The 70,036-nt window shown below is 49.4% G+C and overlaps 2 protein-coding genes across 3 annotated transcripts; one reads left to right on the top strand and one right to left on the bottom strand.

Annotated features, from left to right (window-relative positions):
- Positions 1-16,169: 16,169 nt before the first annotated feature.
- On the top strand, positions 16,170-26,598 carry ALX3 (ALX homeobox 3). The gene is made up of 4 exons (XM_082436441.1): positions 16,170-16,484; positions 21,680-21,996; positions 24,861-24,989; positions 25,403-26,598. The coding sequence occupies exons 1-4, from the start codon at positions 16,208-16,210 to the stop codon at positions 25,709-25,711; spliced, it is 1,032 nt and encodes a 343-aa protein (XP_082292567.1). The 5' UTR covers positions 16,170-16,207; the 3' UTR covers positions 25,712-26,598.
- A 4,053-nt stretch (positions 26,599-30,651) lies between these two features.
- STRIP1 (striatin interacting protein 1) lies at positions 30,652-49,051 on the bottom strand. Of its 2 annotated transcripts, XM_082431248.1 has the most exons (21): positions 48,825-49,051; positions 46,288-46,357; positions 45,468-45,542; positions 44,866-45,000; positions 44,648-44,768; positions 43,798-43,866; positions 42,692-42,798; positions 42,456-42,583; positions 41,017-41,199; positions 40,410-40,627; positions 39,030-39,095; positions 38,865-38,928; positions 37,657-37,728; positions 37,094-37,168; positions 36,799-36,896; positions 35,377-35,503; positions 35,064-35,164; positions 34,238-34,304; positions 33,591-33,695; positions 32,740-32,944; positions 30,652-31,550 (listed from the first exon to the last, which is right to left on the bottom strand). In XM_082431248.1, exons 1-21 carry the CDS (start codon positions 49,002-49,004, stop codon positions 31,303-31,305), a joined length of 2,514 nt encoding a protein of 837 aa, XP_082287374.1. In that variant the 5' UTR covers positions 49,005-49,051; the 3' UTR covers positions 30,652-31,302. The 2 variants fall into 2 exon arrangements, with proteins under 2 accessions (XP_082287374.1, XP_082287375.1); XM_082431249.1 differs by lacking the exon at positions 41,017-41,199.
- Between the last annotated feature and the right edge of the window lie 20,985 nt (positions 49,052-70,036).

The following is a 70,036-nucleotide window of genomic DNA, read 5'->3' on the forward strand; positions in this document are numbered from 1 at the left end:
TCTGAGTGTTCTAGGAATAGCTGGAACCTAGCCACTCCCAACCAGCTGAGGAGTGGGAGAAAAGAGCAGGATGTAGGAAGACAACTTTAGAGAAAACAGCAGCCTGGGACCTGATACACACTCTATCCACAGACCACAGACAGACAGTGAAAGCACAGAAGGGACCTTGGATCTTTTAAATCAAAACTTAGGTGTCCAGAATTAGATTATCACAGTCTTTGGCAAACACACACTCATGCTTTCATTTAGTTAACTATTCACTTAGTTATTTTTCATAAGTCATAAGTACCTATGAACTAGGGATTTTCTTTCTTTCTTTTTAAGCGGTAGAGCCCCACTTTTCTTCTAAAGGAAATGTCACAGGAACCCCGGTATATAAAAAGTGGAACTGCCCTGGCTGCAGTGGGGGCTGGCTGCTGGCTGCTTGGCCTCCCTTTCACTGCCCCAACGGCCCTGAGTAGCCCCTTAGAATTCTGTGGAACATGATCTATAGCAACATGATCGATCTATGCCAGGACGGCAGAAACCTGTCTCCTTCATTCCTATGCCCCAGTGCCCAGCACATGCCCAGCTTGGTGCCCGGTTTCAACAAATGTTGGGTGAAATGAATTGAATGAGAGAAGCTTCTCTAATAACTGCCCAGGTCTGATTTGGAGAGAGGGCACCAAAAAGTGCCTCTGCCTCCAAATGTCTCCCCCATCAGCCTACCACAGTGCCTACTGTTCCGCATTACCACGCAGTCTAACCCTGCATGTTCTCCAGGACCCAGAGCAGACGCTACCTCCCCCGTGAAGCCTTCCCAGATGTCTCCAGCCAGAGTCATCTTGCTGCCTTTGAACACTGGGGCCACTTTATTACACTTCTTTCCTGCATTCTTCACACTCACTCAGCCCTCAGCCCAAGTTATTTGCATACATGTCTCCTTTCCCCAACGGTGCGGATGCTGCACTCCTTAAAGGTAGGACACGTTTGATTGACATTTGCTTCCATCTCAGTGCCTTCGAACAGTAATATTCAATACATTTGTTTGAGGAAGAAGGAAGTCTCCTGATACTCCTAAGGACACTGTGTCTCCAGAAAGGCCCGTTAAAGTTCTCAAGAAAGGCACCTGGAATCAATTTGACCTACTGAGACACGAGCATGAAGTGGTTTCTCCACTTCACAAACTGTCACCAAGCAGAGAGCATGGAAGGAGATCCAAAATAGGCAAGTTTGGGTGGAAAAGAGACACCTACAGCTGCACTAGTGCCTGAGCTGTGTGCAGAGGATGGGTCCCTGGCCCTGAGAGAGATTCGAAAAATGTGGCCATGGAAGAGCTGGAGGAAGGGGCCACAAGAGGAGAGAAGGGCTGGAGGAGGGTCCTGGGTCCTGAGGCACTTGAGTTCGCCTCCCCACGCCCGTCTCCAGTGCCTGACAGGCTGGGACAGGGGAACTGGTTCCCTTTTTCTCCCCCAGAACATCTGGGGCTGCATCAGACATAACGATCTGGTAAAGAAAATTGTTATGGAAATATGTAACCGTGAGACGTTATCAAAGGCGTCTTTAAAGTTCCTTTCAACCCCCAGCCGGGTGGAGGGGATTGGAAATTGGAAAACTGGGAGACGATTACAGGACCATCAAAGTGGTCGAAATTCAATCCAATCTGCAGGTTTAAGGATGGCTAGCAGACCCCTGCCCCAGCCCAGAAGGCTGCAAACCCACTGTTTAAAAACCAAATCAACGGCATCATCAGATCCGGGTCTGGAGCAAACAAACGGCGCCCACAAAGGCTTCCCTGGATTTCCCTTGCATTGAGGAAATCTGAGAAGTGAGGCCCTGGGGAGGCGCCTAGCCCTGGGAAGGCTCCCAGCTTCCAAGGCTTCTATCTTCTCCTCTCCAGCCCACCCCACCCCCATTCTGGGCTCCGCTCTTTGTCTCTCCATCCTTCTTGATGCCTTTCTTCTACATCTATTTGTGCCTACCCTTTCTCCTTCCAATCTGTCCCTCTTCTCCTTCCATCTCTCTTTATATATTTCTTGTCCTAACAATGTTCTACCTCTCTCCTTTCCCCCTCTGTTTCCCTCTCAAAATCTGTCTTTTTGTGACATTTCCATCCCTTTGTTGTGAATTTCTATCCCTTTTGTCTTTCAGCACTGCATCTGTCTCTTTACATTTTGTCTTTTCTTTCTTTCTTTCTTTCTCTCTTTCTCTTTCTCTCTCTGTCTCTCTCGTTCTTTCTCTCTCTTTCTTTCTCTCTCTCTGTCTCTCCCTTTCTCTCTCTCTTTCTTTTTCTTTCTTTCACAGCAACAACCTCTTTTCTTCAGCCTCTCTTTAATTTTTCTGCCCTTTTTCTGCTTGTGGATTTCCTGTCATTTCAGGCTATGTATGAGAGGAAATCCTCTTTGGCTGGTGTATTTACTATTATGAGTCCTGGGTATTTCTCCCAAGTGTCCAAACACAAAGAGTGCTCCATGCATGCTCATCGAAGGACTCTTGTCCCAACGTCCATCGCCATGAACTGTCCATGGCGGCAAGACTACTGTGCCAGCATACACAGGCACACAAAATAGACATGTGGTTTTACCTATGAGCAGGCTCTGCAGACATGTAAATTTATGTCCGGAGGGGTGGAATGCTACAGCACATAAAATTGATACAGGCAGAGAACGTCGGTAATTTACAATTCTTTTTTATGTGGAGTGAGAGAAAGAGACTATAATTTTGCTACTAATAAAGTTCTCCATATTTATCCTCAAGATGTGAGGGTTTATCTTCATTCATATTTCTTGTGGTCGTAACTTTGAAGCCTCTATGAGATTGCAGGTTTATAATTAGAAAAGAGCTCAATTTGCACGTCTCATTGGAAACACCGGGGAGTTTCATTCCACCCTGCAAAAGTTGTCGGTGACTAAGCACTAGAAGAAAGCTCCATTTAGTCATTCACCCTAGAAGAATCGTTTTGGGGACGCAAAGGGAAACACACGTATGTTTATGGAAGAACGGAACGGAGAAAACGAAAGCAAACGCACAGTCCGCGCCGCAGGAACCCAGGGAAGGCGCGGGAGCCGGCGCGGCTCGGCGCGCACAACCGACGGAAAGTGGCAATTAGCTGCCGGGCCGCTCGCCACGGCCTGCGGCCCGGAAGAGAGCGGGACGCGAGCTGCAGCGGCGGGTTCGGAGCAGCCGGCACCCGCCCTCCTGTCTGCCACCCGCCCGTCGTGCCGTCTGCCCGTCGCGGGTCGCGGGCCCCGCGCGCCGCGCTCCCGGCTCGCGCGTTTCCTCTGCCCGCCGCCTCCAGCTCGGCTCCCGGAGAACCTCGACGCGCGGCGGACAACCTGCGGGCCGCTCTTAATTCACCAGGCCCCAAGTTCACGGGCGCCGCCCCGGTTCCGCTCGCGTGCGCCCCGGCCGGGCTCAGGCCCCGGGCTGCGGTGCTGGAATCCTCGGCCCCGGGTGGAGAGAAGAACGCACCGGGCGGCCGCGGGCTCGTCCCCCGGGGCCCCCTGAGCCCCAAGGCCCCCGGCGATCCCGGAAGAAACCAAGCGCCTGTTCTCTTTGATCTGGTTTTATAGAGATTTGATGCTGACATTAAACTTCGAATGCTTTTATCTATTTCAATCTCTTTCTTATTCCTACTTTGGGCGGGGACTCCTGTGCCAGCGCGACAATGTCTAAGGGCTGGCGAGGGCGCGCGGTTGGGACTAGGGCACCGGGGTCAGCGGGCCCGATGGCATGTCGGCGCGAGGGCGACGCTGGGCGCAGCCATCTACCCACCTTCACACGCAACTCCCGATCGCCCCACGTATCCCTCCTTCCTCCCACTCGCGCGCCAGGCCGCTCTCTCCGCAACGCCGGCGCGGGAGGCCGAGCAGGGTTGAGGCGCGGCGGAGAGACCGGGGCTCGGAGAGGCGCAGAGCATAGGGCTGGAGAGGAACTGGGAGCCGCCGCCGCCGCCGCCACTCCGTTCTCCCTCCGCAGCCCCTGTACCCATGCCGAGACACTCAATTACTTTCAGGTGTGGACCACTTAATAAAATAAATCTTCCGGGGCAGGAGGCAAGTTTTCAGGGGCCTAATTCAAATCAGCAGACTTCGCATTTGTAAAGAGGGGCTTCCCTAAAATCCCTACGGTTGGGGGACGCGAGCGAGTCGAGAATAGAGGTCTCTTCCTGGGATGATACTGTCAGTGGCTGTGTTGGGGGACCCGGAGAGCCCCTCTCTTTGTCTCTTTCCGTCGCTCCTTGTCTGTGTCTTTTCTCTCTCTGTTCCCGGTACATCAGAATGGAATCAACCATTTTTGGACTGAATCACTGTTTAACTAACTAGAGCCCTCCAGCCCAGACAGGAGACCCAGTGGAAACAAAAGGTTCTGCCTCTCCCCACCCCCCCCCGCCCCCAACCCCCACCTCTTGCTCTCTTTTCTCCTCCTTTGTCTCCATCATCCATTGCCCAATGTCCTCTTGATCTGAGATTTCCAAACCTGGTTTTGCAGCACTCTAGGGAAACTCCAATTATCTCCAGGGCTTTGTGAAATGCTCAAAATGAAATAAACTTTAATTAACTTGAATTATTTAACTGCAGGTTATGGACCCCTGATTGGCAGGAAAAGCAGGGGAGAAGGTAGGTGAATCAAATAACACACCCCTGGGTGTCACAGCTCCCTGAAGGTGAGAAATGCCAGCTTCAGAGATTTCAGGGCTCAGGAAAGAATCCCAGGCTCGGGAAAAGAAAGTCAAGTTCCCAGGAGGGCAGCGTCTTAGTTTATTCACGTTTGGGGCTGGGGAGGGCTCTCTAAGAAGAGAGGCCAGGGACTCTGTCCTTCCCCCGGGCTTCCTCCCCTCACCCTCTTGCAAACCATCTCCATCTAGGCCTTTGGAGGAGGAAGGGAGTGGGTTTCTCCCTTCCTACCCCACCCCACTCCAATTTAAAATTCTTCAGTAAGGTCCAGTTTACACTGGACAAAGCAAACTGGTTCTTTCCTCTTTTGCTAGGAAATTTAGACCACAACAGAATTTTTGTATGAATTTCCCAGGAATCTGGGCTGATGTAAACATGCTATCTATCATGGTTCTGCTCTTTTAGAGGAGTTACTCACCCCAAAGTCTTGAAGGGCCCCTCATCCTCCTTGCACCACCAGATCTAGGAAATTGCCCTTCTCCTGAGCACAGGTACGGGAGCCCCAAGAGGTGACCCGATGGCCATGGTGGAGGGCAACTCGCTCCCACGGCGGCGTCTGACAAGGGCCCACATGTTTCCCGTACAGAGAACAAATCTGCCCCATTAAAGCGTTACTCTGTTGGGGAAAACACTGATGCAATATTGGAAACATGCTGGGCCCACTGTGAGAGCCGGAAGCAGAGGCAGGTCTTCTCAGGAAGGCAGAGAAGGCCAGTGGGCGAAACTAATCCCACCACGTCCACCCTTGCTTGGCCCTGCAAATTGAGGGAGGGATTATTGACCAAAACATCCGCACATAGAGAGAGCCTATGGGGCTGGTGGTGCAGTTACAGAGAAGGCAACTGGGGATAGACAGGGGAAGAAGGTGCTGGTGACTTGGGGGCAGCTGCAGGAATGGGACCTGGCTGCCTGGACTTGGGGCCAAACTGGAAGGAGAGTCCATTTCCCCGAGCCTAAACTTTACAACCAATAACTCCAAGGTTTGGGCCCCAGCGACACTGCTGATCTAAATAGTTTATTAACAAATGGAAAATATATAAACACATAACAATTGCCTCTAAGAAAAAACTTATTAAAATCCCCCCGTGTTATTTGCAAGATAAATAGCTGAGACCATATGGGTGAGGGGGAAAGTGGCTGTGTCCTAATTAGCTCTCTGCTCCTGGCAAAAGTTCCCTCTTTAGGCCTCAGTTCCCTCATTTCTAAATGAAGATGACAACCTAGATCAGTGATTCTCAAGCTTTAGTCTGCATCTGTATCACCCGGAAAAAAACTGTTAAAACAAAAATTGCTGGTTCCACCGCAACAGTTTCTGACTTAGTAGGTCTCAGGGAGCATCAATAATCTGCCTTTCTCCCAAGTTCCTAGATGCTACTGCTGCTGGCCTGAGGACCATACTTTGATAACCTTTGGGCTAGATGATGTTTAAACTCCCATCCAGATCTAACACTCTATCCCCATGCCCCTGTATCTCCCCCTCATCCCTTGAGGTGTTTGGAGCCACATAAGAGAGGGCTGATGTTTTCGCACTCAAGCTTGTATCCCCTGTCATCAGTGCAGGATAAATCTCTTGCTGGCCAATAGCGACTGGTCACCCTGCCCACTGAGGAATCCCTGCCCTCTCAGTACACATATTCCAATTTGAATTAACCCCAGCTGGCTGACTGCAGGGCCTGAATCTCCAACAGTGGCTAATGCTTCTTTCCCTTTGTACCAAGCAGGGCTGGGCCTAATCCTAGCTAAATCTCAAGCAGGCCTTCAGAGGGGTTGGCAAGAGCCCAGGGTACATCTTCAGGCCCCTCGATGTAGCCTAGTATCTGCCAAACACTTGGCCCGACACACACATGCGCACACTCCGTCACACAGAGAACCCCGGTCGTCAGGAGAACTAGTTTTACTTTGATGTACCTCTCGCCGCACATTTGTTTCAGCTCCTCTCCTGGAGCCAGGGCCTTATTTATCTTCTTGGCATGGGTTCTTAGAATACTTCCATTCAGGCAGCAGCAAAATCACTCAGCTCCACTGTTTTACGAAGTTTATCAAACAGCAAAATATCCGGTCTCTTTGTCCAATGGATCTGGTGTGAATGTGCCTACAGAGCTGCCTTTCCCCAGATGCCCTAGGGTCTGTGTGTGGTTATAGATACCCTCCCCTCTGAGGACCCCACGAAATCCAGGGCTTGCCTACTTATGCTGCAAGGGGCCCCCAGAGCAAACGCAGGGCTTCGCGGCATCTTCCCGAATAGGGAGACCCAGCCACCCGCACTCCACACGCGCACGCGCTATGCTCACATCCACCAGCAGCGCCTCAGCCGCCCACAGCGGACTCACAACCCGGCACCTCACCCCCGTGCCCCCTCCCCAGGCCTGGCAGAGCACCCCCAGCCCCAAAGGACGGAGCTGCTTCTAAAATCACCACTGTCATCTCAGTCCTGAAGTTTGGGAGCTTGGTGGAGGGAACCACCTCTCCGGCAGCTGAGGGCTCAGGCCCTCTCCACCCACTTAAAGGCACCAAGGTTTCGACTCAGAACAAGGTCTCCTCCGCTGCTCTCCCCCCACCTCAATCATCCTGCTTGCTTCCCAGGAATCATCCCCAGGGCTGGGCTCCCTACCTCCAACAGCCCCTGCAGCCTCGAAGCCAGGGCTCTTGGAAAAGCAAGAGAGTCAGTAGCCAGGCCCACTCTCACTCAGCACCTGGGATGCCCCGTGCTGTCACCAGGATGGCACTGATCACAGGGTTCCAGAGCCCAGAAAGTCCACTCGGTGCCCTGCTCCCTCTGCCCCTTAAGGAGATCCCCAACGTCCAGCGGGTAGCCTGGGGCTTTGTAGACGCGCTGGCTTTACAGCTGACAACGTGTACTGAGTGAAGGACCCCTTTCAGGATGGAAATCTGGCTCAGAGGTTCAAAATGTCCCCTGAAGCCATGTCTCTGTGCTCTGTCTCTGCAGCCCCCATTCTCTGGGCTGCCGGTCACCCATACACCCCACCACCCATGTGGCAATAAGTCTGGTCACTCCTTCCCACTAACTACCTCTTCCCTTCAGCCGTCCCTCTTCATTTCCTCGGCCACACCCCAGTCAGGCCTTAGTCACCTCATGCCTGGACCACTTTCCTATATGCTGACTACGTCCCTTTCTCGTATGTCCCCTGGCTACTTTGGGCAAGTTACTTACACTCTGTGTGCCCTAGTTTTCTCATCTGGAGAAACAATGGTACCTGCCTCATAAGGAATTACCATAAGACAATGTACTTAAAAGACCTGGCTCACAGTAAGTGTTCAATAAATGTCAGGTACCATCGTTACTATTATTGTTCTGCTCAAGTTACCAAAATTATATTCCCAAAGCACAGCTCTCATTCTCCTGCTAAATAACAACAACAACGATGACAACGGTAATAATACTAACACTTACCGAACACTTACTATGGGCCAGGCCCTGCTCCAAGTGCCTCTCAATACCCTCCCCACTGCCCAAAAGAAAGTAGGCTCCATATTCTGCACGTGCCACCTTCTGGTGCTGCTCAGCCTATGTGTTGTCATGTCTGCTACTCCTTCACAAAACCCCCTGCAGGAGGCAGCCGAGCTCCCTGTGCCCAGACGCACCCTGCCCACTTGACCCACGCTCAGCAGCTACCCTCCTCTCCATCGGCCCACATTTTCCTGGCCCTTCACATTTTCCTGGGCTGCTCAGAGATCTCCCAGGATTCCCTGAGAGGGGGAATGATCCTTTGCCTTGGTCCTCGGGGTGTGCAGTTGGGAGTCCAGGGTTCAGTGCTAATGTGCTCATGACCACCGAGTGGTGTCCTTCTGCACCTGGAAGTGACCTGGGAGTGCAACAGCCCCTCCCTGCTCACGTCTGTTCCTCAGCAAGGGCAGCCTGTCTCATCCTTAGCAGTTATCTTAGAGGACTACTGTTCACGTGTCCAAATCTCATCTCCCCAGGAGAAAAAAAATCTCAGAAGAAGGACCCACTCTGGCTTTGGAGTCGGGGTGCATCCCCCCGGCCTGCAATTCTGCCCAGCACGGTCTCTGCCTCACCGAATGTTCAGATCTGCTGAATGGCTGGGGCAGGTGCGGCCCTTGTCTGTCTTCGAAGACTCAGGCAGTGTGCCTGCTGGAGATGGTGCAAGCTGACCAGGCCACCTGCCTGGGGGCCTCCTGGTTCTGTCATTTAGGAAGTATGTGACACCTTGGGCAACTTACTTCATTTCTCTGAGTTCTATATTGTCATCTGTAAAGTAGAAGTAATAATAGCTACCTCCAGAGCAGATTATACGAAATTTTAAAATGTAGAGTGCCTAGTTCAGACCGACCTCACAATGGGCTCTCAACACTATTTCCCCTCCCCATCGCTCAGCTCAAACTCTAAGGCCAGGGTTCCCTCTGCTAAGCTGACAGCAAGGCAAACAGGGAATCTGAATACCCTTCTCAGATGAAAGGTGAGTCTGCTTCCTTCCTTCACCCATGTGAACAACGAGCCCCCATGGAGCCCTGATATCAGCTCACTGTACTGAGGGAGCCCCCTAGGAGTTTGCCTGCTGTGACAGCTGAACACTCAGAGTACACAAACATGTATGGTCCCATTTGGGGATCTCCCCAGTCTCCCTCAGGACAGTCAGCGTGGCTCTCACTGCCCAGTGGGCTTTACCACTTGCCTGCCAGGCACCCCATCATGCCCCTTGAAGTCCCCTTCTTAATCCATCAATGCGGCCACTCCTCCTGACCCAACATCCGGCATTAGAGCCTTGCCTTCGGGGTCAGGCAACTCGGGTTGGAACCGAGCAGCACTCAGCAATGGTGGGATACACAGTGGCACCCAAGGAGCCGCAGTGTGGGATCCTCTCCTACGCAAAATCGGGACTGATTTGTGTGGCCAGTAGAATATGGCAGCAGTAATGGTGTGTGAGTTCCGAGGCTGGGCCATAAACGGCATCTCAGCTTCTACCTTGGTCTCTTGGCTCATTCTCTGTGGGGCAAGCCAGATGCCAGGGTATGAGGACACGCAAGCAGCCACGTGGAAAGGCCCACCACATGGGGCGGAATTGAGGCCTCCCGTCAACAGTCAACACCAACCTGCCAACAATGTGAGCGGGTCACCTTGGAAGCAAATCCTCCGTAGCCTGGCCAATGTCTGACATGGGGTCATGAGGCACCCCGAGACAGACCACTCAGCCAAGATGCTCCTGAATCCCTGACCCACAGTCACTGACTATTGCTGTTTCAAGCCACTAAGTTTTGGAGTGATTTGTTATGCAGCATTAGATAACTAATACACAGACCAATCTCAGCTTCTTCATTCTGTAAAATGGGAATATTAATACCGACTTTATAACACAGTTAAAGAGGATAGGAGATGGTGTGTGCCTGGCACACTTGTAGTTGCTCTGTGAGTGGTGGATACTATTATTATTACCCATCCTGCTCCCTCTCCTTCCCAGGAGACTCCAGAAGAGGCTGGGCAGAGGCCCTTCCACCCCCTTCACTTGCTTTTCTCCCAGTCCCTTGTAAGATTCAGGCCCGGCCTTCATATTCTCTCTTCCTCCAACGCAGGAGCAGACCCTGGGCTGGAGTGGATGTATGTGTGACATGGTGGTGAGCTCCATCCAGAACTCTGGGGTGGGTTCTGCTCACATTTCTAAGGGTGTTCAGTGGTGTGTGTTTGTATTTCCTTTGAAGGGCCCCAAATGTGATAATTACATACTTGTTAGCCCTGTAAAATAACAAATCTGGAATCTACACTCTGGAACCAATGGATTTCCTGCTGAAATGAGTTCAAGGGGTGCCCTGACCAGCATTCCCGGTAAGAGCCCTGCCCCACGAGGTCTTGCAAACCACCTGTCTGCCCACATCCCTCAGCTCCTCTGCCCCTCCGCTCAGCTCTCCACCTCACGGCTCCTAGCTCCCAGAGCAGGTGTGCTTTTTTGTTGCTGTTGTTTTCATGTTTTCTTAATATCTGCCCTCTGGGTGCGGCTCCTGCATTCCCGCTTAGCATAGGGAGGCCTTTAGGGCCTGGGGCTTCCTCCTCTACGTCTCCCACTAGCCAATCCAGTGCTTGCAGCTGGGCTTGGCAGATGCTAGGGACTGACACCTGAGGTGCCAGCCTGCCCTCCCCCCAGGCCTTCCCTTGATTCCTGTGGACTCCTCTGCCTTTGTCCGTCTTCCTCCCACCCCACCCTTCCCAAACTCTCTGCCTGCCCAGGCCCCAGCAATATTCAACAAATCCAAGTTCCCCAAACTTGGCTTCCTCTTTCTCACCTCTGGGCTGTTCTCTCTGGAATACACCTTCCCCTGGTTGACCCTCACTCAACTTTCAGGGTTCAACCTGGAAGTGTTCCATGGCCAGCTGCCCCCAGCCCAAGGCTGGGACAGTGCCCGTCTCATGGCCCCCATAGCCCCCTGTGCTCTCCTGCCTCAGCACAACATACCCTGCTATATTACGTGTCTGTCGCTCGGTGTCTCTCCTGCTGGTGTGGAAAAGCCCTGAGAAAAAGTGGTGTGTGTCTCTGAGTCTCTCCCCACCGCACAGCCCCACTGTCTGGCACATGGCAGGCATTCAACAAATGCTTGATGACTAAACGAATACATAAAATCAATTGATCAAAGTGTGAAAATTGCCAAGAAGTCTAAACCTGCCCCCCTCTGTTTCACACCAAGAAAGAGTCCATCAAAAACACCCTCACAAAATGACTTCCCCTGGTCCGTGCCGGCACTTGCCTCAGAACCCATTCACCTTCACTCAAAGACAGTAAGGCACACATCAGGGCAAACCAGACCCTTGGGACACTGCCACATCCCAGACATAGCTCCACCTCGCTGGCCCCTGCCCCATTCCAACCCGACCCGAGGGAGGTGGGTGGAGAAAATGAGCAGACAAATACAGGTTCGGGGGGACTCAGGCTCAAGAAACATCTCTATGAATACTGTTTCATTCATTCCAGAAAAGCTGAACTATGGAATCATTCCTCTCAATTTTCCAGGGGAGAAACTGAGGTACAGACAGGTTAACTGGCTCTCCCAATGAAAGAGATCAAATCAACAGAAGAGGAAAAAATAGCTCTCTAACTTCCCAGAAATTTTACCCCAAAGCACAGACTTCAGCCTGGATTGTCCGAATGAAAGCCAAGGATTCTGGGTATCCACAGCACAAAGCTGCTGCTTTCTTCCCCCCCCACCACCCCCGCCCCCCGCCCCACCCTTCCTTTCTTTCTTTTAAATATCATGGATGAGGAGGAAGTACCGGATCTGAAGGTTTATTTACCATTCCTTAGCCTGACCTTCCAGGAAGAATGTCACTAATGAGAAACAATCTACTTGGGCTCCCCAACCCAGAATTTTCATAGGGATCAATTTAGGATTTCAAAGTCTAAACAGGACAAGGGTAATACTGACTGTCTTGCCTTCAAAGAAAAAAAAAAAAAGCAACTGAGTTTTTCCTGTCTGGAAGGAAGTTTTGTATATGTCAAACAAATGTCAGATCTGAGGTTCCATCTTTCCCGTTGTTCTGACCGCTTTTGGACATCCACTGGGAGAGAAGGGAGCACATTCGCCTTCGTGTGGTGTAGGCTGAGAGAAGTCAAAAAGGAAAGGAAAGCTGAAGTTGGGACTGATGTTTCCCTAGTTCAGGAACTGACCTTACAGTTGAGCCTAGAAGCCAGGAACTCTGCTCTGGAGACCAGATTCCATTCTCATTCACATCCAAATGACGATTTTTTTTTTTCATTGTGGAGGAGACATTTCCATTCCAGCAAAGTTTACACTCCATGAAAGCAGGGGTCATGTCTGTCTTGCTCTCTGCTGTATCCCACTGCCAGTAGATGCCTGTCACATAATAGGTCCTCCTATTAAATGAATGAATGAATGAAACAATCAGTCACTGTAAAACAGTTGCCTAGAAACAGCCAATAAGTATCATTTCCTTTTTTTTTTTTTAATTTATTTTTTGGCTGCATTGGGTCTTTGTTGCGGTACGTGGGCTTCTCATTGCGGTGGCTTCTCTTGTTGCGGGGCATGGGCTCTAGGCATGCGGGCTTCAGTAGTTGTGGCACACAGTCTCAGTAGTTGTGGCTCGCGGGCCCTAGAGCACAGGCTCAGTAGTTGTGCAGGGGCTTAGTTGCTCCGCGGCACGTGGGATCTTCCCGGGCCGGGGCTCGAACCCGTGTCCCCTGCATTGGCAGGCGGATTCTTAACCACTGCACCACCAGGGAAGTCCTTCATTCCCATTTTAAAAGTAGGTTTTCCTCAGCAGGTGGAGACATTTTTTTTACACGATAGGACCCAGAATTGTCTGGATCATCCTATCAGCTCATCTCACTGAGTCTTTGGACACTACATCAGTGACAAAATGCTATTGTAATTCAGCTGGTTATTAAATAGCACGAATGGTGAACTCACAAATTCTCTTAAAACTCTGCCCCACATCTGGCTGTGTTGGTGGGTCGTAAAACCTCTCAGGTGTTAGATGCTCTGTTTCATTTGGTCTCAGCTTAGCAGAAACCACCCTCCACCTACTGTCCTGGCCACCACAGCTGGGTATAGCGAGTCTCAATAAACTGTCACTTGGTGATCAGAAAGGCAGCGGCACGGCTCCATCTTGGACTGACTGTCTCCATCCACTCTGGCCTCAAATTCCCTCTCAGGAAGAAGTTCTGACCTTCCTCTGGGAGAAGGAGGGTGTGCATCGAATGATTCCAGCTTTGTTACGTTAGCTGAAGAACGACTGAGAGACAGCTGGTGTCAGGTGGGAAACCATGGATGTGAGCGTAAATTTTGGTTCTGCCACTAAGTGGTTGTATCTACGCTAGACAGATGGCTCCCTTCTGTGGCCTCAGTCTCTCTCTGTAAAATGGGGATAATAACCGTGCCTCCTTCCTGGGGTTGTTGTGAGGGTTAAGTAAATCAATATAGAGAGGATACATTAGATAGTGCCTGGCACACTGTACATACTATGTGTTAGCTGTTGTTTTTATCTGTAAAATGAGGGCCCCTATACTTCATGATCTCTCAGCCCTCCTAAGAAGGGAAAACTTAATAACTCTGAGGTTGCATTTTTGTTTTTTCTATGCACCTGCCCAGACCATATATGGATAAAGGTAAGAGTTTGCACTAGTGGTTTAAAAGGAGAGAAGGAAAGGCTCCTCTCAGTACTCTGTTTTGCATGGTCCTGGAAGAAAACCCTCCCAGAGGGGCAACCCCATCTACCTAACCCAACTTAAATGTAATCTGTGATTTCCTGCCACCTCAGTTCAATTGGCAACACCATCTCAGCATGGAAACTGGTTCTGTTCAAAGAGCGGGAGAATGGCAGGAGGAACTTCTGGGCTTGGGAAGGGGTGCAGGTCCCTAGGTCTCTCTGCTCAGCCCCAGATTCTGGCCCCTTCCATCTGGGGTCAGGAGCCTTCCACCAATTCAGTGATGTAACCCAGAAATCTGGGCTGCAGTTTCTGGATCGCTTAATGATAATAATAAGCTCTTAAATGAACACAGCTCATCACAGCCATCAAGATAAGTGCTTCTCAAATATCCCTCGTCCATGTGTGTGGCCCATTTTTATGATGAGTAGACTGAGCCTCAGAACGGTTATCACCGGAAGCAAAACACTTGGCATTTAAGCTAAGCTGCCTTGTTTAGACTGTTGATGATGTTTTTCCTGTGTCATACTTCCATCTTCCACAGTAAGCTGCTTGATTACTTTGTTAAACAGAAGAGGTGTCCTGAATTGACATTAACATGCTCCTAAAAACGTCAACAATATCTACAGACCTGACCCAATATCTGTTATTTTTTAAATTGAGGTATAGTTGACTTACTAACCCAATAACTATTGAAAAACCCTTATTAATGGGCAAAAGTGATCAATACAAGTTGGTTGCCCAGAGCTGGGATCCACTGGATCCTAGAGAATGGATCCCCCTGGTGAGGCCAGAGAGGAAGCTTAATTCCAAGCTAAGCCTCCCTCTTGGCTGGAAATAGCAGCCCCAGGTGCTCCCACCTCACTACCCCAGTCTGCAGTCTGTGATTAGGGGCCCTAATGGCCATAATGCCTCCAATGTGGTGTTTAAACCAATAAGGCTTCAGAGAAGTTATGGTACGTTTAATAATGGCTTAATGACTACTTGTGAGATGCAAGGCTTCTGGTTCCTGTTTGGCCTTGATTTACAGCCCAACTCTGGCTGAGGACAGCCAAGAAACCCCCTCTAAGCCCCCAGCGGAAGAGGGAGGTGTTCACACCAGGGCCCTTGGATTCCTTTAAAAATTGAGAATTCAAATGAAATACAAATGATGTTTGACTCCCTACCCCTCTTGGTAGTCTCTGGAGGCATTGAAAATAAAAATCCGTGTAACCAGACCTAGGGACTCCTCAATCCACTGAAGTAAGCAGGGTCCTAGGGCCCTTGGGTATTTCTTCCCAGATCTTAGGTAGGGTGGAGGTTGTTTCACTTTTCGGAAATTCTAAGCTACTGCTTTAGTCCTCTGCTTCCTTTTGGCTAGGGAGACCCAACTCTTAGGAGACGTGGTTCCTACCTTGGCCTCCTTCCAAAGTGGCAGGCCTGGGGCAGCAGAGCCCCAAGGTCTGAGCTGCAGACGGCCTCTCTCCAGTGGTTCCCCAGGCACTTCCAGATCATTTGCCCACGAAAAGTCATTCACTCCCTGCCTGCTGTTCAAACACAAAACCCTCTAGGTATTCCTCCACCTGCTCCTAAGGTGACCTCTGCTGGACTCTGTTCAGTCCTGAGCTGCCTCTGGGAGCCCCCCTGTCTGCTCTGGCCCTGCCTCTGCTTCTGAAACCCACCAGGAATATACAGAAAGACTATGAGGATTGACTCTGTCCAACCTCCACAGTCAGATGAGGACACTAAGTGGCTAGTTCAAGCCTCCACAGCTAAGTAATGATCGTGCCCAGCTCCCAGCCCCCATTGCCAGATAAGAGCTGTTTCCACACAACACTCCCAATGACTCCTCTCCCCGAAACAAGAGCTCTCTAACGGAGGTGTTTTTGCTGGAGGCAAGTTTTTCCAACTCCCAGTAAAGACAGTTAGATAAAGTCCCAGCCCAGCCCCTACCTGCTGCCTGGCCATTATCCCAGGCTAATGTCAGGAGACCAGGCCTAAAAGTATTTGTTGGGGGTGGAGGTGGTCTCTACCCCCGAACTGCCTCACCCCTCCAGGGTCAAGAGCCTCCGGGCCAGATATCAGGGCCAAGGGTGCTGTTCTAAACAAGGGACTCACCAAGATGGGCAGACAAAAGGGACTCTGCCCTCGAGAGGGGGTGCTTTCCTCCCCCTCTCCAACTGCTTCTGATACCGCGACTGGAGTGAATCAGGGGGCTCCCGGGCTCCGAGGGGTTAACCCGCGCGGGGCCGCACGTGACGTGGATGGTTCCAGCATTAAGTCAGAGTGCGGCCCCCTCCCCTGTCCCCCGCCCCCCGCGGCGCGCGCCGCTCCCGGGGGCTCCGCGCCCCCGCGCCCAGGTCCCTCCCCCTTGGCGGGCGCTCACAGGCCGCGCGGGCAGCGCGAGCCCCGGAGCCCCCGGCGGCCTGTGCGCCCCGAGCCGGCATGGACCCGGAGAGCTGCGCGCCTTTCGGCGTGGGGCCCGGGCCTCGCCCCTACGCGGCCGCCGGGGATGAGCCTCCGGGCCCCCAGGGAGCCCCGGCCGCCGCGCCTCACCTGCACCCCGCGCCACCCCGCGGCCCGCGGCTGACCCGCTTTCCGGCCTGCGGGCCCCTGGAGCCCTACCTCCCGGAGCCGGCCAAGCCGCCCGCCAAGTACCTGCAGGACCTCGGCCCCAGCCCGGCGCTCAACGGCGGCCACTTCTACGAGGGCCCCGCGGAAGGTAAAGCGCGGCGCGGGGCGTAGCGCGCAGCCCCTACCAGCTCTCCGTCTTCCACCCCCGGGCCCGCAGGGGCCTCCCCGCTTCCCTCTCCCGCTCGCCTATTCTTAACTTTTTATCTCTCTCGCCCTTCGCCACGGCTCCCTCTGAAGCCGGACCGGCGCTGGTCCCGGCCGGGCGAAAGCCAGCGCGGTGCGGGAGGCAGAGCCACGCGTGCCTCTGGTGGCGGGAATGGGAGGCGGGAGGTCGAGAGAGGGTGGAGTGGCGACGGCCCGGGGCCCACTCGGGCCCGAAGGCGGCCGGAACCGGGAAAGAGAGATCGTGCTTGGCCGGAGTTGGGCTGGAACTGACACCGACCCCGAAGCCCGGACCGGGCCCAGGGCCCGGGCGCTACACTTAACTCTTGGCCCCGATGCGGGGAGAGAAGCGCGGCTTTTGTGTCTGGCGCCCGCTGAGGGCCCTGAGGCGGGCCCCGACCTACATTGGCCACGCCGGGACTCAGCCGAGGGCTGCGGCCTGGCCTCCCCGGGAAAGGCGCTGCTGCCTGCGCCTTAGGCGCTCGGCGCAGTGGCCGCGGCTAGTGCCGCAATGCCGGGGCCGTTCTCAATACGGAATAACTGTGTTCTTATTTCCCAGACTAACCTGGCCTCCCCGTCGTTATGCACGGCGATGGCCGCCCTTCTCGCAGTCTTGGCTTCCTCGCACTGGATCGTCACCGCGGGGCCGTCGGGAGCGGGCCTAACCCCTGGGTGCCTCCGGCTCCTGGGCCGGTGCCCTATTCGCTAAGGCAGTTGGACCGCGCCGTCTCCCAAGAACGCGCCTGAACTCCGGGGCCTGGCGGGCGGGTTCGCAACCCCGCCGCCGCCCGCTGCACCGGCTGACCTGTGGAAATGTCGGTGCCCGCGCCCGCCTCATCTTTGCTGCCACATCCCGCAGCTTAGGCCCAGAGCTGGATCCTCCGAGATCGGCTGCAACCCGCCTCCGCCCCACTGGCGCCTCGCGGGCCTCCTCGGAGAGGCCAGGCAGCTCGGGCCTTCGCCCAGTCGGGGCGGTGGGAATGTGTAGGGGAGGGCTGGGAGGTGTGTGGGGGTCAGCGGAGGAAATGAGCGAGTCCGCGGAGCTTCGTGTCTGTGCCCTTTGAAAGAGGCTCTCCTGATAAAAACCACAGTTGGGACTTAATGAGAAGCAGTTGGCCTGGCTCCTCTGATCCCAGCCAGACGGCGGCGGCCGCGCAGCGCCGTGAGCACCGCCGGGGACAGGTACCCGGCCTGGCTTGGCGCGCCGCGTCCAGCAGGACCCACCCTGCAGGTCCGCGTCCCTGCTGGGCGCGACGGATCCCGCACGGACCGCCAGGATTGCGACCGGCCCCGGCCCCGGCGCCGAGCAAACTACGGAGAGCGCTGGAGCAGAACGAGCGGCGGGGAGGAATCTAGCGACGGCGAGGGTGTTAACAACGAAATGCGTGGAAAGAAAACCAAAAAGTGTAAACAACCACCGAAAAGAGGGAAAAGGAAATTGGACAAAACAACAGAGGAGAGAGGAAAGGAGAGCTAAAAGGCGGTCGGCGAACTGGGCAGAACGGAAAGGAATAAATGAACGAATGAAAAAAAGAAAGCAAGGGGAGGATCGAACGAAGCGGGTAAATGGAGAAGGAGGGAACGGAGGAAGAGAGAAGCAGCAGACAGACAATACGAAAGAAAAAAAGGACATCCTGAAAGAGTAGAAAATAGCAAAATGGGGACAAGTGGGAGAAGGAAATTAACCATTCCAATTGAGCAGAGGACAGACCAAACGAAAAGGAGGCGCGGCGGGTGCGAGCCGAGACTGGGTAGAGACCCCGGCCGCCACTGGCCTCCCCAGTGCCCTGGCCTGAACTCGGCAGGCGGGCGGGTGGCCTGCGTCCGTGTGGCAGAGCTGGGCTGCTAGGGAGGGACAGCCCCGGGGACTGGGGCCGCGCGGTCTGCTTGGTGGGAAATGTTGGTCAAAGGGGGAACCCGCTTAATTTCTTGGCTTTTAAAATAACGAGCTCCGAGCGTTTCCAGTTCAGACCAGTGAGCGCGCAGCTGCGCCCATCTGCTGCGCGATCCTTGCGAGGCCGGGCAATTGCGCGCTCGAGAGCCTGGCACGGCGCTCCTCTCCAGCCCTTGGCCGCCCTGTGCGGAGAGCGCCCAGCCCCGGTCTGCCCCGCGGTCGCGTCCTGGCGGCGCCAGCCATCTTCGCGCCCTCAGCGCGTGGCTGCTCAGAGGGACGGAGAAGTGCCTGGCTCTTCCTGCTCTGCCGGGGTCTGTCCCCTAGCTTGGCTTCTTGATCTCGGAACGCGCCCGCCGCCGCTGAGGCCCTGAGCCAGATAACCAGGCTGACCGTGGTCTCCGGGCCGGCCGCGGACTTCGAGAAGAGTCCTCAGCCGTTGGCCCCGGCTGAGGCCTCTAGGGCAAGACTGGGAACCTCGAGGGAGAGCACCAAGGCCCCACTGGGGGTTTACAAACGGCGTGTAGGTCCACACCAGCTTCGGATATTCAGCCGGAGCAGCGGAAGCCCAGGCTTCAGAGAGCTCTGCGGGTCGCTTGGGAAAGGGCGCGCGCGCGGAGCAAGGCTGCCGCGAAAGCTGAAAGCCGGATGGCTGGTCCTGCGGCGTCGATGGACGCCATCCATGGGGCCAGCGGGGCTCCCGGTAGGCAGCCCGAGCTGTGCGGCTCCCGACCTGCCAAGGCTTCGAGGCAGCCGCTAGGGGCTCTGGCAGCCCCCCGCGTGGGGGAGTGCACGGGGTGTGAGAGCCGAGTCAGGGACAGAGCTCTGCTGGTGCTCCTCCTGACTCTTGTCTTTCAGGCCCAACAGACTGCTGCTGCGGTTCTGCGGTTGTGCAGGCCACGGACACCCCAGTGCTGAGCTCCGACGCTTCCTATCTCCAACAGGAGCACTACCCCCTTAATCAGCCAGTGTCCCCACCAGGCGCAAGTGACTCCTGTACAGAGCCTGTGCACATCTTAAACACGCTCCGGGCTTACAGTGCATCTTTCCCCTGATAAGCTTAGATTCCAACTGCTGGCTTCTATTGCTGCTCTGCCTTTCTTTGATCGCTGCCCTTCGTTTAGCCCACCTCCATCTCTTTTCTCCTCTGGGCCTTGCTCCTCAGGAGGCTGCTTGGTGTTCTATGAGGCATGCCCCTGTCTCCAAAGTGGGGGGTTGCTGCCCTTACACTGGAGTCCTCCAGGCGGATGGAGGTTCCAGGACAATGGCAATGAAAAGGGAAGAAGTTCTGTGGTCCTCTGAGAGGGCTGCAGAATGGGCAGTCCTGGGAGGCCGACTCCCAGGAGGCCAGCAGGGGCCGGCAGGCTTGGCTCTTTTTTTGGATAGCTATTCTGAGACGGCCTGCTGCATTTTCATCCTTTACCCTGGTAGCTGGGTGGCTTAAGGTCAAGAAGGCAAGTCCCAGAGCTCCAGGTCTGATCACTTCCAATCTGGGCAGATCCTATTGAGACAGTCACTGAGGGCCCAAGAGGCAGATGAGCAAGCCCCAGAGCTTTGGGGAGCCCTCTGCAGTGACATCAGTGCTCCTCTGACCCCGTCCCTGAGACACCCTCGCCCTTTTCTGCCTGGAGTCCAGCTGTCCCTCCCTCTGAATCCAAGATACCGAGACCCCTCCCTCTCAGGCCTGCTGTGTGTACGGTGCCCCCTCCCAGTCTCCCTGGTCTTCCTGACCATTTAAAATTATTTGGTTCAACTTCCATTGAGTCCTCCTTCCTCAGGTCCTACCAGGTGGAACTACCCCAGAACCAAAATGTGTTGTCCAGGAATAGAAGTCAGGGACTGAAGCATTTTCCCCACCTATGCTCCACCTGAATTATGAAAGAAGCCTGGTGTCTGGGCTGTCACTATGCACCGGCCTGAGGGCAGGCCCTCCCTGACTCTCCCCAGCCTCCAGGACACACTCGTGAAGCGTAGCTTATTTCACAGCCTGGGTGGTCCTGGGAGGTCACCCACCACCTTCCAGCTTGGGGGGACCTCGCCCAACTTGTCCTCCACAGGCAGGCAGGAACCCGTCAGACCCAGAACCCCAGAGCCCATCTCTCCAGTTCTATCCCCGCCCCCCACCCCCCACCCCCCAAGCTGTGATCCCAACACTAAGTCCTGGGAAAGAAACTGCCTCTTGGTGCCAGCTCGCTGGGCCTCCTGGGGGCCAGGCCCCCACTGGGGATGGGCCTGGGGCCAGGGAAGAGGCTGTGTGAATCAGTGGGGCATCTTTGTGGCGCTGCTTCTGCCATCCCAGAGGACTGTTAAGAAGAGATTTCATGGCGACGCTGCTGGGGGTCCTTGCCAGAGGGAGAGGGCGGGGTGATCAGGGTGACCTATTTTCCACCATGCCCCAGTCGTGGTAGAGCTCCATCAAGTTTCCTGAGTGAGGGCTAGCACGTCAGAGTGGGGCTGCTTGTTAATCGTGGGCAATGGGGGAGCCGTCAGAAACTCCTGGGGAGGGGAGGGGCAGACGATGACACGAATGATGGGCTATGGAACTGTGCCCTGTTTCCACACTGTCCCCTACCTCTCCTTCTCCGAGCATAGCCTGTCTCCTATCTCCTGCTCTCTAATGCTGGAGCTTAAGTCCTTGCCCAAACATCAGTATTTTCAGAGGAATCTGACAATCCTTCTTGAAGCTTCTTTGCCCCATCTTGCCTTTCACACCCCAGGGCAGGGGGATTTGACATTGTCCTGAGACTTGGGGTTCAGAGAATAAAGCCCAGCCAGATCAGCCAAAGGTGGTCTGAGTATCCCTGTCCCTATCCAGTCCTGGAGCAGAGGCGTGGGCATGGGAGCCAAGGCCTGCAGAGTCAGGGGCAAGGAGGCCACCCCCTCTTCCCGCCCCTGTGCTATGCCCTGCCATGGCATCAATCCTGGCACCTCCACGCCCTGTGGGACGCGCCACCACAGAATACTTCCCCGAAATGAACCCCCCTCCGTCCCCAGCAGATCCGCCCAGACCACAGAGCACATGGTTCCCCAGGGCCCCCTCCCCAGCTGGAGGCTCAGCAGGCAGGCCTCCGAATGCCAGGCTCCCTTGAAGGGTGGCTGCCAGGAGGACGGGAGGAAAAAGGAAGGGGGAGGCGGGGACTGAAGCGTCAACGTTCTTCCCCCTCCCTCTATTCCACCCACAAAACCCCCCGGTTCGGTTTCCATCCTCCTTTTTGTGTTTTCCATTGCAGCTGAGGAGAAGGCCTCCAAAGCTGCCAGCTTCCCCCAGCTGCCCTTGGACTGCCGAGGGGGCCCCCGAGACGGGCCCTCTAACTTGCCAGGCTCCCCAGGCCCCTGCCTGGCCAGCCTGCGTGTCCCTCTGTCCCCGGGACTCCCTGACTCCATGGAGTTGGCCAAGAACAAGAGCAAGAAGCGCCGTAACCGCACGACCTTCAGCACGTTCCAGCTGGAGGAGCTGGAGAAAGTCTTCCAGAAAACCCACTACCCTGATGTGTATGCCCGGGAGCAGCTGGCTCTGCGCACGGACCTCACCGAGGCCCGGGTACAGGTGAGGGCACTCCGGCCACAGGGCTCTCTGGCTGCCTCAACCATCCAGACCATAAGCCGGGCCACGGAGGGGCCGGGAGAGGTGGACGCTGGCACCACACAGAGTCGGCCTGCCCCCGTCGGCCCTCCTGGGCTCCCCTCCACGCCCTGCTCTGCTGCAGCCACAGGCTTGCGGCCCAAGTTGAGGCTCCTGCATGGGATGGGGGTGACAGGCTCCTGGAGTCAAAAGACCTGTATGGGAGTCCTAACTCTGCCACTTCTAGCTGACCAGGTGACTTGGGGCATGTCACTGAATCTCTGTCTTGGTTTCCCAATTTAAGAAAAGGGAATGATAGTACTACCTGCATAAGGAGAATCTTTGAGGATCACAGATGTGTGCATTTTGGAAGACGTGAAATGCTAAAACACGAATCAGGGCTTCTCCCAAGGTAGCTGCCCAGAGTGGGGAGGGTCCCTGCCGGGGGTCTCAGGATCGGTGATGCTTAAAGCCATCCTGAACCAGTGACCTCAGTCCTGCCAACTCCCAGACTGTGGCTGGGAGAGCCTGTCCGGGAGCCCCTGCCCACAACAAACTCTTCCCCAACAGAAATCAGGCCCCGGGGCGGGATGGGGCTGTTGCCAGCTTCACTAGGGTGGAGCCCAGCCTGTGTAGATGGGGTGGGAGGATGGAGGAATGCTGGGAAAGGAAGAAGGGAAGGGAATCCATGTCCAAGGCATGCTGGAAGTGAGCAAGAGCATGAAGGTGGCAGACAGGAGGTGGGGATGGAAAAGGAGGCTTCAGTAAGAGTCTGGCCCAAGAGGAAGATGGTCACTGCTGCCTTGCTCTGAGCCTGCTTGATATGCAGCAGGCTCCCTGATGCCAAATAAGGGGCACCGGGAGAAGGGTTGGGTTTGGGCCTCTTGGGAAAGGTGAGGAGGTGACCTCTAAGCAGAGGACAGTCCCTCTCCCGGCAGAGGAGACTCAGTAGGGGCAGAGCTCACGCTTATCACAATCTGGGTGGGGCCCCTCCAGAGGCTCCGAGGGCACTGGGGCAGGGGCCAGCTCTGGCAGAATATGGGAACCAGCAGTCAGTCTATAAAGAGGCCAGCTGCGGCCTAGCAGAGAAGGCCCTACAGCTGGATTCAACATAGGATGAGAGGGAGTTGGGCTGTTTCCCCTTCTCTGCTGGGTCTTCCTGCTTCCATGTTCCTACCAGGTGGAACCCAAAACGGACTTCCAGAACTGTTCCCCAGGGCTCCTCAGGGCCTGGGGCCATCAGGGTAAGAGGCCCAGCATTCAAGGTAACCCCAGACCACATAAGCCGTAGAAGTCCAAATGTCACCTATCCAGACACCCCAGCAGGCCTTAGTGGGGGTGGGGGGACTCTGAATAGCTGCCCCGGTGCAACTGCTTTGGGGAAGCGGAGCACACTTCCCCCACTGCTCTTCTAGGCCTTTTCAACCCTAGAAGCGTGGAGGCGTGGCCACAAGGCCCCCCAGACCTAGTCTAGAAGCTTCCGTGATGACTGAAGCCCAAGAGTAGGGATGCTTGGCAGACGCATGACACCACCCATAGACCTCACCCCGTTGGGAGGAATAAGGGGACCACACGGGACAGTGCAGGGGGCAGGTTCAGAGCGAGGAGGGGAGAGCGGGTGGTGACAGGGAAGAATTCCCAGAAAAGTGATCAGCAACTCCAGGCTCTTTCATCTCCTGCAGGGAAGGGAGAGTAGGGAAAGGAGAGCCGGTTGCGGGTCCTTCCTCAGCCTCGCCCCAGGCCTGCTCTGGGATCCTGCTTGCATGAGAGGCGGTGTGGGAAGTGAGGGACTCAGGTAGGGTTACTTTTACACACTCGCAGCTTCTTTTGTTGTGGCTCCCAGCTAAATCCCTGGAAAGCAGGAGGATTTTTTGGGTTTGGTTTGGTTTTGATATTGCCAATGTCCAGCCTAGAGCCTGACACATAAAAGTTTATTATATGATAGAAATACACAATACGTGCACCAATACACATAGGGCACATACCAGATGACAAATCCACCCCAGATATGTGCACAGCACACGGGTATGCCACCCCACCCGCCAAGAGCTCACAAATGAATGGGAAAGGCAGATTCCAAAACAGATAATGGTAGTGGGATGTGGTAAGTATAATGAGAGCAATGCTGGGGTATTTAGGAAGTCCAGTGGAGGGTGCCCAGCTCAGATGTATGGGGGGGATGGGTAGCGCAGGCAGGGAAAACGTGGGCAAAGGCAGGAGGGGCAAGATAGCAGAGTGTTTTAAAGGCGAGCTGAGGTGAGAGGCAGCTAAGAAGAATTGAGTGTTGTTGCCTGACAGGAGATGAGGCTGTGGGGAGGGGCAGGGGTCAGTGCCAAGGGGCCTTGTGAAGGAGCTGGGCTCTAGGCCGAGGTCTCCCGGGAACCACTGAGAGTTTAAGCAGAAGCAGGACAGGACCCGAACAGAAATATCTTTAAGATTTCTCAGATGCGGTAAGGTGGGAACACTGGGAAAGAGATGAGGCAGGGGGGCTAGAAACCCAACATATGTGTACTGGTCCAGGGCCTCTGAGGCCACGGACCCCAATGATACCCTTACCAGACACAGCCAGGCTGGAGAACCAGAGAGTGACTCAGCCCCGGGAGTGGGGGAGGGCCCATGGGGCCAATAAACCCGCTCTGGGCTTGGGCCTCTCTTAGGCCCCATCCCAGCTCCCTCCCTGGCCCTGAGGAGGATGTGAATTTATAAGTTCCTGCAACTCAAGATCCTCCAGGCTGGAGCCAGCTCCCCACCACCCCACAGGAGGATGCAACCATCAGCTCTCTCCCCAGTGGGCTCCACGCCTCAGGGCTGCTTTATCACCCCCTCAACCTCTCCCAACCTGCCCCCAGGTCTGGTTTCAGAACCGCAGAGCCAAGTGGCGGAAGCGTGAGCGTTATGGGAAGATCCAGGAGGGGCGGAACCCCTTCACGTCTGCCTATGACATCTCCATGCTGCCCCGAACCGACAGCCATCCCCAGGTGAGACCCCCTCCCCACCCAGACTCGGGGCCTGGCAATTCCATGGGGAAGCCAGCAAGAGTGTGAACTGTGGCCCCAGGGAGACCTGGAGCAGCATTAGGGCTCCAAGTGATTGTGGGTAAATCCCTTCTTCCTCTGCAAAATGGGCTTTTACCAGTCTCATGAATGATGTATGCAGAGCAGTTGGTACAAAGGAATCACTAGAGGAAATCTCATTTTGAGATGTAATGGCAGGGGCCTTCTGAGATGCCACTGCAAGTGTTGGGGGTAGGAGGGAGCAGATTCTAGACCGGGACCAAGTGGAGTTTTCTTGTAAAGTTTCTGGAGCCGTAAGGGCAATGAGAGAGTCCCTAGGTAAGGAGGCCCCCCAGGCTCCTGATTCATGGGCTTTCTTTTTCTCTCTCTCTTTTCAGCTGCAGAACTCCCTGTGGCCCAGTCCAGGGTCTGGGAGCCCCAGGGGGCCCTGCCTTATGTCTCCAGAGGGCATCCCCTCCCCATGCATGTCTCCATACTCCCACTCTCATGGGAATGTGGCTGGCTTCATGGGGGTACCAGGCTCTCCTGGAGCCCACCCTGGCATCTACTCCATCCATGGCTTTTCCCCTGCCCTAGGGGGCCCCAGCTTTGAGCCCTCCCCGGATGGCGACTATAAGTCTCCAAGCCTCATCTCACTCAGGGTGAAGTCCAAGGAGCCACCCAGCCTGCTGAACTGGACCACATGATCTGTCACGTGGACATGCAGACTGAGCTGCCCAACCCCGTTTCTGTTTCCAGCTGCTCCCACCCCACCCCGGCCTGGATGCCAGAGAGGACACACCTCTGCCTCCAAGGCCCAGATGGTTCCTGGAGGCCCCGGCAGAGCAGCTGGGACCCTCAGGCTTCCGCAGGGAACAAGCTACAGAATCTTTTCTGTTAGAATAAGGTGAGGTTGCCCAGGAGAAAAGGGGCTTCAAAGCAGGTAGGACTCTTCCTACCACACACTGGGTCCCCTCCCCCAAACCCTGGGCCAGAGGGAAAAAGATACTGCCCTGCTTCCTTCAGACTTTGTCTGAGTTTAACTGTCATCCCTCCAGCTGAAACAACTTAACTGGCACTTCATTCAGGGAATGCAGGAAAATGGGAGGACGAAACAGGTTGAACTGGGCGGCGCTCCCTGCCTCTTAGGGGAAACCAGTCTTGTATGACAACCTAGGGCCGGCCTCACTTCCCCCTCCCACCACAAGGGGGCGTGCACCCAGCGTCTGGCACTGACAAGGGCCTGTAAACTGGAGGTCAGTGTAAAAGGTACCCCTTCTCCCCTGCTCAGCCATCTCTACTCTTGACCTGCAACATGTGCCCCCTCCTGCAACATGCTATGGAGTCCTCTTCCCCCTCCAAGGGGCAGAAATTCCACCAGAAACCACCAAATATTTGGATTCTCTTCCATGAGATCAGGCCAGAGCAATGCCATGGAAACCTTAGGCTCCCTTGGTTTACTCACTGGCTGTTGGTGAGAATAAAACAGATTTCCACAGACTCAGCCCCTGAGATTCCAAACCCCACTTTTGTAAAGGTACTTTTGTAAAAAATGTGCTGCCCAGCATAATAATAAAAGTGGCAGTATTTTTTATACCAGGTGATTGTGTATCCTCAGGGTTTGGCACTTGGTTGCTCTAAGGCTGGTCTGTGCCTGGGGTCCAAGCAGGGATCCTAGAGGCTAGGGGAAGATGGGCCTGCGGCCAGCCCTCAATGTGTGCCATGCCTGGCCCTGTCACCTGCTCGGGGTCCCTGTGGCTTCGGCTGGTACAAGGAGGAAGGGAAAAGCCCAGCTCTAGGGTTGCTGGGCTCATCTGGAAGGGAAAATTCGGCATGGGAAGGGGAGTGAGAGAGCTGAAATAAGCTTGTGGCTGAACTGACACTGGAGGGGAGATGGAACGGAAGTCCAGGAAGCCCACCGAGTGTTCTGAGCTCCCCTAGGCTGGGACCCCAGAGTAGTGGGGGTGTGGCCATTCCCTGCTCCCAGACGCCCAGGAGCATGTCTGAGCTGTAGGGCAGAGACGAAAGCCAGGACTCTTTCTTGTGGTTTCAGAGTATTACCCATTCTATCCTTCATCCCCGCTTTCTGCCTTATCTTCCTGGAAGGCAGGAAAGAAGCAGGCCTGGCCCTCCCACCCTCCCAGTAAACACAACCACATTGCTCAGAGCAGCTCAGCCTCAGCTAGCAGCCCAGCTCCCCGACCCCGGGCCTCCTCCTCCAGGCCCAGAGAAACCCAAGCACACAAAGATTCCAGTGGCCAGGGCCGTGCTTCTTCCCAAGGAGACTGCAAATCCATCAGATCGGATTTACCAGCCAAGACAGTCACTGTGACGAGGCCCAAGCATCACCCAGAGGAAACCAGTGTCCTCCTTCTCTTCCCTTCCCTTCATTTGAGGGCCTGGCTTCTGAGGTCCAGGTGTGAGCCCCATGTGCGCCAGGAAGGGAAGAGTCTGGGCAGTACAGAGAGGCAGCCCCGGCTACTGCTGACGAACAGAACCACCTTCGCCCAGCTGGTCAATAATGAACTGGGGTACAAACCCACACTTCTAATTCCAGGGCTAAGAGAACTGCACTAGAAGTTTCTTCACCCAAGGAGTGGCCAGCAAAATTTTGGACTTTTTGTCTCACAAAAGTTAAGAGAGATGCAGAGAGAAAGATTAGTTTGTTCTACAAATATTGAGTGCCCACTTGTGCTGGGTATTGTGTTGGGTGCCAGAGATAGAGTGATGGTCAAGAAAAACCATGATTCCCTCTCTCACAGCTTAGAAAGAGGGAAGAGGAAAGAATCTGTGAAAGCAAAGGAAGCAGAAGTGGGGAAGAGACAGACAAGAGAAGAAAATAAAGTTGAGTCAGAGATCAGTGCAGCAACGGCAGGAGAGGCAGGCAGAGGCCAGAGCGGGCCCTGTGCGGGAGGGAGGCCCTGGTGGGGGAGGGCACAGGGAGGCCAGAGACCAGCTACTGGCTCCCATCCAGGGGCATCTGCCCACAGCTCATATTTTTCTGTCTAGTGACAGCTAAATGAAGAGAAAGCTAACTTTACAACCGCCCACTTCACACATAATGAATATGAATGGGCATCCCGGAGCCTGTTCCCTAGGATTATCTGTGAGTTGACGGGTTCTCCCACTGACTGGGCCATCCCAGCCAGCCTGTCCCCTGGCTGGGACTCAGGCAGCCCTTCCACCTGCTTCCCATTAGCCGTCCTTCCATCTTCCCCTCCTCCTCCACACCCTAGGCGTCTCACCCCTAAGACAGCCCCCAGGTCTCCAGACGCCCCTGCCCCCATGGCCTCACTCCAGAGGCAACCTCAGCCCTCAGCCTAGGCCCGATGTTTTCCCAAGGCCAGGCTGGGGCTCTGGTCGGCCCCTCTGAAAAAGAAAAGGGAAGTGGCCCCACTTGAAATCTCAACCTAAGAGAGGTGCTAGGCTCGGTCTCCCTTTGCTAAGGCTCCTCTCTGCTCCTGTGAGGCCCACCCAGAGAAGCCCTAAATCTTGGTCCTGGCAGGGGCCCGGACACCAGGTCCGGAGAGGAGGGCCCTAGCCAGATGGCCCTTCAGTCCCAGCTTCTAGCCTCAGTCCAGCATCAGGAAATGCTTCTCATTAGAGGCATTCAGTCTTCGGCCCCGGCCTCCCCCAGTCCTTTACACGTGAACCTGAATAACAACCCCAAAGTGCAGACCCTCTGTAGCTCCAGACGGGAACAGAGCCCAGTATCCCCAGGAACTGAGCATTTCCTGTATCCGGCAGAGGGAGAACATACCTCACCCCTGCTCCAGCCTTGGCCACGGGCTCATCCCAGCCATGAGCACAAAGCGTCCGCTCTTGGAGCCCTTGTTCCTGATGCTGGAGCCCCCTTGCCTTCCCCTCAACAACTGCAGCCTCCCCTCGCCCTGTCCCTTCTCCAGGAGGTGGGCACCAGCTGGGAGCAACGGTCCTGTGGAGCCCTGAAGATGTCTGTCTCAGTACCTAGCACATTACTGCTCTTACTTGCTTTTATGGCCAGCTCTCCATCAGCTGTGAGCTTGTCAAGGAAAGTAAGAGTGTGGTGTCCTATTCACCTGGACACTCAGGGCACCCAGAACGGGGACCGGCCCAGAACAGGCCCCCAAGGTATGCCGGCAGGGCCGATGCTCCAGAGATATTCCTGTACAAAGACCAGGCTTCAAACAGCCTATCTGCCCAGAGCACACTCTGGGGCCATGGTAAGGCACTTCCCCTCCTGGGCCAGCCCCTGGGCCCACAGAGGCAGGATCCACCTGCCCGAGCTTTACAGCCCTTGCAGCTTTGATATTCTGTGTTCTTTTTGCACAGATTTATATAGAGATATTTACAGACATTTGCAAACCAAGAGGGAAAATGGTACCTCTAGTTAAGGTGAAGCTTCAGAGAAGCTTCAGAGGAGAGATTTGGGGAAATCAAAAAATGGGAAGGAGGTCAAAGCCTCAGCCAGACGGCTTCAGTAAGCCAGGCTACGTGGTCAAACAAGAATGTGAAAATCCAACTTACTCAAACTGCCACCTCAAGATACGTACTTCCTATTGACCCTAGTAAGAAACAGCAGAGAATCCACTGTGCACACATAAATTGTGTCAAAGTCCCTTGTCCTGTGCAAGTTACTTTGTGGCAAAGGCCAATCACAGGGACTTGCCATCTCCTAGGCTGTGTGACTTACATACGGAGCACACTGCTGGCTCCCACCCGGCTGCTCATAATCACACTGGCGCATAACGGCCTGTCCTAGAAGCCCAGCTCAGGGCCTGGACTGAGGCTCAGCGGACGCGTACTGAAAGGAAGAGCCAACAAAGGGGAGATTTCCCCCAGAATACGTTTCTTTTCTTAGTCAAGACCCTTTGGAGACTTAAAGCCCCCTCTAGGTGGCCTACAGGTAAGATAAGGGAACTTTAAGCAATTCCTAAAAGGGAACACTCCTTTTCTCAGCATCAGAATGGTAAGATCCTCAGAAGCAGAGCCTCAAGATCGAGCAAGGTGGAGGCAGACATGTCCAGGGATCTGAAGGCCAGATGCAGGCTCCGGAAGCCTCAAACTGACACCGACCACAAAGGTGTTCGTTGCTTCTCCCTCAGCCACGCGGGCTCCTGGGCCTCCCGACACTCCCTTTCCCAGGACTCCTGATGGTCTGCTTCCCCAGCCTCTGGGCACTTAAGTTTCCTCTCAGTTCCCATCTGCCCCAGTGAGGGTCCAGCACAGTCGACCCCCTCTCTGACCTGGCCCCTCCCTCCCTAATACTGAGATTGGTTTGGCTGAGTCCAGCTCAGGGGTGTGATCCAGAGAAACCTGGGGCACCTACTGTAATACCTCTAACCCAGGGGTGCAGACAACTTACAGCTCCAGCAACCCAGAGCCCTGGGGCTGGGAGCCCTGGAGCAAAACCAGACTGATGTAGGGAAAGAACACTTGGGGTAAGTGCCAACTCCCCCTCCCCTTCCCCCTCAGATGAGAAAGGTGGGCAGCTTGGCAGGGACAAGGGGGTGACCTATCAATGCTGGCAAGAAAACTCTCTTTCTAGACCTGGAGGAGATATTCAGGGGCCATATTTCCTGCAGACAAGGCAATGGGCATTGTTTTTGCTTCCTTTTAATGTAAACAGAATACACAAACACATTAAAAACCCCAACATGACACAAGAGAACACACGCAGATTCATATATATTTACAGAAACTTGCACACCAAGAAAAAAAAAATGGCACCTCTGGTTAAGGGAAGCTTCTCTTCCTGTCCCAACCCCATCCAAAACCAAACTGCTGAGGCAGCTGCAGGAGCCTCTGCAATTGCTTCTGGATGAAACTTAGCAAGAGGCTGGAATGACATCAGAAACCCCCCAAAGCAAAACCAAGATTCTGACTTTCTGGCCTGGCTCTAATCCTAAGCCCTCCTCTTTGGCAAGCTGACATGCCAAGGATTTGTGTGTCTCAGGAAGAGTCAGCATGACCCCTGAAATTCAGATGCAGCGGGTTCCCAGCCCATCCCAGGTTTTCCCAGCCTTCGGTGGAATGACAAATGAGCTGCAACCAACTATGTCCAAGAGAGGAGGGCGCGGAGGAGTGAAGGAAGAGAGGATCCCAAGCAGAGAGATGACCGCTCCCGAGCAGGACGCTGGGAATCAATGAGAGGTCAGATGCAGACTCCCCAGCCAGCCCAGCGCTGGCTGGGAAGGGCACAGTGGGGCTGTGCTGCCACCTGGAGGGGGATGGGAGCACTGCAGCAAGGAACCAGGACAGCCCCTGGGGTACCTGGAGATCACCCCTTCTTTCAGTTTCAGTCTCTTGCCCAGGAGCCTCACTGCAGCAGCTCTTCCCAGGAAATGGGCTTGGAGAAGACCTCCCTTTCTAACCAGAGGTCATAGTTCATCTGGAAGTCCTCAGGGAGGTCCACCCGCTGGCCCAGGACACTTTGCAGGCAGTTGTCCACAGGCAGGAAGTCGGGGTTGCTGTGGACCCGGTCGTACCGCCGGGCGTTGAAGCGCTCGATGTTGGCACGGAGGGCACACTCCTCTGCCTGGAAGTCCCAAGGCCGGGCATCAAGATCTAGGACAAAGCAGGAAGCCATGGTTAGGAGCCAAGCCCTTGTGGCAGCTCCCCTGGGGTTCACTGCAGCTTAGGGCCACGCCGGCCTGGGCTTGGAATGTTGATTGTCAACCAGGAGCAGGAAACCTCCAAGCCCCATCCTCGGGAAAACTGACAGGACTTCTTTCCTAGACACACAGGTAAGTCAGGTCAAAGGCGAAAAGCCAGAGCTACGGAGAAAGAGGCTACACTGCAGTTTATGTGGATCCAGTGAGGGGAAAGCCAGGGGTACAACATGCTTCTCTCAAAGTCATGCTCTCCCTGGCTCTCTGGGATCAGAGGCAGGAACCTGCAGATCCCCTCATTTGCTTGTTCTCTCAGTTCCCTGACCAGGTGCCGTGGGCCACCTTGGCTCTGCAGAAATTCAGGGCGTTGGGAGTGCAGATGCAGCCATATGGTCCTGGTGCTGCGGCCAGGAATTGTAAGGGTGCGGTAGCATGCTCAGGGGACACCGGGAAGACCCACTCTGCCAGGGAGGCCAAGGTGGGGAGGGGAGGAACACATGCAGATACGGAACAATTAGGGGGTACGGGGAGGTACCCTGCCGGGAGAGAGTACAAAACTGGGGGAAAGCATGGCCAATGTGCACTGACTGTGCCCAGAGCCCTAGGTGTGATGGAAGCTGGGCTGAGGGGAAGCTGGAACAGATTAGATGAGGACAGGGAGGGACAAAGTGTGGGCCTTAAATACGTTAAGAGTTTGGCACTAATTCTTAGGGAAATCAGAAGCCAATGAAGGATTTTACTCAGGGAGGTACCACCACTGGATCTGCATTTTAAAAAGATCACTACAGCAAAGTCTGAGGCACTGATGGAGAGAAAGGAACTGGCAGGGAATCCATCAGGAGCTGTGAGAATTTCAGTGACCAGAACCACGGCAGCTGCAGGGGGGAGAGAGGACGAGAGGACAGAGAGAGTCTTGTGACAATTTCTGGAAAAGGAGAGGGGAGGCACAGAGAGGAATGGGTATGATCACAGATGCCAAGCCTGGCAGCTTCTCCAAGTCCTTCCCAGGGCTCCCATCCTGATGCTACAGAAGCAGGAGCTGGGCTCTTCCAGGTTAGTCAGAGGGAAGCTTAGAGGGAAAGCTGTCACCTCCCCGCGCCCCTCCACCCCCGCCCCGCCCTGCCCTGCCTCGTGGGGAGCCTCACCATTGCCATAAGCCCAGTCGTCGTTCAGCCGATGCCGCACCTTCTGGTAGATGGCAGACATCGTCTTCATGTTGCTCTTTCGCCACTGCCGCCCCAGATACTTGGTCTGCACCTTGAGCAGCTTCAGCACGTAGAGCTGCATCATGGCCTGTTTCACCTTCAGGGCCCGCTTCAAGATGGGGGCTGACTTGAACACCACCAGCATCTGGGAAGGGTTACAAGGGAGGCCCACGTTGAGGGCAGAAATAAATGCCTGCACCACCACCATGCTGCTATCCCTTCTGGGGTTAAGGACAGGGTGACCAACTGTTGCAGTTTTCCCCAGACTGAAGGGTTTCCTGGGACTTGGGACACTTCCACTGCTAAAACCAGGAGAGTCCCAGGCAAAGCTGGATGGTTGGTCATCCTAATTATGGGTCATTCTGGAATCTGAAGAAAGCTATGAATTCCTTCACCAGAAATATCCCTATGTGCACATATACACAATTTCAGAGGATTCATGGACCTCCCCACCCCAAAGGTATCCACAGACTCAGGGTTAAGGAGACTCTCAGAACCTTGGTGGAGAACCAGTGGAGATTAAGAGGATACAGAAAATTCCTTCTATATATGTAGATTTGTTTCAGCGCATGACTGAGCCTCTTCCAGCTTCCAGTTCAACTCATCAAGGCACCAGAGATCAGCCCTTAAAATGCAAGGATGTGGCTATAGGAAAGTTAGGTGAGAAGGATGCGGCTGCAGCAGCAAGCCCACCCTGGGGACCCCTGGCCTCCAACGTGAAGGGGACCGGACAGCGGGTGGCACGCTGCTCTGAGCTCCAAGATTCATGCCTGCTGACCGCGCTGACTCACCATCGTCCTCGAATGCTTCCATTTGGTCAGCTTGTTCAAGATCCGAAGCAGATTAATACAAGAAAAGAGGTTCCTCCAGCAAAACTGGTTATTGTCACCTGCTTCCTACAGGGAAAACCCAGGAACAATCATCTCCTGCACAGCTGCAGGTGCTCCGCAGTCTCTAAGGCCCTCCCATCTGTGACGTCAGCACTGCTCGGTCTCTCCACGCGTGTACCAGAAACCCCCTCCTCCCCTCAGCCCAGGGGGACCTCCATCCCAGAAGCTGGCAGAGGGTAAGGGGTGCTCCCTAGAACTTTCCTGCAGGAAACATGGAGCATGATATTGGGGGCTGTGGCCTTGGCCCCCACTACCTGGGGCACCCATGCTCCCTCAGAGCTGTGGCGCCAGAGGGAAACAACTCGACCAGGTGAGCTCTGGGTCGGCAGCACCTGAAGACCACACTTCTGAAATAAGCCCTAAATCCAAATCTTCCCACTCTGCAAGGTCCGCCCCTCAGCCCTTCTATGCAATTACAGTGCTTCAAAAGCCAGGCACTCAACAGTGACCGCACCTGTGAAGAACCTCTACCCCTGTGAGGGGGAGGCAGGCTCTCCACCACAACCCTCACACCAAAGGGACCGCCGGGGAAGAGGCTAGCTACTCACCAGACTCTCGGCAGTCAGCTCTGGCAGCTCATGCACCACGCACTGAGGGTAGTCTAGGACAGAGATGCTGCACAGGGCAAGAGAACCCAGGCACACACCCTGAGCAAGGGCTGGGGTCTGGAGGAGCAGACGCTGGCTCCTGGCCTGCCTCCCTCACTCGTCGGCGCAGAAGCAGTAACCGACCTTGTCCGCACCACCCCAGTTTCCCCAGCTCTAAGACGGGGAAATGCCTGCTACTAGTGAACTCGTAAGATCCCTCTGTAGCCAGAGACAAGCTCGTAATCTTGTAAGGGGTGGAGAGAGCACATTATCCCTCACAACAATAAATCTGGAGCGGGGGGCGGACTTCTCAAGGCAATTAATTTATGCCAAGCCCCCACTGGAGACTGTGTCTGGCTAACAGCTCAGCTTGTGGTGTATCACACTGAGGAGCCATCAATGTCAAGTGCAGCTGGCGCCAGGTGATGGGGTGGGGACAAGACATTACAGTGCACCGGGCCAAACTCCTTTGAGAGCAAGCGCCCAGCCAGTCTCCTCAAAAAAAAAAAAAAGGGCACAGAAGGGCAGTGAGGGCAGTATTGGAGCCCAGGATGAGAACCCTCCCATCCAGGCAAAGACAGACTGAGTCACCTGTCACTACTAGACTAGCTAGACTCAGGTTTGACAAACTGGCATTCTCTATAGGCAGGGACCATGTCTCATTCATCTTTGGGCCCTATGCCTGGCAGAGCACTGGCTTGTGCTGAACGGGCTCAGTGGGAGAGGCCAGCTGGGAGCCCTGCCATCTGGCCATACCCACCCCTTCCTGATCCCTGGTCCTTATCACCTGTTCTTGGCAGTGATGTAAGACATAATGTTTTGATTGAAGAATTTCAGGATCAAAGGGATGCAGTTGGCAAACACCAGGTGCTGTGCCATGTACTCAAACTGCAAGCAACGGGAAAAAATATAAGCATGCCCCGTGGGACCTCACCCTCCTTCCTCCAGTGATAAAAGGCCTTGGTTGGAGGACTGTGTCTTAGAACATTCATGCAGAGCTCAAGGAGGTTTGAAGGCCAAGGCCTCTGTTCTTTGGGGCTAGAGGAGCAGCACTGCCTGAGGCGCTCGCCCTGTGGACAGAAGGAAGGGGCTGCAGGTACCTGGTAGACGTGGTTCAACTTAAAGTGCTTGAGCAGCAGCAGCAGGACCGCAGAAATGGCCTTAACAATGACCTCTTTGTGGCGGTTCACATCCACTCCCAGCTTCATGCTCTGCAACACTGTGGTGCTAGAAGCACAATCACGCAGGTGGGCCCCCAGCAGGTGCAGCACCCTCCTCTCTGGTGGTCCCAGGAGAGATGGGATTCCTGAGCCTTCCCTGGGCAAAGCTCCCACCTCACCCCCACCCTACGGACATCTCAGAGGTTAGGCCCAGCTCCACCCACCCACCTTCCAAGCAATCTAGCTCAGCACAATTGATTTCTTCCTTGTGATGCCCCAAACACATTCTTAGCCTATTTCTCTGCTTTTCCTCCAAAAATGAACTTCTCATCTCAAGATCTCCCCTAAGCTTCTGCCACCATATGAACTTGTGTTCCTCAGAGTGTGTTCTGTGGAATACCAGTATATTGAGATGTTTCATATTATGGGGAAAAGGGGTTTTGGAGTCAGATAAATTTAGGAAGCATTTACTTAAATCAGTTTCTCGCAAATTTAGGAGCTCTCACTATTAATCTTTATAAGAGGAGATCAATATTTGACCGTGGAGTTTCCTAAGGACCATCACGATGGCCTGGTGCTCCATGACATTCCCTTTGGTGTTAGCCAACCCTGCCTCCTCCCTCACTTGGCTGTCACACCAGACGCAAGGGGCCCACCCACCAGGGAACTGGCCTCAGAGCTGGGTGGTACTGGTAGGCAGGCAGGAGATCAAGTGCCCAGGTCCTTCTCAAAGCACAACGTGATCTTGGTTTGTACTCTCACATCAAAAAGATGAGGTCAGTGCCCCAGGGAGGAAGAACCCCTAAGGATTTTACTATCACCCTGAGACATTCAAAAATATTCTGCATGCCAGTTCACTGGCAAATAGGAAAGAATCTACACCCAGCTCAGGTCCAGCTGTTGGCTGATTTTTGTCCAGAAGCTAAAACTGTATGTCCTGGATGTCCCAATCACATAGCTTTCAAGGGAGCCTTTGGGGAAATGTCAAACAGTCCGATTCATTTTATAGAGGAGGAAGTGACTTTCACCAATTCACTCAGATATTCACTCAGTGGCAGAGTCTACACTAGAATCCAGGCCAGCCAGATTAAGCCACCTCCCCAAGCAGTAAAACTAAATATTTCACCCAGTACGTTTTCTTTCTTCTGAGCCAGGAATACCCTAAACTTAATCTGCAGAGAAGCTGAGCCAAAACAACAGCAGCAGCAACAACAACAAAAACAAAGAATGACAACAGCAAACAAGCTAGCAAACAGTGGGACCAAAAGGCAAACACTTCCCCTTTCCCCTCTACCCTTCTGCCCCTGACCTGCTCCATTCCTAGGAACCATACACACTCAATACTCAAGACTTGATACTCACGGCATCTCCTCAGGCAGGACATCTGCTAGGATGTTGATTGAGTCCGTTTTGGCCTTTGAGGTGGGGGCTGCGGCCAGCAGGATCTTCAGCAGCGCAATCTGGGGAGGAGCAGACCATTCAGACGGCATGGGTGAGAGGGGCCAGGGGCAGCACTAGGCCCTGAGAGGTGGTCCTTCTGGAGGTGCTCAGGCAGCAGAAGGAGGGGTTAAAGGACACTGGCGGGCATGCTCTCAAGGCCAGCGTTGTCGGGAGGGGACCCCATGGCAGGTCGAGCACTCAGGAGAAGTGCACTCACCATGTACTGCGGCAGGCTGGGGAGCAAGCCTTGGTAGAGGGTTTCTGCAGGGACTTGCTCGACTTCCTCTTCTCCCTTTCAACAAAATGGGTACAATGGGTACAAATACAAAGCCCGGTCCTGACGATGCTCTCCTGAGCCAGCTTGCTGGTTGGCTGGAGGAGAATCTGTAAGTATGGATGTAAATGATGATAATGATAGCAAACCTTGAATAATACAACATGCCAGACACTTTACTTGTAAAAACACATTTAATCCTTACTACAACTCTATGGAGAAGGTACTATTGTCATTCCCATTTAACAGGCTAGGGAACGAAAGCAGAAGGAGAGCCAGTACCTTGCCTAGGTTGCCACCCACTAAGTGGTGGAGCCAGGATTCAGAGGAAGGTGGCTGGCCCAGAGTCTGTGCTCTTAAGCCCTGTTCCTGACACTCACCAGCCCTGCAGCGGAAGCCAGACTGGGAGCTTTTGGAGGGCAGGCCTGGGGCATTTTGCGGTCTAGGCCCAGCACAGTGCTGGGAACAGCTGGGATCCTGCGGACCGAGGAGGGCCTCCAACTCACCCCTGAGAGAGGAGAGCGAAGGTACTCCTCCTCCATCTGCGCCTGGACCTCTGCAATCGATGTGTACTTGTGCTGGAGAGAGAGGGAAAGAGGCGCTGGGGAAAACACCCCTCATTCTCTGGCCAAATGCCCACACCTGGCAAAGACCCCACACAATTTTCTTCAAACACCATCTTCTCAAAGAGCGCTAAGTCACCATACAGATCCCGAACTGAAATCCCAAACCTGAAATATTTTTCTAAGTGGGCACCTACCTCTTAAAACCAGTGTAAAAAAGCACACAATAGATCAGAAAAAAAAGCAAATTAAAGGAGAAAAGGGGGTTTTCAGACAGTGACAATGACAGGAGGAAAACAAAAGCAGAATCAAGCACCCAAGTACTCAGAATCAAGTACTCAAATGCTCAAAAAGCCCCTGCATGAAGCCCACTTGGTACTACACATTTCAAAAATGTATTTCAAAAACATATAAACATTTACGTTCCAGACATGCTATTAGGGGCCACACCTCTTCCCCACTCGTGCTGCTTCCTCCCAGGTGGAGGGACACGAGTGCACAGAGCACTCCTGGTCCCTCCCCGCCCCTCCCCCGCACTCACTCCTCCCCTCCCGGACTGGCGACTGGCGAGTACGGGAGGAGGAACAGGACAGTCTCAGCCCCTCTTTCTCTTCTCTCTTCAGAAAAAAGAAAAGCCTGTAAACTCTTCTGCTCCTTGACCAGGCTCAGCAGGGTTCTAGCACTGCCTGGTCTGGGTAGGCGAGTCTGCCTAACTCTGGAAGTGAGGCATCCGGACACCTACTGTTGTGTTCTCATGCCTCATTCTCCAATCACTCCATGGGCAATAAAGCTGGCATTTCAATCTCCCTCTGCCTACTCCCCTAACTCAACTGCCTTAGGACTTGGGCAAGGAAAAGGCAGGCTATTTACTAAGCCCCTTAAAACTCCAACTGTCAAGTAATATAATCTTTCATGAACCCCCACTAAGTGCCCAACAAAAGCTCAGTTAAAATAAGTAAAATGAAAAAAAAAAAAAAAAAAAGTAAAATGCATGAAAAACTGTTTTAAAGGATGCTGCCACTGTCCACCTATTCCTCCACCCCCAGTTCCTTCAGGCGGACAGATGTCTAAAAAGGCTTCTCCCAAAGGGCTGGTCTCACTTTACTCACTTGGGACCAACCTAGGCCAAAAGCTCACCCAAAGCCACCTACCTGCTTCAGAGTCTTGATGCTTTCGTGGATTGGCCTGGGCAGCCCCACCACTGTGTTCGTGTCACTGGAGAATAACAAAGGCCCTGTGTTAGGCCTGGGTCCCCAAACACCAAAGGCTGGGTGACCCCACTACCTTTCTTCAAAAGGAACTCGGATCACACTCACCTGCCCAGAGTGTAACCTATGAACTTGCTGCGGCTGGACTCAAGGAACACCTCGATGTCCTTCTCTCTGCCAAAGGAAAAGACTGCGGCTTTCTTAAATGTTATCTCAAGGCATCATAGTTAATAAAACACAGAAAACACAGAATGTCCAGAAACTGTGAAGCCAAAAGAAAAAGTCTCCCACAATTGTTTTTCTTTTTGGAAAAAAGAAAATAAAAAAACAAAGAACTGAAATCTTCAGACTATTTTAAGGTCCTTCATAATGCTGTTGGATCAATAATCTAAAAATGTATTATGTGTAACTAGTTTATTCATAAAATTAAGGTGATACATCAAACTTAAAAGCATACTTTATTCAGATATTAATAACAAGTTTGTCACAACAGAATTTCTCAGATATTTACAATTTTTACAATTAGAGCTATAAGCTACTGATTTTTTCATGAGTCACACTGTCCTGTCTCAGACAATCAGGCTAGCTTGCATTTTCTGATGACTTGTTTTGTATTCCCATCACAGATCACTGAAAACTGGGGCTTTAACCTGGATCAAGAAAATGACCCCTATATCTTTTCACATGTTCATCTATTTCTTAAGTTGGTGCCCTTTCAAACAGATACCATTTATATACATCCGGGAACCTTGACATCCACTGATTCACGCACATATATCTCAAACATCTTAATTATGGTTCTAAAGAAATTCTTCCTTAATCTATAACTTTCTGTCAAAAATCATACACAACCCCAGGGTGGGTGGAGATGGGTTCACTTAAATGTCCTTGTTTTAATTTTTTTCCATTCCCTTTCACTAGTATCACGTCCAATCAAGAGCTAACCCAGGGCTTCCCTGGTGGTGCAGTGGTTGAGAATCTGCCTGCCAATGCAGGGGACACGGGTTCGAGCCCTGGTCTGGGAAGATCCCACGTGCTGCGGAGCAACTAGGCCCGTGAGCCACAACTACTGAGCCTGTGCGTCTGGAGCCTGTGCTCCACAAGAGAGGCCACGACAGTGAGAGGCCCGCGCACTGCGATGAAGAGTGGCCCCCGCTCGCCGCAACTAGAGAAAGCCCTCGCACAGAAATGAAGACCCGACACAGCCAAAAATAAATAAATAAATTAATTAATTAATTAAAAAAAAAAAAAAAAAGAGCTAACCCACGTTACTGACTCAAGAGCCATATAAGGGCCTCTCTGTGCAAGGCCAGCACCCTGACACCCCCAGGGCCAGCACTGGGCACTTTAAGAGAGGCTCATCGCAGAGCCAAGGCCAGCATGGCCCTGCACAGGACCTCATGTGACAACTCAGGCCCGGTGCCAGGCGTGGGGATGTGACAACACTGGTTTCAGGAGCAAAGAGTGTTGCGGAGGTCTGAGACTCACCTGACCTTGGGAGCCCACGGGAGCCCCTTTGGGCAGGTAAGCCTGTCAGTCTGGGGGTGCTGCAGTGGGGGAGGCATCACCTCATCCCGCTCAAGGGGGAATGTCTCCCCCTCCAGACTGTTGTCGTCATCATTCTCCTCTTCCTCCTCTCGAGAGTCATCAGCCTTGTAGGGATCCCGCTCGTTGAAGGCATCCAAGTTGTCCTGCTTTATCAGAGCCTGAGAGCAGAGGGACGGGAGAGCAGACAAGAGCCAACTGACGAACTAGATGAAAAGGGGCACGGAGGCTCAAGAAGTGATCACACAGAAAGGTGGTAGGAAGAGAGCCATGAGCAGTGGAAAAACCTGAGAGGAAGTCAAGGTTGGGCCCAAGTGACAAAGCAGTCCTTGCCCAAGTCCCTCAAAAGTGCCACATTCTGAGTGCCCACTATAAACTGGGCCCTGGGCTGGGGACACAGTGTCCCTGCCCTAAAGGCATTCATTCTGACTTGCTGATCAGAGGGGACTTCAACAACCTTCCAACAACCTGGGGCGCATCCAGTGACTATGCCACTGCACCTGTGCACCCTGAGAACTCTCAGGAGTCGTAGGGACCTTGTCGCCCTCACCTTGTGCTCCCGACGGCCCCGTTTCTGCTGCTGCTCGATCAGGTCAGAGGCAGAGGCTGGCGGAGAGGCGGCCCTCATGTTGCGGATGACTTTGATGCTGTCCTCAGGCAGCGGGGGGAGGCCCAGGATGGCACGCTTCTCGGCCTTCATGCTCTGCAGCTCCTCAAAGCCGCCCAGCGTGCACTGTGTCACAGACAGGCGCGGAGCCGGGACAACATGTCCGTAAGCGGGTCCCTGTGTCAGGCTCAAAAGCATCTGTGACACCGTGACCCGTATCTTTACAGAGACCCACACAACCTCTGAACAAGGGACTGAATACACCCCCAGGAGAAATGAGCGACATCAGCATGGGGGAGGAGCAAAGGGGGCAAGGAGTGGAGACGCGCAGGCTGACTGAGCCTAGTGCAGAGGTACACCTAGCTCCGTGTGTACAACAGACCCTCGAGTGCGACAAAGGCCATCTGAAGAGCTTAACCCTTCAAGCTCCTAGAAAAGTAGGTGGGACTCAAATGCTTCAAAAGCTGTACATGCCAGTCTTTCAAAGCCAAATTGGGAATACACTGTTGGATGTTCAAATTAAAAAACAACAACAACAAAAAAAACCCACCTTCATCTAAACATCCCCCTAGAAGCAAAACCTCAGCAGCGTTCAGCAATTTTAGGCTGCTTAGTTTCACTGTTCCTGAGCAATTCAGCTTTCCTCTCTGGCTTCAGTGAGGCTTCCTGGGGAATCAACAGGCTTATCCCGCCAAGATCAAACGTGTAGCGCACTCTAAAGAGGCCTGACCTCACTGAGCCCTGGCTCCGCAGAGCTGGCCCCTTCTGAAAGAGGGGAAGGCGAGTCTCAGGAAGAGCAGGAGTCCAGACTCCAGCTCCGCTGTCTTCCCAGGTCGTTCCTCCTGGAGGGAAGGGCTCCTGGTTTGGCCTGGGTCTGGCTGCTGACAATGGCTCCCAAGCCAAGGGTGCTAGCCAGCCCACTCTCCTGGACCCACCCCTTCACTAGCTAGAAAAAGAGTCAGCTTTCACACCATACCCTGAGGAAAATGTAGGCACAAGTCTCACTCTTTCTTCTTTCAAGTGACATCTGACTGAGGGGGCCCCAATTATACCAGCTCTAATTTTGCCTCAAATCACTTTAAAACTCCAGGTTCAAGAGCGGCTTGCCTGGAGAGACGTGTCCTATGACTGCAGAAAACAGCTTCCAGGAACCAGGGAGCCAACAATCTATTCTGATTCAAAGGCCAAGCCCCCTTTGGCTGCAGTGAGGCCAAAGTGACACTTCTTTTGTCATCGCCTTTCAGGAATCTTCTTTCAGAATTTTTTTTTAACCGAAGCAGTTATATATTCATATAATTCAATATTCAAAAGGATATACAGTGACAACTCTCCCTCCTGCCCTGTCCCCTAGCACGGGAATTCCCCTTCAAGGACGCACTCACCAGTACTGTCTTCCAGAGCAGCAAGAGAACCTTCTTCATGGGGAAGTGAGGGGCATGGCCGCTGCAAAATTTGGTCACCATCCCAAATAGCATGATGGCAAATGGCTCGCTGTTGTACAGAGGGGAACCTGGGGTACACAAAGGTATCAGGACCACAGGCAGGAACAGGACCCTCCCAAAGCCCTCCAGCCTCAATTCCCAGGCAGGGCCTCAAGCCAGGATCCCCAGAGTCCTACCCAGCTCAGCCCTGAAGGTCTGTCGCATTGTCCTCCATTCGGCCTTATCACCCTCACATTCCTGGTGAACGGTCTCCACAATCAGGTACATGATGTTTAGCAAGACCCTGGCGACAAGAGCCAGCTATAATGAAGCAGGATGGGGGGGTCAAGGGAGCACCCCCGGCCTCCTCACATCCCACACGACACGAGAAAGGCCTGCGCACCAAGGCTGGCTGCGGGGGAGGGCTGTAATGTAGGAAAACTAAAAACTCGAGAGTCCCACAGCGCACCTTGCGGTGCTTCCTTCTCTGTGTCTGGTGCTAAGGTTGGGACCAGATCGTCTTCCATTTCTAGCAAAGTGCTTGCTCAAAGCAGGTGCTTAATAAGTGGCTGCTGAATGGATGGATATGAACAAGAATGGCCAAAAGCATTTACTACCCTAAGCTTCCCGGAATGAGAAAAACACAGAGGCAGGCGTGAGCTATGGAAGCCAGTGTTGGATGAGATAAAGCAGTGGATGATCAAGGTGAGAGCAAGGAAGTGTTTACCATGACGGAGGGGAAATCAGGAGCGAGCAGGGCGATGGCCAGGGACCCTAACTACAGTGGGGAACACCACCAACATCTAACCTGAAAACTTCCACATTCACAAAAAGAGTCAGATTCTAATCCTCACAAAAATGGGAAGGTGATCTTGTTGTTTAGCAGTTGCTATTACTTCCAGCACAGCCAGGAAACGTCATGAAGTTGTCAGGACTAACCCCACACAGACAGGCATCAAGCTGTGCACGGAAAGGCAGAAGCAGAAGGAGCCACCTCATGTGCTTTGTCCAAATACAAAATGCCACTCCACCAGGTTTCCCAGCAGCAGTGTGGGCAGGAGGCCACATTTCACTGTGGCTCTATTAAGCATCTTCACCCTGGATTTCCGCTGGGAGTCTCAACCCAGGGCCCCACCTAGGGAGAGCCCTCAGTAGGGCCTACTGATCACATTGAGTCCATCACGCCTGCAAATTAGAGGGTGAGCACACACAGCGAGGAAACCCAAAGGTACCCGCCCATGCCCTGCCCTGCCCTCGCTCTCCAGCTAGAGCTCAGGGAGTCCAGGCTTGCTGCTCGCCTCACCTCAGGTCTGTGCTATCAGCCAGGGAGATGGCCGGCTTCCTCACCGCACTGCTGCAGGCGGCACTGTTGCTGCAGGAGAGATGCGAGAGTCAGTGCCTTCCCCCAGGAAGGAAGAGAAGTGGCTCCCCCGACAAGTGCCGCCCAACAGGGGGATAAAACCCTATGCTATGCGCTTAGATTGCAGAAGAACCCACAGGACCCAGAGGGTAAGGACTCAAGCCCGAGACCAGACTGCCAAGGTTTGAACCTTGGCTCTAACACTTACTAGTTATGTGCCCTTGGGCACTCAACTTCTCGGTGCCATAGTTTCCTCATCTGCAAAATAGGGACGGTAATAGCAGCTAATTCATTAACATGAATTAGTACATGTAGTGTCCTTAGAACAATGCCTGGGACATATAAGCACGCAATGAGTGCTTTTATTATTGATGGTGTTTTCCTCAGATGAGCAGCAGCTGACCTGTCCACCAAACAAAGGACTAGTGGAGACACAGGCTAGAGCAGGCTTTGTTTGAGCCCATGTGTCAGACTTGTGCCTAGTCTCCTGCTCAGGGGAAACTTGCGGTCAAAACACAATGGAGTCTGAAGGTTCAAAATGAGAAGGCTTTTTTATTTTTCTGAGGGGCACTGTGGGCCTGGGCAGGAGCTGCAGTGTCTGGCGAGCTCTCTGGTGTTAGCGGGCTGCGAGGCCCCTCACTGGTCTTCAACGTTTGGGTGAGCATCTCCCGTTATTCAACCTGGCTGGTTAGAACAGAACCCCATGTGGCGCATATAACCCTCTGAAAACCAGTTCTGCAAGCTCTGTCCCTCCGCCGCCCTTTCCCTACTTCAGCCCCTCAGAAGAACTCACTCTATTTCCATGTTCAGAAGCTCCACCAAAGCGTTGAATGTGCCCACCTCCAGGAGCAGAAAGATGTTGTAGCGCATCCAGGACTGCACCTCTGCCTCCGAGCTACACTCCCCGAAGGTGCCTGCAAACACAGGGCACAGCTCACTGAGCCCCTGTCCATATCTGACTGGGCAGCATCACTGAAGTGGGTGCCGGGGTCCCTGGGTGTCCACTCAGACCTTGGGCAACGTAGAGAATCGCTCGAGCCACCTTCAGCCTCTTCTCCCTGGCAGTGACCTCCAAGCCGTCCAGGAGCCTCATAGCGTGGGTGCGGTGCTGGCTGGCGTCCAGCTCAGTCCACTTCTTATCTGTCACTGCCGGGCAAGAGACAACTTACACTGGAGCCCAAAAAATCCTCACCGTGGGGCGGACACCATGTTAACCCATCAAATTCAGGACTGCCACAGAACCAGAACACTCAGGAAGATAAATTACTCTCTATATAAGGGATGAGGTCACACTGCTGCCCTATGAATTTGAATTTCCAGACTGAAACACTGCTGCCCTATGAATTTGAATTTCCAGACTGAAACACTGCTTTTTTGGGTGCAATTTTAATCACATAAAGTTTTTTCCCCCCAATACTCACATTCTGAAAAGGCCCCACCAGAGTACCTGCAAGCCCACCCTAAATGTCACATCTGGCCTTGAATAATCATGGTTGAGCAGGTTTCTTAGGCCACTCCAGGATGACTTAGGTCATTCAGATGACTAAGAGAAGCCCCGCAGAGCTCTCATGATGCAAGCTGAAAGAGCCAAGAAGAGGGGGGAATCGTCTCACCGTGCATCCGGAAGTCCTCCTCAAAGCATTTTCGATTCATCAGGAATTCTGGCCCTTCTGTATAGCTGTAAAGCTCTGTCAAGAACAAAGTGTCATCATCTCCTTGTCCACGTCCTACAGCAGGTGTCACATGTAGCAGAGAAGGTATGCTTCTAGGCCCAGCTCTGTCCCTGAGTAACAGTGACTCCTGGACTCTGCTGTCTAATTACTAACGGGGTCTTAGTGCTCTGATGTGCACAAAGGAGAGAATGCTGACTTCCCTTGCAGCCGATAACCAGATGCCAGTTAGGCATAAAGCCAGGCATTTCCAGTCCGACGTGCATCAACCCCACCATGCCATGCCAGAGGCTGACCGCCACCGTGAACGTGTGTCTGTCAAGTGGCTTGAGAATAGGGCCTGTGCTATGGAGGCATGAGAATCAGCTCAGGCTGACTTCATATTACACGTGAGCAGCAGTGGCAGCGACAGATGGGCACAGGTGCAGGCACACTTGCTGGCACTCCTCAGGACCCCTGCTCTAGGAGAGACCACTGTCAGGGGGATTGCATATGGCCAAGGAACATCAGTGTCCACACTGGGACTGGGCCACAGCCAAGTAAGCTGATCATGCAGAGACACTTCATAAAAGTAAAGGACAAGCCGAAGTTATGAGATACAAAGGGCTTGAATCCAATAATTAACATGTTTTACATATACACATCACTACTAGGACTATCTAGGGGGAAAAAATGAACTCCAAAATGACACTCACTCCTAATTTTATTAAAGACCAATAAGGAAAAAAAGCACCCTCCAATAATAGGAAGGCCTGTGCTTTACCTGAGAGCTCTGCAGCCCACTTGTCTGTGTCAGCGTACTCAAACTCCAGGTCTGGAGACTCGGAATAGCCCTGTTGAGAAAAGGAGAGTTATGCAAAAGATCACTGTGTTTTCTAAAGGAACAAACACATATGCTTCCAGAGACACTGTTGTGTTACAGGACGTCCTTGCCTCCACTTTTCTGATGTTGTATCGCAGTATTTTGTCTCCTGGGAAGTTCAGGTCTCCCTAACAAGCCCTCTCAGAGCACCTTGCACTGCTCCTTCACAGCACTTATCATAATTCATAATCATATATGCGCATGTGTATCTGTTTAGTGTCTGCCTCTCCATGAGACTGCCAAGTTTCCTGAGAGTGAGAATTTTGTCCATTTTGCTCACCAATGATTCCACAATGCCCAGCACACTACTTGGCATGAATGACTAAATGAATGAATAGCTTATACTCAAATAAATACTTGTTGGATGAATGAACACTAAAGCTTCCATGTTTTCTGTGCAGTGAAATGACCATTCCACATGGTGCTAAGATTTTGGAAGCCTCATTTCTTTCTGGCTAGTGGGCTATCAATAGCTCAGAACAAAATGAGTATTGACACCCTCGGCCTTCCTGCCCTTCTCTCAAATTTCAGTGAGAACTGACAGAGAAGGCAGCGGCTGAACAGAAATGGGTTCCCTCCCACACAGAGGAGAGACTATGACAAAGAGAATCTTTTTACTGCTGGGGATAGGTGAGTACTGAGAACGCACCATCTTGGAAGCCTTGTTCTGGGAAAAGAGAAGAGGCGAAGAGAAAGGTAGTCCTCGAACTTAATTACAATTTACTTGGGAAGACAAAGACCACCCACAAAATGATACAACATACCCACAAACAGTGAATAACATGAAGAACTCTACTCCTCATTCGACTCAACAGAGTGCACACTTTCATAAGTTCCTGAGCTTCAGTTTCTTCATTTATGGAATGAGGATGACAGAAATCTATCTTGAAGGTTTTTAAGAACTAATCAAAACTGTGTAGCACACAGTGGATGCTCATCAAATATCTGCCTCCCTGTCCTGCAGGCATTCCTCATGCTCCCAGCCTACTGATTTCAGCTATGACTCAAAAAAGAGCCACATCAGTATCTGTAAGAAAACAGATTTAAGCAGGTCTCTCAGCTTAAATGTGTTCTCTGACTGACCTTCCACGTGTTGGGTCTATATAGAAATTAAAGGGCAGAAAGAGCAAGTGCATTTAATGGCCACTTAGGAAACTTTTTAACTATTTTAGAACTAGGACTCCCCTCATGATGAAAGTGGATTCACCCCTACCACTTTCATAATCCTCCATACTTGAAAAATTATTAAGAAGTCGCCACTGACGTGCAATAAGCCCACCATGCAAGGGCTACTAAAAAGTCAGTTTCATTGCTTTTTCAAATAATTCACTTCAAGCTCAAAGTGTATCTGATTGGAACTTGCCAAATTTTGATGTTTTATCAGAGGTTTGCTCTTGCCAACAAAAACCCAAAAGCTTGAGAGGAACTGATTTCACATGTCTAAAGACGGCATCATCACTCTTTGGTATGACCTGGTACATTATGTCTGGACAATGAGGAATTCCCTCTCATTAATAAGCACCTGACTGCTAATCAGCCTCGGAGTCCTCTCAGGTGAAGAAAACCTCACAGTAAGTGCTCTGGGAACATGGTGATTAAGAAGCCCTAAAGCGCTGCGACGTGCGTGTCTTCATTCATGAATTCTACAACGGAGGCAGTGGGAGTAATTCTTTAACTCGGGGTGAGGTGACTAGTCAGCTCCAGACTACTGTGTCTCCGGAATGGGAGGAACAGCCCACTAGCAAGAGAAGAGGGATGCTGAGCCCTAACGCATGTTTAATATATATTTCTAATCTTTCACAGTTCAGCATCGGGCGCACTGGGCACACCAACCACCGGGCACTGTCAAACCGTGGCCTGAACCCGCAGCGGCTAAGGTCAGAGAGAACAGGACTGCTCCCCCTCCTACTCTCGCAACCTCGAGGCGCACAGTGTATACTATTAGTGCTAATTAGCTCCGTCCGTCTTCCAGGTGCCTTCCCAACCCTCGCCAGTCCCTTCCCTGCCCACACACGCTGTCCGCCGCGGAACCCACGCGACCAGAAGCCGGAGATGACTAGGGGGTCTGGGGGTGCAGCCGCCCCGCCATCTGGAGCGCACGCAGACCACTGACTCTTCACCCCTGAACTGAGGCAGGGGGCGGATTCCCCAGGGGCTGGGACCCGGAGGTCACGCTCACAGCCCCGGCCGCAGAGGAGCGAACGAGCGGACACCGGCTCGGGGAGGATCTCCTGGGCTGCGAAGCTCCGGGAGCGGACCCCGCCTTCACGCCTCCGGCCTCGGGGAATGCCAGCCTTGCTTCCTGCTCTTTTCGCTGTAAATGACAACTCCCCTGCCGAACCCTCCGGGAAACCCAGCCTGGACCCGAAAGTGGCCCCGGGCCCGGACCCTCCGCCGCCGCCTGCCTGGTGTTAGCCTCGCCCCCCGAAGCTCCTGACCTCCGAGTCTTTGCGCTGGTTGCGGTTGAACTCTCGGGCTTTGCCCCCGGGCAGGAGGCTCCCAGCGGTCCGCGGTGCCCCAGCAGGAGGCTGCGCCGTTGCGGGCGGCGGAGGTGGCGGCGGCTGGGGCTGCTTGTTGTTCATGATCAGCAGGCCGGGACTGCCGACCGCCGGCTCCATCTTGGCTGCTCCACACCCCCGGCTCAATTCACAGACTGTAGCGGTGATGCAACTCTCGCGTGATTTCCTCCTGGAACGTTCCCTGGTCGCCATATTAAGTGTGGCGGCAAGCGGCAGAGCCATCTTGGCTGCCCAACACCTCGCGAGATTTCCTCTGTGGACTCTAGTCCTTCTACGTCTTTTTAGTTTCTACCCTGTTTCTTTTCCAGTTTAGAGGTCGTTTTATCTGTGAAGGTTCCCTTAGCCCCTTCAGTCAGTTTAGTGCCCCTCCCCTTCCTTTAACATTGCTTTGCACTTGTCACTTTTACAGCCCTGTCGGGGGTATTGTAGTGAACAAAATGGACACGATCCCAGTCTTCACGAAGATTACATTCACGTGGGGGCGATGTGGGAAACAAATGAGTAAATCAATGAAACAATTACAGTTTTAACATTAATTAATCATTCATTCAACAAACATTTAATGAACGCCTCCTAGGCTCCAGGCAGCGCGATAGAATGGGGGACAAAATCAAGTTCCTGCACTAATGGTACATAACATAGAGCCTAGTGGGAGAGACAGACAATGCGGTCACAATTAGACAAATAAGTGCTGAGAAGAAATGAAAAGAAGTGTAAGGGATTGGAAGGTGACAGTGATGGGGGCGGGGGAGGTGCGGCAGGGCTATATTAGATAGGCTGCTCAGGGAAGGCAGGCCTGAGAGTGCGATTTTGAATGAGTTCTCAAGTGAGGGAGAGCCACACCAAGATCCATGGAAGCAACACAGGCAGAAGGACCAGCTAACAGCAGAAGCTCCGAGGAGCTGTGGCAGGAACTGAGTGAGCCAGGGGAAGAATAGTAGGAGATGAGGGCCATGTAAATGCAGGGGCCAGATAAATATAGAGGCTTGAAAGGCATGGATCGGAGTTTGGATTTTATTCTAAGTGAAATGGAAAACCAGCAGAAGGTGTTAACCAGGCAGGTGTAATGGTCTGATGTTTAAAAGACCAATCTGGCTGCTTTTAGAGAAGGGATTGGGAGAGTAGGTGCCAGAATAGGTGGGGGTAGACAGGTTAAGAGACTATATAGGTGGAAATGATGGTGTTTTACACCAGGGCAGATCATTGGGTTGATATGGTATTTCTATATTGTGTAGGTAGATTCAACAGGATTTGCTGAAAGACTGGAATCCTATCATCAGCAGGATAGAAAGGAATAAAGGATGAGTCCTAGATTTTTGGCTTGAGCACTGGGTGGGTGGTTGTATTGCTTATTAAAATAGAGAAGTCTGGGAGAAAGAAAAACGGGTTTAGGGGGAAGATCAAGATGTCTGTTTTGGACATGTCATGTTTGAGATGCCCATTTGACATCATAGAGGTGATATGTAATAATTACCTGTCACTATGTTGTGAAATCCTTAAAGGCATTTTATTCATCTTTGTCTCTCCAGAACTACATTTTGGCTGCTCCACACTCCCAGCTCAATTCTTGTAAAGTCATTGTGATGCAACTCTTGCATGATTTCTGCCAAGGTTCCACCTAGTAGGTGCTTTAAAAGTCTTTGTTGCAAAATAATGAGTAAGCCCAAAGCTGCTGTGCTGGCACTTCCTCCTACCTATCCTCCTGTCTTTTGCCCCTGTTCCTTCTCAAATCCAATAATACACTTTATAAATTAACATTTCATCCAAGCTGGGCTGGGTCAAGCTGATAGGAAAAACTAAGGAATGTGCAGGAAAAAGACCAATACTGAGAGGCTTCTTAGATAATACCAACAAATCCCAGGCAGCCCAACACCTGACATCTAGTTTCAGTGACCACAGTTTGGTCAAGTTCTAAGGCTGACCAAAAGCTTAGAAGTTTTGGTCAAGTTCTAAGACTGACTACCACAGGTTCTATCACCCAGCACAGCCAAAAATAAAATAAATAAATTTATTTAAAAAATAGTACAGAAATAGTATTCCATTGTTTATCCAGTCACCTGTTGATAGACATGTGGGTTGTTTCCAGTTGTTCTCACTTGTTCAAACTTAATATCAGGAAGTAACATGCCTTTTTTATAAGAATTGTCTCAGCTTGTGTGGAAATCTTTCCTGAATGAAATGCAAGGTCTCCAAGTTGTGACCAGCTCAAGAATTCTAAATAGGAGAGCTACTTAAATTGGCACCACTTTTGAGTTCCAGAGAGTCCTCACTTCACCCTGGCAAAAACTCCTTGAACTGTATTCCATGTGGCACCTGGTAGGAAGAAGAATCCCAGATGTGAGGGAGCTGAAGCACAGCTGAAGAACTCACTCCCCACCTCCCCACTCCCCCCGCTCCCCCCCCACCCCGGATTGGCTAAGAAACTTTCAGAAAATTACAACCCAGTAGAAGGTGGAAGTTGTAGAAGTGCCTTCATGCATTTCTCTTTTCTTTCTTCTTTCCTCACCTGTAAAATGAGGATAATCCCACCTCTCTTTGAGGCTATGGATCAAATAAACTAATTTATGGGAAATCATTTTAAAAACTATAAATCATTGTTTTCGAAAAGAGAATTATTATTATTACCAAGGGGTGAAGCCTATGATGAGAAGGCCCTTCCTTTGCCAGAAGCAAACATGGTTCAAGAGACCAGAGGAAGGGGGGACTTCCATGGTGTTCCAAAGGTTAAGACTTTGCATTCCCAATGCAGGGGGCCCGGGTTCCATCCCTGGTCAGGGAACTAGATCCCACACGCCGCAACTAAAGATTCCTCCTGCCGCAACTAAGACCGGCGCAGCCAAATAAATAAAATAAATAAATAAATATTTTTTTAAAAACAGAGAGAAAGACAACAGAGGAAGGGAATTCCCTGGTGGTCCAGTGCTTAGGACTTTGCGCTTGCACTGCAGGGGACCCAGGTTCGATCCTGGTAGGGGAACTAGGATACCACAAGCCTTGTAGCCAAAACACAAAAAACAAAAAAGAGATCAGAGGAAATGAAATTTCATATTTGAGCCACAATAGCATTGTAGGAGCTGTACTAAAAACACGGTAGAGAACACGTCCTCAGCCATCCTCTCTCTGACTTACTTCACTCTGTATGACAGACTCTAGATCCATCCACCTCACTACAAATAACTCAATTTCATTTCTCTTTATGGCTGAGTAATATTCCATTGTATATATGTACCACATCTTCTTTATCCATTCATCTGTCTATGGACACTTAGGTTGCTTCCATGTCCTAGCTATTGTAAATAGAACTGCAATGAATATTGCGGTACATGACTCTTTTTGAATTATGGTTTTCTCAGGGTATATGCCCAGTAGTGGGATTGCTGGGTCTTATGGTAGTTCTATTTTTAGTTTTTTAAGGAACTTCCATACTGTTCTCCATAGTGGCTGTATCAATTTACATTCCCACCAACAGTGCAAGAGGGTTCACTTTTCTCCAACCCTCTCCAGCATTTATTGTTTGTAGATTTTTTGATGATGGCCATTCTGACTGGTGTGAGGTGATACCTCATTGTAGTTTTGATTTGCATTTCTCTAATGATTAGTGATGTTGAGCATCCTTTCATGTGTTTGTTGGCAATCTGTATATCTTCTTTGGAGAAATGTCTATTTAGGTCTTCTGCCCATTTTTGGATTGGGTTGTTTGTTGTTTTGATATTGAGCTGCATGAGCTGCTTGTAAATTTTGGAGATTAATCCTTTGTCAGTTGCTTCATTGGCAAATATTTTCTCCCATTCTGAGGGTTGTCTTTTCGTCTTGTTTATGGTTTCCTTTGCTATGCAAAAGCTTTTAAGTTTCATTAGGTCCCATTTGTTTATTTTTGTTTTTATTTCCATTTCTCTAGGAGCTGGGTCAAAAAGGATCTTGCTTTGATTTATGTCATAGAGTGTTCTGCATATGTTTTCCTCTAAGAGTTTTATAGTGTCTGGTCTTACATTTAGGTCTTTAGTCCATTTTGAGTTTATTTTCGTGTGTGGTGTTAGGGAGTGTTCTAATTTCATTCTTTTACACGTAGCTGTCCAGTTTTCCCAGCACCACTTATTAAAGAGGCTGTCTTTTCTCCATTGTATATTCTTGCCTCCTTTATCAAAAATAAGGTGACTATATGTGCGTGGGTTTATTTCTGGGCTTTCTATCCTGTTCCATTGATCTATATTTCTGTTTTTGTGCCAGTACCATACTGTCTTGATTACTGTAGCTTGGTAGTATAGTCTGAAGTCCAGGAGCCTGATTACTCCAGCTCCGTTTTTCTTTCTCAAGATTGCTTTGGCTATTCAGGGTCTTTTGTTTTTCCATACAAATTGTGAAATTTTTTGTTCTAGTTCTGTGAAAAATGCCATTGGTAGTTTGATAGGGATTGCATTGAATCTGTAGATTGCTTTAGGTAGTAGAGTCATTTTCACAATGTTGATTCTTCCAATCCAAGAACATGGTATATCTCTCCATCTCTTTGTATCTACTTTAATTTCTTTCATCAGTGTCTTACAGTTTTCTGCATGCAGGTCTTTTGTCTCCTTAGGTGGGCTTATTCCTAGGTATTTTATTCTTTTTGTTGCAGTGGTAAATGGGAGTGTTTCCTTAATTTCTTTTTCAGATTTTTCATCATTAGTGTATAGGAATGCAAGAGATTTCTGTGCATAAATTTTTTATCCTGCTAGTTTACCAAATTCATTGATTAGCTCTAGTAGTTTTCTGGTGGCAGTTTTATGATTCTCTATGTAGAGTATCATGTCATCTGCACACAGTGACAGCTTTACTTCTTCTTTTCCGGTTTGGATTCCTTTTATTTCCTTTTCTTCTTTGATTGCTGTGGCTAAAACTTCCAAAACTATGTTGAATAATAGTGGTGAGAGTGGACAACCTTGTCTTGTTCCTGATCTTAGAGGAAGTGGTTTCAGTTTTTCACCATTGAGAATGATGTTGGCTGTGGGTTTGTCATATATGGCCTTTATTATGTTGAGGTAAGTTCCCTCTATGCCTACATTCTGGAGGGTTTTTATCATAAATGGGTGTCGATTTTTGTCGAAAGCTTTCTCTGCCTCTGTTGGGATGATCATATGGTTTTCTCCTTCAATTTGTTAATATGGTTTATCACATTGATTGATTTGCATATATTGAAGAATCCTTGCATTCCTGGGATAAACCCCACTTGATCATGGTGTATGATCCTTTTAATGTGCTGTTGGATTCTGTTTGCTAGTATTTTATTGAGGATTTTTGCATCTATGTTCACCAGTGATATTGGCCTGTAGTTTTCTTTCTCTGTGACATCTTTGTCTGGTTTTGGTATCAGGGTGATGGTGGCCTTGTAGAAAGAGTTTGAGAGTGTTCCTCCATCTGCTATATTTTGGAAGAGTTTGAGAAGGATAGGTGTTAGCTCTTCTCTAAATGTTTGATAGAATTCTCCTGTGAAGCCATCTGGTCCTGGGCTTTTGTTTGTTGGAAGATTTTTAATCACAGTCTCAATTTCAGTGCTTGTGATTGGTCTGTTTATATTTTCTATTTCTTCCTGGTTCAGTCTTGGAGCGTTGTGCTTTTCTAAGAATTTGTCCATTTCTTCCAGCTTGTCCATTTTATTGGCATATAGTTGCTTATAGTAATCCCTCATGATCCTTTGTATTTCTGCAGTGTCATGTGTTACTTCTCCTTTTTCATATCTAATTCTATTGATTTGAGTCTTCTCCCTTTTTGTCTTGATGAGTCTGGCTAATGGTTTATCAATTTTGTTTATCTTCTCAAAGAACCAGCTTTTAGTTTCATTGATCTTTGCTATTGTTTCCTTCATTTCTTTTTCATTTATTTCTGATCTGATCTTTATGATTTCTTTCCTTCTGCTAACTTTGGGGTTTTTTTGTTCTTCTTTCTCTTTTGTTCTTCTTTCTTTAGGTGTTTAATTACACGAATTGCTTTAGGTGTAAGGTTAGGTTGTTTATTTGAGATGTTTCTTGTTTCTTGAGATAGGATTGTATTGCTATAAACTTCCCTCTTAGAACTGCTTTTGCTGCATCCCATAGGTTTTGGGTTGTCGTGTTTCCATTGTCATTTGTTTCTAGGTATTTTTTATTTCCTCTTTGATTTCTTCAGTGATCTCTTAGTTATTTAGTAGTGTATTGTTTAGCCTCTATGTGTTTGTATTTTTTACAGAGTTTTTCCTGTAATTGATATCTAGTCTCATAGCATTGTGGTTAGAAAAGATACTTGGTATGATTTCAGTTTTCTTAAATTTACTGAGGCTTGATTTGTGACCCAAGATATGATCATCCTGCAGAATGTTCCATGAGCACTTGAGAAGAAAGTGTATTCTGTTGTTTTTGGATAGAATGTCCTATAAATATCAATTAAGTCCATCTTGTTTAATGTATCATTTAAAGCTTGTGTTTCCCTATGAATTTTCATTTTGGATGATCTGTCCATTGGTGAAAGTGGTGTGTTAAAGTCCCCTACTGTGATTGTGTTACTGTCGATTTCCCCTTTTATGGCTGTTAGCATTTGCCTTATGTATTGAGGTGCTCCTATGTTGGGTGCATAAATATTTACAATTGTTGTATCTTCTTCTTGGATTGATCCTTTGATCATTATGTAGTGTCCTTCTTTGTCTCTTGTATTAGTCTTTATTTTAAAGTCTATTTTTTCTGATATGAGAATTGCTACTCCAGCTTTCTTTTGATTGCCATTTGCATGGAATATCTTTTTCCATCCCTTTATTTTCAGTCTGTATGTGTCCCTAGGTCTGAAGTGGGTCTCTTGTAGACAGCATATATACAGGTCTTATTTTTGTATCCATTCAGCCAGTCTATGTCTTTTGGTGGGAGCATTTAATCCATTTACATTTAAGGTAGTTATCATTATGTATGTTCCTATTACCATTTTCTTAATTGTTTTGGGTTTGTTATTGTAGGTCTCTTCCTTCCCTTGTGTTTCCTGCCTAGAGAAGTTCCTTTAGCATTTGTTGTAAAGCTGGTTTGGTGGTGCTGAATTCTCTTAGCTTTTGCTTGTCTGTAAAGGTTTTAATTTCTCTGTCGAATCTGAATGAGATCCTTGCTGGGTAGAGTAATCTTGGTTGTAGATTTTTCCCTTTCGTCACTTTAAATATGTCCTGCCACTCCCTTCTGGCTTGCAGAGTTTCTGCTGAAAGATCAGCTGTTAACCTTATGGGGATTCCCTTGTATGTTATTTGTTGTTTTTCCCTTGCTGCTTTTAATATTTTTTCTTTGTATTTAATTTTTGATTGTTTGATTAATGTGTGTCTTGGCGTGTTTCTCCTTGGATTTATCCTGTAGGGGACTCTCTGCACTTCCTGGAGTTGATTGACTATTTCCTTTCCCATATTAGGGAAGTTTTCAACTATAATCTCTTCAAATATTTTCTCAGTCCCTTTCTTTTTCTCTTCTTCTTCTGGGACCCCTATAATTCGAATGTTTGTGCATTTAATGTTGTCCCAGAGGTCTCTGAGACTGTCCTCAATTCTTTTCATTCTTTTTTCTTTATTCTACTCTGTGGTAGTTATTTCCACTATTTTATCTTCCAGGTCACTTTGCATCCTTCTGCCTCAGTTATTCTGCTATTGATTCCTCTTAGAGAATTTTAAATTTCATTTATTGTGTTGTTCATCATTGTTTGTTTGCTCTTTAGTTCTTCTAGGTCCTTGTTAAACGTTTCTTGTATTTTCTTCATTCTATTTCCAAGATTTTGGATCATCTTTACTATCATTACCCTGAATTCTTTTTCGGGTAGACTGCCTATTTCCTCTTCATTTGTTTCGTCTGGCGGGTTTTTACCTTGCTCCTTCATCTGCTGTGTTTCTCTCTCTTTTCATTTTGCTAAACTTCTGTGTTTGGGGTCTCCTTTTCGCAGGCTGCACGTTCGTAGTTCCCATTGTTTTTGGTGTCTACCCCCAGTGGCTAAGGTTGGTTCAGTGGGTTGTGTAGGATTCCTGGTGGAGGGGACTGGTGCCTATGTTCTGGTAGATGAGGCTGGATCTTGTCTTTCTGGTGGGCAGGACCATGTCTGGTGGTGTGTTTTGGGGTGTCTGTGACCTTATTATGATTTTAGGCAGCCTCTCTGCTAATGGGTGGGGTTGTGTTCCTGTCTTGCTAGTTGTTTGGCATAGGGTGTCCAGTACTGTAGCTTTCTGGTTGTTGAGTGGAGCTGGGTTTTAGTGTTGAGATGGAGATCTCTGGGAGAGCTTTTGCCATTTGATATTACGTGGAGCCGGGAGGTCTCTGGTGGACCAATGTCCTGAACTTGGCTCTCCCACCTCAGAGGCACAGGCCTGACACCCAGTCAGAGCACCAAGACCCTGTCAGCCACACAGCTGTGAGAGCTGCCGTGGATTGGGGCAGCCGAAAAGCATAGAGCTGGAGCTGAAAGAGAAAAACAAATACCGTATGCTAACGGTAAAAAAAAAAGGTTCTGAAGAACATAGGGGCAGGACAGGAATAAAGATGCAGACGTAGAGAATGGACTTGAGGACACGGGGAGGGGGAAGGGTAAGCTGGGACGAAGTGAGAGAGTGGCATGGACATATATACACTACCAAATGTGAAATAGATAGCTAGCGGGAAGCAGCCGCATAGCACAGGGAGATCAGCTCGGTGCTTTGTGACCACCTAGAGGGGTGGGATAGGGAGGGTGGGAGGGAGACGCAAGAGGGGTGAGATATGGGATATATGTATATGTATAGCTGATTCACTCTGTTATAAAGCAGAAACTGACACACCATTGTGAAGCAATTATGCTCCAATAAAGATGTTAAAAAAGAAGTAACTTACATTCTCAGGTGGAATATCATTTAAGTAGAAATAAAATTATGAAGAAACTTAGGTCTAGTTAGCTAATAATTTATTATATGTTGGTCAGAAAGAGTTATTCACTGACACATAGTAGGTATTCAAAGTGGTTTATTAAAATGGAATTATAGTGGAGGAATGCACTGCATTTTTAATGGAAAAATGAAGTGAGTTTGGAGGCAGATGGTTTACAAAAAATATTTTGCCTATTTCAGAGCTGAGAAGATAAGCTTTCTGCTATAATATTTATGACCTGGAATCACAGAACATCAATGTTAGAAGAGTCTGTGGAAGTCGGCCCCCTCAACATCCAGATAAGTAAACTGAAACCAAGGAGGTTAAAGGACACACTGGACAATCCAGAAGTCTCTTCTGTTGAACATCCTGATTTTGGCTACTCAGTTTTTGCCTGACCATTTTTGGAATGAGAAGATTTCCACTTTAGAAGGCAATCCATTTTGGTGTTGAAAGCTGTAATGGGCTGAATAGTGTCCACCAAAAATTCATGTCTACTTGGAACCTCAGAATGTGACCTTATTTGGAATGAGGATCTTTGCAAATACAATCAAGATGAGGTCATATGGATTAGGGCAAGCCCTAAGTCCAATGACTGAAGTCTGTCTAAGAAGAGGAGAGGACACACAGAGCCTCTGACACACACAAGAAAGAAGGCCATTTGAAGAGGGAGCAGAGATTGGAGTGATGCAGGTACAAGCCAGGAACCCCAAAGATTGCTGAGATATACCAGAAACTACCAAGATGCAAGGAAGGATTCTTCCCTAAAGCCTTCATTCAGAAGGAGCACAGCCCTGCCAACACCTTGATTTTGGACTTCTAGCCTCCAGAACTGAGAGAGAATAAATATCTGTTGTTTTAAGCCACCCAGCTGGTGGTACTTTGTTACAGCAGCCCTAGGAGACTAATACAAATGGCTTCGAATGTTTTAAATGTATTTGTTCGCTACTGCAATCAGCAGGTGTTTAAGGAGCACTCTTTATGTGCCAGGCACTTGGCTAGGTATATCAAAGATAAATAAGACATGCTTCCTGCCTCCATTCCTAGAATGTGTCCATCAGGAAAGACAGCTATGTAAATACATGATTGCAGTACTTGATTAGGATTGTGTATGAAGTTCAGTGGTGGCACAGTGGAGCTGGGAGAACCAGGGACGGTTTTACAAGAGACCTTTATGCTTTGTTTGAAAGAAAGAGCTGAAATCAACCTCTGTGGGAATTCTGCTTGATTCTGCCACCACTAGTGCTATCACCCCTAACTAGTTCAAGGTATGTAGCAACCTGTTACTAGAATTCTTTCACCACAGATCAGTCAAAGTAATTTGTATTTTTATTTTCTTACTTTGGCTGTGCCGCACAGCTTGCGGGATCTCAGTTCCCTGACCAGGGATTGAACCTGGGCCTCTGCAGTGAAAGCACCGAATCCTAACCACTAGACGATCAGGGAACTCCCCGAAGTAATTTTTAAAACGCAACCAGATCATGCTACTCTGCTGAAAACATCAATGGGTTCTTATCACAATGAAAATAAAATCCAAACTCCTTTTCATCATACAGCCCCATAAAATCTGATCCCTCCTAACTTCAGTCTCATCTCCTTATACAGTGGTCTTGCTGTCTGTGAACACTGTCAGGTTTGTTCCCATCTTTGACTTTGCACTTGCTCTGCCCTCAGACCCAAGATCTTCCGTGGCTCCTCTTCCTTCAAGTCTCAGCTCACCTTTTGCAGGGAGCCTTCCCTGACCACCCTATTTAAAAAGCACCCTTCCCCCATCTATCTTATTACCTTTTTTAATTTATGGCACATACCACTAATCGGATTTGTCTATTTCTGCCTGGCTTCCACCCCCACCTTACCCTCCATCCCTGACACCATAGAATGTGTGGTCAGGAATCAGGGATCTTGTTTATACTGTTTGCTGCTTATACTGTTCACTGCTGTGTCCCTAGTGTACAACACATAGGAAGTGTTCAGTACAGAAGAATGAAGAAAAACTTACTCTTTTAGTCTCATGCTTATCATGTCAGATCATATGTCACCATGACTTTCTTTGGGATGAATCCCAAACTGTATTCTTATAATTTCATTTTATAGTCCCAGCCTATTCCCTCCCTGCAAAATTGCACCTTCATCTTTATACCCTTTCTGAGCTGCCCTCTGTGGTATTGGAGCTATCTTAATCTCTAAAATTGTGTAATCTTATTTAAGAATGCACTGAGATTTAGAAAAGTTGCCCAAAGTAACACAGCCGTAAATGGTGTTTCTAGGATTTGAACTTAGATCTCTCTCTGACTAGAGTGCCTTTCTGGTTGTGCTCCTATGGGGGTTTTTGGTGAGTGGGAGGTAAATATCCAGAATTAAAATAGGAGCCCTGTCCATTTGGACTAGAAATAGCAAACACTTATGATTTGTTTCTATAAAAAGAGCTGGGTGATATTTGTTTAAAGGAATTCTGAAAAGTAACTTTAATTTTTTTTGGACTAAAGTTAATTTGCTGTTATAAAGAAGAAAGTAAACATCATCCGTAGTCTACCACCCAGAGACAACTGCTGTTAACATAAAGAACATTTTTATCCAGTATTTTTCTGTGCAGAAAGAAAATAATGTCATGTCATTTTCCTACACAAATCTTTCTCTGAATTTTGAAATAATTTCCTAATGTAATTATTAGATCAAAGCATATTGCCAAATTTTTTCCAGAAAGGTGACCCCGATTTACATTTCCATGAGCAGCACGTGAGTGCTTTTTCATACCATGCCAATATTTTTGGTTTCCACTTCTTGGATTTTTCTTGATATTAAACTTGGAATATATGTTTATTAGTTACCTACTAACTATCTTCTATGACTTGTCTATATCCATTGCCCATTTTTCTATTGGCAACTTAGTATATTTTAAATCAGTTTTTGAATTTTTATATTGATAATGAAAATTTTGTCATATTTGTGGCAAACTTCCCCTTTTTTGACATTTTTATTTTTAATTTATTTATTTTATTGATTTATTTTTGGCTGTGTTGGGTCTTCCTTGCTGTGCGCAGGCTTTTTCTAGTTGTGGTGAGCAGGGGCTACTCTTTGTTGTGGTGCGCGGGCTTCTCACTGCGGTGGCTTCTCTTGTTGCGGAGCACGGGCTCTAGGTGCGCGGGCTTCACTAGTTATGGCACGTAGGCTCTAGAGCGCAGGCTCAGTAGTTGTGGTGCACAGGCTTAGCTGCTTCGCGGCTGTGGGATTTTCCTGGACCAGGGCTCAAACCTGTGTCCCCTGCATTGGCAGGCGGATTCCTAACCACTGCGCCAACAGGGAAGTCTCTTGACTCTTTTTTTTTTTTTTTTTTTTTTTAACATCTTTATTGAAGTATAATTGCTTTACAATGGTGTGTTAGTTTCTGCTTTAAAACAAAGTGAATCAGTTATACATATACATATGTTCCCATATCTCTTCCCTCTTGCATCTCCCTCCCTCCCACCCTCCCTATCCCACCCCTCTAGGTGGTCACAAAGCACCGAGCTGATCTCCCTGTGCTATGCAGCTGCTTCCCACTAACTATCTATTTTACATTTGGTAGTGTATATATGTCCATGACACTCTCTCACCCTGTCACATCTCACCCCTCCCCCTCCCCATATCCTCAAGTCCATTCTTTAGTAGGTCTGTGTCTTTATTCCCATCTTGCCACTAGGTTCTTCATGGCCTTTTTTTTTTTTTTCCTTAGATTCCATATATATGTGTTAGCATACTGTATTTGTTTTTCTCTTTCTGACTTACTTCACTCTGTATGACAGACTCTAACTCCATCCACCTCATTACAAATACCTCCATTTCATTTCTTTTTATGGCTGAGTAATATTCCATTGTATATATGTGCCACACCTTCTTTATCCATTCATCCGATGATGGACACTTAGGTTGCTTCCATGTCCTGGCTATTGTAAATAGAACTGCAATGAACATTTTGGTACATGACTCTTTTTGAATTATGGTTTTCTCAGGGTATACGCCCAGTAGTGGGATTGCTGGGTCTTATGGTAGTTCTATTTGTAGTTTTTTAAGGAACCTCCATACTGTTCTCCATAGTGGCTGTATCAATTTACATTCCCACCAACAGTGCAAGAGTGTTCCCTTTTCTCCACACCCTCTCCAGCATTTATTGTTTCTAGATTTTTTGATGATGGCCATTCTGACCGGTGTGAGATGATACCTCATTGTAGTTTTGATTTGCATTTCTCTAATGATTAAGGATGTTGAGCATTCTTTCATGTGTCTGTTGGCCATCTGTATATCTTCTTTGGAGAAATGTCTATTTAGGTCTTCTGCCCATTTTTGGATTGGGTTGTTTGTTTTTTTGTTATTGAGCTGCATGAGCTGCTTATAAATCTTGGAGATTAATCCTTTGTCAGTTGCTTCATTTGCAAATATTTTCTCCCATTCTGAGGGTTGTCTTTTGGTCTTGTTTATGGTTTCCTTTGCTGTGCAAAAGCTTTTAAGTTTCATTAGGTCCCATTTGTTTATTTGTGTTTTTATTTCCATTTCTCTAGGAGCTGGGTCAAAAAGGATCTTACTGCGATTTATGTCATAGAGTGTTCTGCCTATGTTTTCCTCTAAGAGTTTGATAGTGTCTGGCTTAACATTTAGGTCTTTAATCCATTTTGAGTTTATTTTTGTGTATGGTGTCAAGGAGTGTTCTAGTTTCATACTTTTACATGTACCTGTCCAATTTTCCCAGCACCACTTATTGAAGAGACTGTCTTTTCTCCACTGTATATGCTTGCCTCCTTTATCAAAGATAAGGTGACCATATGTGCGTGGGTTTATCTCTGGGCTTTCTATCCTGTTCCATTGATCTATATTTCTGTTTTTGTGCCAGTACCAAACTGTCTTGATTACTGTAGCTTTGTAATATAGTCTGAAGTCAGGGAGCCTGATTCCTCCAGCTCCATTTTTCGTTCTCAAGATTGCTTTGGCTATTCGGAGTCTTTCGTGTCTCCATACAAATTGTGAAATTTTTTGTTCTAGTTCTGTGAAAAATGCCTGTGGTAGTTTGATAGGGATTGCATTGAATCTGTAGATTGCTTTGGGTAGTAGAGTCATTTTCACAATGTTGATTCTTCCAATCCAAGAACATGGTATATCTCTCCATCTCTTTGTATCATCTTTAATTTCTTTCATCAGTGTCTTATAATTTTCTGCCTACAGGTCTTTTGTCTCCTTAGGTAGGTTTATTCCTAGATATTTTATTCTTTTTGTTGCAATGGTAAACGGGAGTGTTTTCTTAATTTCACTTTCAGATTTTTCATCATTAGTATATAGGAATGCAAGAGATTTCTGTGCATTAATTTTGTATCCTGCTACTTTACCAAATTCATTGATTAGCTCTAGTAGTTTTCTAGTGGCAGTTTTAGGATTCTCTATGTATAGTATCATGTCATCTGCAAACAGTGACAGCTTTACTTCTTCTTTTCTGATTTGGATTCCTTTTATTTCTTTGTCTTCTCTGATTGCTGTGGCTAACACTTCCAAAACTATGTTGAATAATAGTGGTGAGAGTGGGCAACCTTGTCTTGTTCCTGATCTTAGTGGAATGGTTTCAGTTTTTCACCATTGAGGACAATGTTGGCTGTGGGTTTGTCATATATGGCCTTTATTATGTTTAGGAAAGTTCCCTCTATGCCTACTTTCTGCAGGGCTTTCATCATAAATGGGTGTTGAATTTTGTCAAAAGCTTTCTCTGCATCTATTGAGATGATCATATGGTTTTTCTCCTTCAGTTTGTTAATATGATGTATCACGTTGATTGATTTGCGTATATTGAAGAATCCTTGCATTCCTGGAATAAACCCCACTTGATCATGGTGTATGATCCTTTTAATGTGCTGTTGGATTCTGTTTGCTAGTATTTTGTTGAGGATTTTTGCATCTATGTTCATCAGTGATATTGGCCTGTAGTTTTCTTTCTTTGTGACATCTTTGTCTGGTTTTGGTATCAGGGTGATGGTGGCCTTGTAGAATGAGTTGGGGAGTGTTCCTCCCTCTGCAATATTTTGGAAGAGTTTGAGAAGGATAGGTGTTAGCTCTTCTCTAAATGTTTGATAGAATTCGCTAGTGAAGCCATCTGGTCCTGGGCTTTTGTTTGTTGGAAGATTTTTAATCACAGTTTCAATTTCAGTGCTTGTGATTGGTCTGTTCATATTTTCTATTTCTTCCTGGTTCAGTCTCGGTAGGTTGTGCATTTCTAAGAATCTGTCCATTTCTTCCAGGTTGTCCATTTTATTGGCATAGAGTTGCTTGTAGTAATCTCTCATGATCCTTTGTATTTCTGCAGTGTCAGTGGTTACTTCTCCTTTTTCATTTCTAATTCTATTGATTTGAGTCTTCTCCCTTTTTCTCTTGATGAGTCTGGCTAATGGTTTGTCAATTTTGTTTATCTTCTCGAAGAACCAGCTTTTAGTTTCATTGATTTTTGCTATTGTTTCCTTCATTTCTTTTTCATTTATTTCTGTTCTGATCTTTATGATTTCTTTCCTTCTGCTAGCTTTGGGTTTTTTTTGTTCTTCTTTCTCTAATTGCTTTAGGTGCAAGGTTAGGTTGTTTATTCGAGATGTTTCCTGTTTCTTGATGTAGGCTTGTATTGTTATAAACTTCCCTCTTAGAACTGCTTTTGCTGCATCCCATAGGTTTTGGGTCGTTGTGTCTCCATTGTCATTTGTTTCTAGGTATTTTTTGATTTCCCCTTTGATTTCTTCAATGATCACTTCGTTATTAAGTAGTGTATTGTGTAGCCTCCATGTGTTTGTATTTTTTACAGATCTTTTCCTGTAATTGATATCTAGTCTCATAGCGTTGTGGTCGGAAAAGATACTTGATACGATTTCAATTTTCTTAAATTTACCAAGGCTTGATTTGTGACCCAAGATATGATCTATCCTGGAGAATGTTCCATGAGCACTTGAGAAAAATGTGTATTCTGTTGTTTTTGGGTGGAATGTCCTATAAATATCAATTAAGTCCATCTTGTTTAATGTATCATTTAAAGCTTGTGTTTCCTTATTTATTTTCATTTTGGATGATCTGTCCATTGGTGAAAGTGGGGTGTTAAAGTCCCCTACTATGATTGTGTTACTGTCGATTTCCCCTTTTATGGCTGTTAGTATTTGCCTTATGTATTGAGGTGCTCCTATGTTGGGTGCATAAATATTTACAATTGTTATATCTTCCTCTTGGATCGATTCTTGACTCATTTTTAATAAAATGATGTTCAACCTGTACTGCTAAGCCTTTATCCTAGTAAGTCTTATCTCTTTAATGGTGCAGTCATCAGAGTGAATTTTTGTTAATAAAAGTTTTCAGCATTTTAAATTCTTCCACACAAACTTTTTGTCTTCAGCATACTAATTTGATAAAGATCTTTCTCATTTTAATAAGTTGTATGGACTAATTGTCAATAACAAATTATAGCTAATTATCTCTTTGTATTTTAAATATATTGTAAAAGGAAGGTGACATAAGTACTTTTCCAGAATAGAACCAAGAATGTGAAATTGGAGGAAAAATGTTATGCTTGGAAAATATATTGAAAATGAATGACTTGAGAACTTCTGAGTGTACTTTCTAAGCACTCTCACCGTTAAAGCATTTGGCATGCAACCTATCCCCCTCCTGCAAACATCTTTAATTTTGTGATAAGAACTCAAATTTTGTAGTAAGAAAAATGGAAAAATAGGACCTATTTTACATGGCTTTTCTAAAATCTCTAAAATTTTAGAGAGAATTTATGTCTTACAAACATTTAAGAGGATTTTTAATGGCTTATAATATTAACATAAAAGAGGACAATTTGAAGATAAAAGCAAAAACATAGATTACCTGAAATGTGTAGAACCAACATTTTCATTTTTCTTTCATCACAGTGAAAATTCTCTAAATTCATTTTCAGAGAAAAACTTTCCAGAAGTGACTTCAAGAATTTTTTGTGGTTGGCCTCAGTTCATTTCCATTTGAGGTGTAGTTTTAATAACTTTTTCAAGGCTTTCCACTTTTTTTTCCCCATCAGTGGTGTTTTTTAATTTCCTTTTCATCGTTTTTTTGTTTGTTTTGTTAGGCTCCCTTAGAGCAGGATTCAAGTGGGCTGTGTAAGAAAAGCCATTGAAGATGTAAAAATAAAATTTTACAATGTTTATTTTTAACCTTATTGTTTCAGATCCTAATTTTATTTATGTTACATGGAGTACATAAAATTATATGTATCTAATTCATAAATAAATGCATTACAAGTTTGGAGTAAAAAAAACCAACAACAACATTGTAGTTTTTCCAGCTGGGCTCTGTAGAAGGAAACTGGCATATACTGTGTGTCTATAGGGTGTCAGGTACTGGGCAAGATGCTTCACATCCATCCACCCCTAAATGCATGATGGGAGGCAAAGTGAGCCTATTTCTAGCAATTTCCATCTTAGCTCTGGCCAAGATATTGCTAGTCACTGAAGTGCTCAATGTTAAAGTCATGACCCCTGGAGCAGCTATGGGCCAGGTCTTAACCTCTAGTTGCAGTGCCACATGGAGTTCTCTTCATTAATGGCTATGAGAAGAGGAAAAGATTAATAATGTTTTAGTTAGTTAGTAAATTAATAAATAAGGCAAATAATATTAATCCTGTCTTCCAAAGGAAACAGCCTAACTCTGTCTCAGGTCAGATTAATTTATAATCTCCTAGCCTCTTACATACAGTATGGCTTGGTCAGAAGAGGATCCAAACATACATCAAAGGGCTGATTTGACATCTCACTTGGATGTCCATTAGCATTTCAAACTTAACATGTTACAAACAGAACTCTGGATTCTCCCTTTCTTGCCCCAAGCCTGCTGTTCTCCTGTTTTTCCTTATCTAAATCAATGGTATTACCAACCACCCATTTTTTCCTCAAGCCAAAACCAAGGAGACATCTTTTTTTTTTTAATTAATTAATTTATTTTTGGCTACGTTGGGTCTTCGTTGCTGCACGCAGGCTTTCTCTAGCTGCGGCCAGCAGGGGCTACTCTTCGTTGCAGTGCGTGCGCTTCTCACAACGTTGCGGTTGTGGTCAGTGACTTCTTTTGTTGCCAAGCACGGGCTCTAGGCAAGTGGGCTTCAGTAGTTGTGGCACGCGGGCTCAGTAGTTGTGGTGCACGGGGTTAATTGCTCCGCAGCACGTGGGATCTTCCCAGACCAGGGATAGAACCCGTGTCCCCTGCATTGGCAGGCAGATTCTTATCCACTGCACCACCAGGGAAGTCCCCAAGAAGACATCCTTAATTCCTCTCTTTTCACCCCTCACATCTAGTCCACCCATGACTCTCCTACCAAAACATATTCTGGAGCGCCCTATTCATGATCATTGTCACGCTAGCCTTCCTCACTTACCCTCCTGCTGCCCTATAACTGGTTATCCCTGAAGCCAGAGCTTTTAAGGCCACGGACCGACTCATGTCACTCACTTGCTCTCAATTGCCGTGGTTTCCCACCTCACTTAGATTTAAATCCTAACTCTTTACCCTAACATGCAAGGCCCACATGGGGCCAACAGGGATCTGCCTTCTTCTCTGACCTCATCTCCTACCACTCTTCTCCTTTAGCCTCATGCCCTCCATCCTATCTCCCTAGCATGCCAAGCTTGCTACTGCCTCACAACATTTGCACCTGCTGGTTTTCTGAGGGTGACAGCAGGGGTGGGGGAAGGAGAAGCCTGGAATGTCTTTGTATAGATAGTAATAATAACAGCATGCACACATATTTATGTGTGCTTACTGTATGGCAGGAACCATGCCAAGGACTTAAACTCATTGAATCCTCACAACAACCCTATAGGATGGACACTGGTATTTCTCCCATTTGGAGATGAAGAAACCAACACACATAGAGTTAAAGTATTTGCTCCAGGTCACATAGTGTCTTGGGTCAGGGTCCCCAGAAAGCAGGCTCTCAGGCAGAGATCTGCAGTTCGGAGATGTTTTGGAGACTGTCCCTGTGCTCCTGGTAATAACATCTACCAGGAGGTGAAAGAAACAGGACTGGGTGGAGGGAGAAGTTGAACTGTGACACAGCTGCAACAGAGGTCTCAGTGTGGCCTTCAGGGCACTCTAGAACTGAGATGATCCCTCAGAGTTGTCCCGCACTGGAGGCTAAGGGGCCAGGCTTTTAAATACCTGCACGGACAGATCCGTGGATGGCAGACTGTCCCTAGGGAAGGGGCATGCATATCTTTATACATGGTAGCTTTCTTTACCAAGGACAATAACTGGAGAAGGACTTAGCTGTGAACTACCAGCATCCAGCTTTCCTGGCAGTAGAAGAATGAGAGCCCCAGCCCTGGACGGGGAATTTGAGCAGTGCATCACAGTATCCAGGATACATCATGCATTTGTTTCTACTTTGTGGAGCAAATTACCCTAATACTTAGAGGATTAAAAAAACAAACATTTATTAGGACTTCCCTGGTGGCACAGTGGTTAAGAACCTGCCTACCAATGCAGGGGACACGGGTTTGAGCCCTGGTCCCGGAGGATCCCACATGCTGCAGAGCAACAGAGCCCATGCGCCACAACTACTGAGACTGCGCTCTGAGAAGCCCACGCACCACAACGAAGAGTAGCCCCTGCTCTCTACAACTAGAGAAAGCCCGCACGCAGCAATGAAGACCCAACACAGCCAATAAATAAATCAATAAATAATAAAAAAATAAAAAAACTTGGAGCTTTCTTTTTTAATAAAAACCAAACATTTATTATGTCATAGTTTCTATGGGTCAAAAATCTGGGGATGGCTTAGCTGGGTGCCTCTAGCTCAAGGCTGTTAAAGAAAAAATTATTCTGACACTTGTTAAAATGGTAAGGAAGACTTTATTCAGGACAATTGCAATAGGTGTCAATGCTATCGCAATAGGTGAGAGAGATTGGGTTCAACTCCAAATATGACAAAGACAGCTGGAAATTTGTAGCCAACAAGTGGAATGAAGGGGTCAGTGGATGAAAAATTACTTAAGAGGAGACATCAAGGGTAGGGGGATTCTTGCTAAGCTGACTTAATAGGATTCTTGCTGAAGGCAGGCCAGGATGATCAGATATCATGGGTAGGGGATGAGGAATATGATCAGATATCAAGGGTAAGGGGATTCTTGCTAAAGTGACTTAGCAGGATTCTTGCTACAACTAGGCTATGCAGGCCCAGCAAGGATGGGGGCCAAAGTCAAGGCCTAGACAAGAAGAAGGGTCAGAGAGCCTGACTAGAGTTTGGTTAAGTGGAGAGTCTTTGTCAAGGCCTCTCCTGAAGTTACAGTCTAGCTATTGGCCAAGGCTGTGGTCTTCTCTGGAGGCTTGACTTGGGAAGGGGGGAAGATGGTGGAACATATTCAAATGATATTTAAGTGGTAAAATGGTAGGAATTGTGGGAGAGGATTCTGGGAAGATACAGTGGAGTAGGAAGACCCAGGAATCTGGCTCCCCACCTAGACAACATTTGCACTGGCAGAATAGTCTGATGTAATTATTTTGGAACTCTGGAGTCTGTTGAACGCTTACAACTTCCAAGGGAAAACTTGGAAGGTAAATTGTGGTGTATGCATGAGCGAAATATGGTACATACATACAATGGGATAGTATTCAGTCTTAAAAAGGAAGGAAATTCTGGGCTTCCCTGGTGGTGCAGTGGTTAAGAATCCGCCTGCCAATGCAGGGGACATGGGTTCGAGCCCTGGTCTGGGAAGATCCCACATGCCGCGGAGCAACTAAGCCCGTGCGCTACAACTACTGAGCCTGTGCTCTAGAGTCCGCGAGCGACAACTACTGAGCCTGTGTGCCACAACTACTGAAGCCCACGCGCCAGAGCCGGTGTTCTGCAACAAGAGAAGCCACCGCAATGAGAAGCCTGCGCACCGCAAAGAAGAGTAGCCCCTGCTCGCCGCAACTAGAGAAAGCCTGTGCGCAACAGCGAAGACCCAACGCAGCCAAAAATAAATAAATAAGATAAATAAATTTTTTTAAAAAAGGAAGGAAATTCTGATACATGTTACTACATGGATGAACCTTGAAGACATTATGATAAGTGAAATAAGCCAATCACAAAAAAGCAAATACGTATTATTACACTTATATGAGGTACTTAGAGCAGTCTAATTCTTAGAGACAGAAGTATAATGGTGGTTTCCAGGGGCTGGGGAGAGGCGGGAATGGGGAATTATTGTTTAATAGGTATAGAGTTTCAGTTTCACAAGATGAAGAGTTATGGGTATGAATGGTGGTGATGGT

Source organism: Balaenoptera physalus (genome assembly GCF_965194825.1).
Source record: "Balaenoptera physalus genome assembly, chromosome: 1".
NCBI lineage: Eukaryota > Metazoa > Chordata > Mammalia > Artiodactyla > Balaenopteridae > Balaenoptera > Balaenoptera physalus.

What these genes read in the sequence shown, in the direction of transcription:
- ALX3 (XM_082436441.1), top strand. Translation starts at nt 16,208, where the DNA reads ATGGACCCGGAGAGCTGCGCGCCTTTCGGCGTGGGGCCCGGGCCTCGC. An exon ending in CTACGAGGGCCCCGCGGAAG is followed by an intron (nt 16,485 to 21,679) that starts GTAAAGCGCGGC and finishes TTTCCATTGCAG; the next exon opens with CTGAGGAGAAGGCCTCCAAA. An exon ending in TCACCGAGGCCCGGGTACAG is followed by an intron (nt 21,997 to 24,860) that starts GTGAGGGCACTC and finishes ACCTGCCCCCAG; the next exon opens with GTCTGGTTTCAGAACCGCAG.
- STRIP1 (XM_082431248.1), bottom strand. Translation starts at nt 49,004, where the DNA reads ATGGAGCCGGCGGTCGGCAGTCCCGGCCTGCTGATCATGAACAACAAG. An exon ending in GACCTTCAGGGCTGAGCTGG is followed by an intron (nt 42,584 to 42,691) that starts GTAGGACTCTGG and finishes TGTGTACCCCAG; the next exon opens with GTTCCCCTCTGTACAACAGC. An exon ending in TACATCACTGCCAAGAACAG is followed by an intron (nt 34,305 to 35,063) that starts GTGATAAGGACC and finishes TGCCCTGTGCAG; the next exon opens with CATCTCTGTCCTAGACTACC.